Source organism: Zingiber officinale, chromosome 1A, assembly GCF_018446385.1.
Source record: "Zingiber officinale cultivar Zhangliang chromosome 1A, Zo_v1.1, whole genome shotgun sequence".
NCBI classification, from domain to species: domain Eukaryota; kingdom Viridiplantae; phylum Streptophyta; class Magnoliopsida; order Zingiberales; family Zingiberaceae; genus Zingiber; species Zingiber officinale.
Genome location: NC_055987.1, coordinates 57,674,460 through 57,746,548, shown reverse-complemented (window position 1 = coordinate 57,746,548; position 72,089 = coordinate 57,674,460). Strand labels below are relative to the sequence as shown.

General features: G+C 38.4%; 2 protein-coding genes and 1 non-coding gene across 3 annotated transcripts; 1 reads left to right on the top strand and 2 right to left on the bottom strand.

Moving 5' to 3' along the window:
* Positions 1-13,463: 13,463 nt before the first annotated feature.
* Positions 13,464-13,569, bottom strand: LOC122039328. Its single transcript, XR_006128170.1, has one exon. It is a non-coding gene; the product is annotated as a small nucleolar RNA R71 (small nucleolar RNA).
* Positions 13,570-14,639: 1,070 nt separating this feature from the next.
* On the top strand, positions 14,640-15,299 carry LOC121998051. Its single transcript, XM_042552782.1, has one exon. It carries the CDS (start codon positions 14,640-14,642, stop codon positions 15,297-15,299), a length of 660 nt encoding a protein of 219 aa, XP_042408716.1.
* A 25,668-nt stretch (positions 15,300-40,967) lies between these two features.
* Positions 40,968-65,412, bottom strand: LOC122025228 (AT-hook motif nuclear-localized protein 7-like). Its single transcript, XM_042583999.1, has 5 exons — positions 64,603-65,412; positions 63,545-63,612; positions 44,405-44,536; positions 43,402-43,563; positions 40,968-41,465 (listed from the first exon to the last, which is right to left on the bottom strand). Exons 1-5 carry the CDS (start codon positions 65,063-65,065, stop codon positions 41,181-41,183), a joined length of 1,110 nt encoding a protein of 369 aa, XP_042439933.1. The 5' UTR covers positions 65,066-65,412; the 3' UTR covers positions 40,968-41,180.
* Positions 65,413-72,089: the final 6,677 nt, after the last annotated feature.

Here is a 72,089-nt window from a genome sequence, read left to right as displayed (position 1 = left end):
TCGGGTATAATCTACTAGAAACCCACAACAATCATAACTGGAAAAGTATGCACTCACTACATGCAATTAGACTGTCCATCAAAACGCTCCTACAACCCGTAATAATCATATATACACACTACATAGATATGCAGAATCAGCATATTTAATCCAATCAACCTGATATTCTTTATTCTACCTTCTAAGTTATCCAACTAGGTACATACAGTCAAAAAATTAAAGTACCCCCCAAGGAATAGGATACAACGATCCTCTATAGACTGACCAAGCCGACAATGGTATACGGCTAATTCAGTCTTTCCCCACGTCAGTACCAGCCATGTACTAAATGTGCTCAAGATATTAAACTAAGCACAAATAACCCAAAATTCAGCATCTCTATAAAATAGAGTATAACAATCCCCTACTGATCGAACCAACAAAACTATATCGGTAATCTACTAACTGATCAAGATTACATTAATCCTCTACCAGCAGCTAAAGTATATCAATCCACGACTACTCAAGTCGACAAACGTAAATCAGTCTCCTACTGACCGATCTAACAAAAGTAAATCAATTATCTACTGAAGAAATTAACTAAGATAAAATGATATACTACTAGCTAAGTCAACATGAATATGTAGATACTACCCACTACACAGCTAATAATAGTAGAGGCTGATATATGCCTCCATCTCCAAACCAACTAGTAGTAACAGAAGCTAAAACTACTAGTGGTATGATATGAAAAATCACCAGAAACTGTAACCATTAATCTCTATCAAGGTCGATCATCATCAGTGGTTTACCTAATACATAAAATGTATGATATATCAACTAGACAGGTACTAGTAAAGAGTGCTAATACATGTCATAAACTGTAATAGTCAACAGTACATATACTATCAAAAATGTAGGATAACAGTATACCAACATACCTCCTATAGCTTGGAGATGTCCTGCTGCTGCCAGGTCCCAAAATCTGAAAAGTCACATCGAGAAGACCAAATCACAAAATCCGAAACACAGGGAAATAAGACTCGTAAGCCGATCTCTGATACCAAATAAATTGGTAGCAGATAAATCTCGAAAATCCAAAACACATAGCAAGTATCGTATACCTGCTCTGATACCACTTAAATTGTCACGCCCCAGAGGAGTCCCTGTCCGAAGAAATTTCGGCAGCACCTCCCCTGTACCGGTGACAATCTGAAGCATTTCTACAGACATAATATACATCAGCCACAGGCGGCTGGAATATACACACAACCACGCAATTATATATATATCATCAGCCCACACGGCTGGAACAAAACCAACACAACGGATAAACATAAAATACAAGCTCATACAAAACCAAATAAAACACTGCTAGCCGGCTAGGCTTACACCAGACAACCAAAACAACACTCCGAACACAAAACCGGAACACACAAAGCCAAATACACACATCTCATATACCAAGATAAAATAACGAAAAGGCGGAGATATGTCTTCTGATGTAACGTGGGGACCAGCAGACAAGATGCTCCAAGCGACACCATAAATAACCTGGTACCTGAAAAAGATAGTGTCAACGGGGGTGAGTTCAACAACTCAGCGAATACCAATGGACATGAGTAGTAAGATATATCTAACAGCAACAAACATGGAATACAGCTTCCTAATCATATATAGGGAATATGCAAAACTGAAAGGTAACTGAGGAAGCTGTACTCACCAGGAACTCCTATCCAGACAAAAGGGTCGTCAAACCGAAAGTGTCAATAATCCTGTATGCAGGTCAAAGGTATGCATCCAACAAAAATGCAACAACTAAATGCAGCAAACACAATCACAAGAATATAAATACATCAATGCATATGATGCTAATGATGCGTCCTGGTCACCCCTGACGCGAGTCAGTCCTCTCACACACAAATGGTGAGACCGAGTGGGTAGGACTGTGACAATCGTGCACTCTGTCGTCACTGCTCCTGATGAGTGACCGAGTGGACGGGATGCTGTCGGAGTACTCCTGTCTTCTAACCCCAAATCATAAATGGGGGAGCTCAATGCTCTCATCTCCCGGTACACGAGGACGGGGAGGTATCTCTGCCGGCTACCACGCTGAGTCTCCTGACCAACGGAGCCAAACAGAGTCCACCGTCTGTCGGCTACCACGCTGCTACACTAAATGCCAGCGGACGGAACTGTCTGCCGGCTACCACGCTGAGTCACCTGACCAACGGAGCCAAACAGCAGAACCGCCACACACCTGCCTGATATACCACTAATCCATGAGTGGTGGTGTGTGCAGTACATGTAACTGGCGATGTGCTCAACCATAGTGGAGCCGACAATCACGCAGCATGCAATCATGATGCATGACACTAAGCATAGCAATAAACTGATCAGCATAACCATATCCATATATATATAATATGTGTACCACAGTATCAGTAAGTCAAATCCACGGATCTAGGGTATACAGGTCCTCTATGGTATCACAACTTAGATCCTGAACATATCCCTCTCCATAACATATGTACCAACAATATGCACAGACCAAAGAAAAAGGGTAGAGGTACACCAATCAGATATGATATACAAATATAGGTACACAAGTCAGGTATGGTATAAAAACCTAGGTATCAGATAATCTAAATACACATGCCAGAAATAAAATCCAGAACTTAGTCCTAACCTCAGTAAAGCATGGTATGTCACTTACTCTAGGAACTAAGGTACTCATGGCAATAATCACGAGGTATAAACATGGATACCTAACAAGCGACAAAATAGAACATGCTATGGATATCAAACTGACATACCAAAGACAATCATGATTATTGCATGTAGCTATAAAATACTATGCATATCCAATTGACAATATCATAAAAGATAAGTCAAGATGTACCCGCCTCAAAATAACAAGATCCAAATCAGTCCCAATTCGCCGTCAAGATGATCGTCTCGCGTCAAAGTCCTGTGGTATCAATGTGTATATTATTTTTTTTTTTTAGCTACAATCCAAATAAATGGCTAATTAAAATCATTAAGGCTAAATTAGGGTAAACCCTAATCAACCTAACCATCCAGTATTAATTCACCTACAACCAAAATAATCATACCTAAAACAACATGTATCAAGAACGTGCCAAATCAACCACACTCCAAACCCTTACCTTAGGATTGCTAAACCAAAGATTTTGCTGGAGACAGAGGTTACTGCTCAAGCAGGAAACTCCACCGACTGTCCAAGCAAGAATCAAGAACTGAGATCAACCACAGGAATCAAACCACAACCCTAATTTCCAACATAACCTGAGCATTTTACCTCTTCCTTTACTGCCTGCAACGACCAAGGACCGGACAAGGCTGCTGCTGGAAACCCTAGTGCCAGACACTCAAGCCGATAACAAGGTGGCTACTGGCACTCGACGGCCAGCCGACCGGCACTAGATCATAAGGGCGGTGGCGAGCGAAGCACACTGCAGGAGGGCAGTGTCGGAGATAGCTAGGGCAGAGTGGGATGACGGCGCTACAAATCTAGGGTACAGTGTTGCTCTGGTCCGTCGGCATCGGCTGTGGCGACCGGAAAACGCAATAGGGCAAGGGAGGCAGCGGCGCTAGGGCACAACCCAATCAACGCTGGCGTTGTTGGACAGCGTCGGGCGATCAACTCCCTTGTGGCGTCGGCGGAGATGCTAGGGCACAGAGGAGAGGCCGGTGACACTGCGGTGGTCGGCGCTGGGGACTGCAGAGAGGTTAGGCTCGGCGTTGCTCGGCGTTACTCGGCGTTGCTCGGCGTCGGAAGTAAGAGAGGAAGAGGAAATCGACTGGGGAAGAAGTAGAAGGAGGAGGCGTCAGCGCGAGGTGGTTAGGGCACGGGTCGCGGCAGGGAAGAAATAGAAGCGTTCGGCGAAAACAAGGAAAAAAGAAAAGAAAAAGAAAATAAATAAGTAAATCCAACTTTTCCTCGCTTAAATGGGGTAGCCTAAACAGGCTTTCCCGGGTCCTATTTTTATCCCCGTAAATTCGTCCATACGAGTTCCGAAAAATTCCCAAAAAATTTCTAAAAATTTCAGAAAATTCCCTTATCATTATTCGTCATTTTTCGGTATTTTACATTTTTCCCTTCCTTTTCCTTTCTTTATTGATGCTGATTTTAGGTTAAAGATATGCCAATCTGAGTAAAAGGGGGCATCATTTATATGCTCCATCAACTATCTATAAAACTTTGTTGATTTTGGTTGAAAGGAACTCCCCATTGACTATATAAGTTTTGTTTGTGCTTTGCCTACATGTGAATAGCATGTCTTATTTCATTATTGGCGTGTCTAATTTTAGTTTGCATGTGCAAGTTTCTCTAGCTCATGTGATAAGCTAGGCATACATGGTTTTATTCTACTTATAATATTTGCCCATACATGTTTGTATTCTACTTATATTAAAATCAGATAATGCAAGCTTTAAATTTAATGGAATTGTCTCATTAAATAACACATCAAGGATGCGTATCTTCAGCATAATTAGCTAGCTCGTCTAGTATTAATATGAAAAAGTAGGAGCTTAAAACTCTAACACCAGAAATGCCAATATCCCAAATAACTTCTATTACATTAATAAACAATAAGAGAATTCTTTTCTCCTAGTTGTTTACAAATTTAAGCATATTTTTAAATAAATAAAAACCTATGAAAATCCTTTCTATATTTTTCATTATCAAATAAATAGTAATTATAGTTGATCTGGATTGTAATCTGACAAAGTTTTACCTTGGTGAATAACCCACTTAATTGTGCTTTTGCTCACCTCAGTTAATTAAACTATGTATATTTTTTATATTTTATGTTTCTTTTTGGTATCATTTTTTAATTAATTAATTTAATTTGGTAATCTATGCATAACACTCCCCTTGTTATGAGACAGAGACCACTTTCTTTCATCCGAAGCTTAGATCATTTACCAAATGGATAAGGAATGGATGTGTCTGCCTTCAAGGCTTGTACCCAAGTATGAAGAAGGGGTTCAAAAATTTCTTGCACAAGCTAGGAACTATGCCAAAACACGTGAAGTAATCTTATGTCCTTGCAAGCGTTGTAAAAATAAGAAGTATATGAAATTTGACCAAGCGTACGAGCACTTAATTATTAAGGGGGTAGATCCTTCTTACACTAGTTGGGTCTTCCATGGTGAAAGTTATACCTCACAATTTCAAGGCGAAAGTAGTTCTGGAGGAGTTCAAGTAGAGGATGATAAAAGTAGAGAGGAATATCTCTTATATAGGAATGTCTTTGTGCTAGAAGAAGAGGTTGGACACACTATATCTAAGGTAAAAGATTATGAATTTGCTGATTTATTAGAAGATGCAAAAACTCCTCTCTTCCCTGGTTGTACAACTTATACAAAGTTGTCAGCAACTATCACATTATACAATTACAAGTCTACTAATGGTCACACTGACAATAGTTTCAATGAGCTTCTTAAGATCTTAGGTGGTATGCTTCTAGAAAAAAAAACACACTTCCAGAAATTGTTTATTCAACGAGAAAGATATTAAAACCATTTGATTTAGGATATGAAAAGATTCATGCTTTCCCAAACGATTGTTGTCTATTTAGAAAGGAGTTTAAAAATTTGGACTCATGTCCAAAGTGTGGTTCCTCAAGATGGAAGGTGGATAAAATAACCACCAAAGTTCGTAAAGGAGTTCCTGAAAAGGTACTACGGTATTTTCTCATGATACCAAGATTAAAAAGGATGTTTACATTAGAAGAAAAGGCTGAAGACTTGATTTGGCACTCTAACCACAAAAGCCAAGATCATATGATGTGTCATCCAGTTGATTCAGTAGCTTGGGATACAATAAATCATAAGTGGCTGACTTTTGCATCAGATCCTAGAAATCTCCAACTTGGTCTTGCTACAGATGGATTCAACCCTTTTGGTGACCTTAGTTCTAGATATAGTTGTTGGCCGGTTATTTTGGTAAATTACAACCTTTCTCTATTGATGTGTATGGTGAAGGAAAATCTTATGCTAACATTGTTGATTCCAGCCCCAAAACAACCTGGAAATGACATAGATGTCTACTTGGAACCCCTAGTGGAGGATTTGAAAGAGCCGTGGGACACAAGTGTAGAGGCTTATAATGCATTTAGCAAGTCAATGTTCAATCTGAAGGTCATTTTGATGTGGACGATCAATGATTTTCCTGCTTATGGACATCTAGTTGGATGTGCCACAAAAGGAAAAGTTAGTTGCCCAATATGTGGTGAAGACATATGCTTAATGTGGCTTAAGTATAGTAGAAAGTTTGCATACTTGGGCGACAGGAGATTTCTTACTCCTAATCATCCATTTCGTCAGAAAAAGAAGTGGTTTAATGGGAAAAAAGAGAGAAAAGGGAAACCTAGACCTTTGACTGGGTTACAAATTCTCAATGTAGTGAAAGATATTGAAAATGATTGGGTTAAAAAACAAAAGGGTGAGACTATCAATACTTGTCAGAAAAAGAGGAAGACGCAGGAGAGTTCAAAAAGAGTACAAAAATCAGTTCAAATGTGGAAGAAAAAGTCAATTTTTTTTTATTTGCCATACTAGAGTGTAAGTTATTTAACTCTCTATTTAATAGTTTTTAATAATACCTAATACTATGAAATGTATTGATGATTACTTACAGGGGCTTCTGTTACGTCATAACTTAGATGTGATGCATATTAAAAAGAATGTTTGTGAGAATATCATAGGTACATTGTTAAACATGAAGAAAAAATCCAAAGATGGTGTTAATGCTCGCAAAGATTTGATGCACTTAAAAATTAGAGAAGCTAATGTTGGTCCAGTGATTTCACGAAATCTTAGTCTTTTAAAGCCTAAATTTATGGATCAAAATCAATGGGAATTGTTTGTAAAGAGGACACTATCATCTGCCTTTCAGGTAAGTATTAATTAACAAATCTTACTTTTAATGGTTAAAGTTTCTTTTGTTATTTTATGTGCTTCATATACATTATTTAGTTTTACATCTATATTGTGACATTATTTAGTTTTACATCTATATTGTAGTTACATGACTGTTTAAGGTTGTAGTTTTACATCTGAGATGCTTGACCAAGTGGCATCTCCCAATGCATTGACTGCTTTGACAACTTTATCAAAATCTAAGCTTGAAGATATGCTTTTTCTGTTTTCATCACTTGTAAGAATGTGTGAATTGTGAGCCAACTTTAAGAGATCGAGTAGACAAATTGGGATGTTTGTATTGGTTAGGATTTGATCTAGGGAAAGGTTTATATATAATTGCCATTCTATGATTTCTTGCTCCCTGTTTAGTTAGAAATGAGAAAAAAAACAAAAACTGAGATAAGGGAATCACTAGATGGGGACATTGATCTCAACTTGAGACTTTAGGAATTCTTCAGATTTTGGCTCTCAACAAGTTAGAATGGTAGGGTAACAATCAAGGTGAAAGCAGCCAAGGTAGCAGATTTGGTCTCAGCAAGCATATTAGGTCATTATATTTCAATCCTTATGGCTTATTAGGATTCACATAAATCATTTATGCTCTACTTTTGCAACCTCACTGATTTAGGCTGCTTATAAATACATTAGGTCATTATATCTCAAGCCCTATGGCTTATTAGGATTCACATGAATCATTTATACTCTGCTTTTGCAACCTCACTGATTTATGTGTCATACATGACAGTACTACAGTAAAGCTCTATACTTTCCCTCAGTATAGAAATTGTTTCCACAACTTAGTTGCTACATGGTAGCTTGTGGAGCTAAACTACCAAGAAATTCTTCCCATCAACCTGCATTATCTTGATCCACACTCTTTGTCTTGCTTTTGCATGAATCATTGAAGCTCTCTCACTTGTAGATGGAAGCTCTGCATGTGATGCATACATGGAGCCACAACAACACTAGGCTGCTCCTACACTAACAAGTTACACAATGGTTAGTTGTAATTATCTATTGATTGTCAACTCATGGTGATGGAACTAGTGGAGGCAAAGAAGGATCATCTTGTCAAGGGCACGATGGAAGTTGAATCCTCTTCTTGAGACCACCATGAGATCCACTCAACAATCGTCATCTCTATGTCAGCATGAGCAAACTTCATGCAGACCCACTTGTTAGAGGCATAGCAACACTTCTATGTGTCACCGGATAATGCACTGCATGCATAAACAATGTGCTAGCAAGGTGCCATCACCACCTGTGTGAGCCATTGCACTATTTGATTGTGCAATATTCATCACATGAACCTCTTTTGCATTCCGGCAACACCTCTTCAAGAGTTGCTTCACATACTCGTTCGTGTTTGAGCTACTTGCACAGGTTTATACCAGTTGAAGTAATTTTGTTGTAGAATAAGGAATCATCATCTGCTATAAGCGTGATTGTTGTACCAATTTTATTGTTATCCTTCAGATAGTAGGATCTTCTCATTTATCCCTGTGTCCCCCCCCCCCCCCCCCCCAAATGTTAACTTACATGCTGTCCTTTCCATGCAGCATCTTCTAAAATTAAAATGTTCATGTTGCTTGCTTTATGTTATTTGGATTAACTCTTTTTTAGATGGGTTATTAGTACTTTTGTTATTTTCTTTCCATTTCATATTTTATCTTTTATATCTTAATTACTACTGTTTATTTTCTTTTTCTTGGTCTAAGTAATTATTATTTATTGATCCAATGAATAATTAATTATATATGAATATGTTAGACATTTTTTTATTCTCAGGAGAAAAGTGCAAAATTCAGAACAATGAGGCAAAATCAAGACCACATTCACACAATGAGCCGTAGAGGTTATGCCCGTTTAGCTTGCATAATGGTAAACAATTTTATTTATCGAACTTTATACAAAAACTTTTATATATACACTTAATTAGATACATTATTTGTTCTAACATTGTTTATATGTTTTATACTTAAGGAAAAAAGCAAGTCCTGTAGATACACCAATTACACGATCAAAAGTTTGTATTGAAGGTCACAAGAAGAAAAATGGAGAACCTAATAGTCAAGCTATTGGAGAGAAAATGGTAATAAAATCATCTCTTTATTATTTATAGAATTCGTAAAAAAAAAAAACAATCTAAATTATTTATTTTATCATTTTTAAAAGTTATCTTTTTTATTTGCAGAAAGAAATAGAATGGTGTCCATTTGAATCTCACAACACAGCTAACATTCTTGATGATGCAATTAGTCTTGTGTTTGGCAAGGAAGCTCGAGGTAGAGTGTGCAGAATGGACTTTGGAGTAACACCATCGAAAGTTGGACCATTTGTGCAACAAAATGGAACTGTTAAACGACTTGAAAGTACGGTGAATAACCTTCAACAAGAAATGCAAGAAATGAGGTTCTTGTTTTTTCAAAATATGAGGCAACAAAATGAGCAAGAACAGGTTAGTAATTAAAAACAAAATATAGAATATGGAAAAGTTTGTCATCAATTGTCTTAATTACTTTGAGTTATTTTGTATTCTTGTTAGTAAAATTATCTTATGGTCATATTAATTGACACCATTTGTTTATAAAATTAGGTTGCTAGCGGTGGCATTGGTAGCGGTATTGGTAATGATGTTGGTGGTGGTAGTCTTGGGGAAAAAAAGTAGTAATGTTAACCAACCTCTAACTGTAGCTCAGGTAATTATTTTGTAATTTTTGTTTCCTAAATTACATATTTGTTATAAAATAGATATGGTAGAATTAATAATTTTGTATTGTTATACAGTCAAAAATGAAGGATGTGGGTCATGGAGATATCAAGGATAATGCTAAATGTAAGCTACTTCATTGGTGCGTTGATAGAGTTATGGCAGAAGGTCGAATTGCATCTACAGATCCAAAAGTAAAAGTGCATCACGTTCTTCTTAGTGGATCATGTTGGAAAGTTTGGATTGATAAAGTTTTTGTAGAGAAGGTGGACCTAATTAGACCAAATGATGAAATATTTTTTCTCGAGGATGCAATAGGAAGTACAGTTGCTTGGTTATCTAAGTTTATAGTTGTGTATGAATGATATAGATTCTATTTATTTTAAAGTCATATACTCTTTTGTACAAAAGAAATTATGTTACTAGTTAAGTGAAATTTTTGTTACTAGTTTTGATTCTTTTACTTAAGTGATGTTTATGGCTGAATGTGATATTATAATTGTTTAAGTTTTAATTTTATAATTGCGTGTATGTGGTATATGTATGTGATAGTATAATTTGCGTGTGGTATTATAATTGTATGTAGTATTGTAATTTGTGTGGTATTTGTATGTGATATTTGAATGATTGTAACTGCAGCGCGCGATGCACACTGTGAATGCTCTTAGTCGCAGCGTGCGGCGCATGCTGTTAATACTCTTAATTGTAGCATGTAGTGTGTGCTGCTAATGCTTTTAACTATAGCATGCGGTGCATGCTGCGAATGCTGTCGATTGCTCATAACTGCAGCACGCAGCGCACGCTATGAATGCTTGTAACCGCAGCGTGTGGTGCGCACTGCGAATGTTGTTGATTACTCTTAATTACAACACGACGTGCGCGTTGTGAATATTTGTAACTGCAGCGTGTGATGCGTGCTGCAAAAACTTATAATGGCAATGTTCGATGCACGTTGCAAAAGCACTTAACCGCAGCATGCAGTGCGTGTTGTTAATGGTTTATGACTTTTAACAGCTTGCAGTTATGCAGCGTGCAATGTGCGCTGCGGAAAGTCATATTTGGTGTAGTGAATTGTATATCACATTGATATTTGCATATATATATATATATATATATATATATATATATATATATATATATATATATATATATATCACCCAACTTGATCTCTTTTCATATTAACCTTGAAGTGAATCCAACAAATTAACGCTTTAAGTTAAAGTCAGCCCATTAATCATGAAATTATATCTCAGTGGTTTAAACATATCTAATTTCAATTTAGGCTTGGAGTGAGTCCAACAACCTAAATATAGAATTAAACTATAGTTCTTACCATATTAATGGAAAGGGTAAGCTTTAAGATTTGAATAAGAGTTTTACTTAATTTAGGTCTCATCAATCACATACATAGTAGGTATACAAAATAAATTATAAACTATCTACATGTAACAACATGATATAAATCATGACATAAATCATAGCATTAGATTATGACATAAGTCATGACATTGTTGTCATAAATTAATTAGCAAATAAATATGTCAAAGAATTTGATTTCATAAACTATAATTCCTTAATTAGATTAGGAAATAATTTTCAAATCTAATTCCATATTTTATTAGAAATCAATTCCAAATAAAAAAGTTCATTATTGATGTGCGCAAATATTATGATCTTTTACGCATGTTTTAGCGCACATTCACTTGACTTATGCACATATATTCTTCACATGATCGCATCTTTTATCTTGTATTCATCATATCTATTGTTTTGTTCGGATTTCTGCTCTTTGTTTGGTTTTATATTGACAGGGAAGATTTTCGGAGTTTGAACGGAGAGTATTGATGCACTGGAACCAACTAGACAACACGGTCATGCAACCCTGCACGGTCGTGTGGCCAAACAGGAGAGGAAGAGTACACGGTCGTGCAACCCTGCACGGTCGTGCGACCAAAATAGTAGTCAGTCAGTACACGGTCGTACAACCTTGCATGGCCATGCCACCCCAAGAAGAGAAGAAGACTTGCATGACCGTGCACCCCTGCATGGTCGTGCCCCAAGAGACAGAGCCCAGGGGCTACACAGTCGTGCAACCCTGCACGGCCATGCAGCCACACCAGAATTGGAGAAGAGCAAGGTCGTGCCACCCTTACATGGTCGTGCCGCCACGGCCAAACCCTAGGCTATAAAAGGGTATTAACCCTTTTTTCCAAGGGGGGAGGCGAGCCGTTAGGGAGAAAAGGATCTTGGAGCAATTCTACGCCGTTTTGGACCACCGTTCAGCGAACTTCCACCACGACATCGACTCCAGAAGCAGAGAGTTTGATCCGAAGGCCACTCTTCGACATCCGATAAGCATATTCCCTCTTATTTGCTGAGAATTATATGTTTGTCCATACTATGTTTTCGGATATTTCTCTAACATTCATGGAGTAGACCCCTTGTTCTGGGATTAGGGAGTAGTCGTGGTACGGATTGATGTAAAACTCGTATTGTGTTTATACTTGTTGGATGAACTTTCATGCTTTGTTTTAATTGCTAATTGCTTACTTTTGATTGTGAAGAACTTGTTAGCTTCGTAGAGGATCACCTCTAGATCGTATACTTGAGAGGCCCTAGTGACAGGGGTAACTCATTCACGGATATCTAGGATAGTTCCTTGAGAGGAAAGGCAAATTCTCCCCAAGGGAGTAAGAGACCAGGCTTAGCTTTACTCACTATTCTTAATTTACCAGGTAGAGTCATGTCCTCAAGATTTTCCGAGGTGACCTAGTGACAGGGGTAAACCGTGGCAGGACTTCTTAGGGCATTACCCTATTCTGGCGCTTAAGAATACCCGCTTAGATTTCTGCAATAACACGAATAAGGATAGCGAGCGTAAGATAAAACGAGACACATCAATACTACCACGACGAAACCGACCCCCTAGAACTCCTCATCACCAAGTGAATATTTTGACCTTGCGACTCTCAACTCTCTCTCTCGACCTTTTCCTTAGCTTATTCAAGACCATTGGTAGTCTAGCTAACCATAAGTGAACGATTGCTAGTGCTTATAGCCAGCTCCTGTGGGATCGATATTTTTATTACTGACGACGAATCCGTGCACTTGCGGAAGCGTAACAAGTTTTTGGCGCCGTTGCCGAGGACTGCGTCCATAACACTAGCTAAGCCATATTGGATTAGACTAGGCTTTGTTTTCTTTATTCTCTACATATATATTAAAAAAAAATCTACTAATAATAAAATATTTTCACTCTTCTTCCTTACTACATTCATTTTTTTTATTTCTTGTTGTCATATTTTCTATCTTGTTCTCTTTTTTTTTGCATGCATAGAGCTAACCTTTCAGGACAGCTGCTACCATTTGATCCAGAGCTTGATAGGACCTTTCTGAGGAGAAGGAATTTACATAAAGCTTTCCAAGCAGCAAAAGAATCCTCAGGAATGGCCGATAAACTACTGAAAGATTATGCGGCACCATATGCACGAGCGGTCTAATCCAGTATCACCCCGACCACCCATCGATGCTAACAACTTTGAGATCAAGCCCGCAGTAATCCACATGGTCTAGCAAAATCAATTTAGAGGAGGACCACACGAAGACTCGAATCATCATCTAGAGTTGTTTTATGAAATATGTGGCACAATGAAGGTGAATGAGGTTCCTCCAGAATCGGTGAGACTGCTTATTTTCGGATTTTCTCTGAAAGACAGGGCCAAGCGGTGGCTAAATTCTCTACCAGCAGATAGCATATCGTCTTGGGAGTAATGTGAGCAGAAATTCTTAGACAAGTTCTACCTTCCAAGAAAGACTGCCCACATGAGGAACCTGATTGCCAGCTTCAAACAGATAGACTCAGAATCCCTATTTGAAGCCTGGGACTGATTCAAAATCATGCTGAGACAGTGCCCCCATCATGGCCTTGAGAAGTGGTTGGTTCTACACACCTTCTACAATGGAATAAATTATCACATGAAGGTATCATTGGATTCTGCGATAGGAGGAGCACTGATGAACAAAAGCCTTGATGAAGCAGAAGAGATAATAGAGAATGTGGCACTAAACCACCATCAGTGGGCATCTGAAAGATCTAGCGGTGCTTTCTCAGGAAATCAGATGAAGGCGTCAGGGAAATTCGAGGTGGATGCATTCACACTTATGTCTATGAATCTGGACGCCCTAACTAAGAAATTTGAAGCCATGGGTAGCAACATAGCTAATGCAATAGTTTGTGCTTGCGACATCTACGGAAGTGCGGACCATGCTCAAGACACTTGCCCCCTTGGGCCAATGCAGGCACAGATAAACCATCTTGAGCAATGCGATGCAATAACAGGCTACAATCAGAGGCAAAATAATCTGTACTCCAACACATACAACCCTGGATGGAGGAACCACCCCAACTTTTCATACCAAAATAATCAGGACCAGGGGCCAGCACATCAGACTTACCAACCTGGACATCAGACTCATCAACAGCAACAACCAACACATTTGTCTAGGATTGAAAAGATGCTTGAGGAAGCTCTCTCAGAGCAAAAGGAGATGAGGAGCGAGATCAAACAACTGACTCAAAGGCTGGAGAACTCAGAAAAACACCAGAAGATGCAAGACAGCCAGATAGCCCAGATAGCTCAGTCCGTCTCGAGAGCACAGGGTACATTCCCAGGGAAACCAGATTTAAATCCGGTGAAACATTATAATCGCATTGAGCTACGGAGCGGGAGTAGTGTGGGAAACCCCCAAATCATGACTAAGATGGAGCTTGACTCAGAAAATGAACCCACTCCCCTAATGCCCAATCGACGCAAAACAACGATGGAGAAGTGGTTACTAAAAAAATTGAAGAAGCTCTTCAGACTACCCCACAAAATCGCACGATTCCTTTTTCTCAGAAGCTTATAGCATCCCAAAGGGATGAAGAGTTCCACCAATTTCTGAAAAAGTCAAAGAGATTTGCGTTGAAGTACCATTGTTAGATGCGCTGCACCAGATGTCGAAGTTCGCAAAATTTTTAAAGGGAATCTTATCTAATAGAAGGCAGAAAGGCGACTTCGAGATTGTAGCACTGACAGAGAATTGCAACGCCCTTCTTATGGCGAATCCTCCACCCAAGCTTCAGGACCCAGGAAGTTTCTCCATACCGTGTAAAATTGGTTCTGAACTTATACCAAGAGTTTTCTATGACTTGGGAGCCAGTGTCAGCCTGCTCTCGTACTCTTTATGCAAGAAGCTGGGTTTCCAGAACATTAAATTGACCATGATGGCACTGCAACTAGCTGATCATTCATGCAGGTACCCGATGGGAATAGTGGAGGATGTGCCAGTTGAAGTAGGTGGATGCATAGTTCCTACAGATTTCATTATCTTGGACATGGAGGAAGATCCCAAGATACTGATCATCCTTGGAAGACCATTCCTTGCCACGGCTGGAGCCATCATCGATGTAAAAATCCCTAAGTTATCCTTGGAGATCGGCAAGGGAAAGATTGAATTTGATTTATCCAATTCTTCCATATACAACCCCTCTTCTCAGGGAAATTCTCACAAAATCAGCACATACAAAGAAGGGGAATATGATTTCTATGAGAGTTCCCCTCCAGCAAGTAGTAAGAAATACATTTGTTCTGCACGAGCAAAACTGAAGGCGTAGGCTGGAGCATCAACCCTAGAAGGAGAGCCATCCTCCAACGGGTTCAACCCACACTGACTAAAATGGGGTCGAGCTATAGACCTAAAACAAGCGCTTCTTGGGAGGCAACCCAAGAGTTTTCTTTTCATTTCAATTTAATATCTCGTCATCCATTTTATTTCCTTTTATTTCTTTAAGTAGATTCAGTCGAGTAGCATTACTTAATTCGTGTTCATTTTCAGGATGTGCATAATCTCCATGAGCTGACCGTGAGCGTTTCATGGGCGTGGAGGCATCAGAGGAGCCAAAACAACAGAGGACGAGTCATCCCGCACTTAAAGGAGGTGGTCGTGTGACCCTGCACGGTCGTACGGAGCTTGCAGAGAAGCAGAAGCCACTAGCCGTGCACCCTTGCACGGTCGTGTAGCTAATGCAGAGAAGAGAAGGAAAGTAGTCGTGCCATTTGGCACGACCATGCAGGAGAGTCCAGAGAGGAGGAAGCCTTGGGTCGTGCCATTTGGCACGGCCGTGTGAGCCCGGCCAAGGGGAGGAAAGAAGAGGTCATGCCCGGCACGGCCGTGCAATCTAATCTAACCCGGTCGTATCTATAAAACACAGTCGTGCCCCATCCCGTGCGGCGCCGCCTACTCCCTCCAAGAAACCCTAGCCTCTTCCTTCTTCTCTCTCTTCCTTCTTCTCTCCCAAAACCCTTCCCCTCCCCAATACACCTCATCTAACCCTAATTTCTCCCTCTAGAGTCCACTTTTCCTTAGATCTACATCTAGATCTAACACATTCCCAAGCCAAAACTTTGGAAAAAGAAGCTAATCCCCTATTCCTCCTCTCCCTTGCTCTTATCCTCAAGGACTTATCTCCACAGAATTCTAAGCTCACCATGTCATAGATCTTGAAGAGACTTCGTCGAGGAAGTGGTGGATCTGGAGAAGGAGATGCACCGGGAGGTGACAAAGGCAAAGGGAAAGCTTCATCATCAAAAGGCAAAGGGAAGAGGGTAGCACGCGCCGAAGGTAACGAAAATATATTTAATATTGTTTTTAGAAATCAAGATCAAAAAGCTAAATATGATAACCTTGTCGCTAGGAAAATTGTATGCACGAAATATATGGATCCCGCCACTATGGATATGCTAGGAATTAGGGATGATATTGATTGGATGATTAACTCTTTAGATTGGAATGATATAATGTGTTGTTATGCACCGACTTACCCTCGTCTAGTCCTTGAATTTTTGGGTTCGTTTGATGTTAAATATTCATCTGAAGAGGACTACATAGGGATCATAACTTTTAGGATGATGAACAAAGAAGTTCGGTGGACCTTTAATGATTTTAATGATTATTTTAGTTTACCTAACGGAGGTGCCAGAGGATTTGATAGTGGGATTAGATGAAATGAATTTTAGAGGTCGATAACCGGATCGAATGACCCTTATGAACCCTCTAGAGCCAAGGCATCCCACATGCAAAACCCGACCTTTAGATACATGCACCGAGTGATGAGCAAAACAATCTTTGATCGAGGAGATAGTGACGGGGTGAATAAAAAGATTGAACTCTATTCTCTTTGGGCAATATTAAAGAAAGTTGATTTTGATTCCGGATTCCATTTCCTGCAAACCTTAGTAAGGGCAGCTAGGGCATCTTCGGGGACAATTGTATTTGGTGGATTGATTACTCCAATAGCACATAATTTAGGTTGTGAGCTTGATGGACTAGAGGTTATTCATGGCAATGACAAGATCGACATCGATTCTTATCTTGCAATGAAGATGATTTGTCAGGATGAGAATGGGTTTGCCTTTCCTAGGGCCTTTGGTTTTCCTCTACCCCTTCCTTATCCCGAGCACACTTCAGTTCGCAATCCCGCGAATTGGGTGATCACGGATCCAATTTCCGAGGATGTTCCCTCCACTGCAGACGACATTGATTACCACCATGAGCCTTCATCATCAGGTTTCCCGCAGCCTTCCAGACATTCGGAACCTCCTAGGTACTCTTTTGCCTATGGCACGGGACCCTCTAGTTTTAATTTTTTTTACTTCCGTACCTTCTTAGAATCCCTTCACGAGAAGCACAATGCCCAACAATAGTTGTTAGAGGGCCGCTTCAAGCATTCTGACGACTAATTTAGGGAGGTGCGAGATCATTTTCAGTTCACTAGATACTCCATAGTCAGGTGACGGGGTTCGTACAGGATTATGAGGTGGACCAGGAGAGAATGAGAAACTTTATGGATGATATGGATATCACTCGACAACAAGTAGACACTTTGTATCAATATCATCAGCACATAGGTCATCTCCCTGGTTTTCCTCGATTTCTCCCGGGGCCACATCAAAGGCCTCCTTATCCCCCACCCCTGCCACCATATTGATTTCATCGGGGCGATGAAAAGTCTAAGTCTGGGGAGGTGTTGTTGCACAACTTGAGTATGGTTGAGAGTCTTTCTTTTGTTTTTGCATATTTTATTTGCTTTCTTTTATCTGTCTAGTTAGTTTTATCTATTTGCATTTTATTTGTTTCTTTTTGTACATTATTTGCATGTTCTTATATGTGACATATTTGAGAACATCAACCATCTACTTTTTCGACCACTTGTCCAATAGCAAAATGTCTAGCATTTTCTTAGTTCATGAGTGGTCCAGATTGTGTTAGTATATTTAGTGTATCTCCTTTCTCTATCTTTAGTAGTATGAAATAAGCTAAGTATTGTACGGAGTTCGGTATAAGTTTTTGGCCTAACCTTAAGGACTTATTTTCACTACACTTAAGTACTTAAGCTTGAATGGTAGACATACTTTTGAAATAGTTATGATTCATCCAAATTGTTTAGTACTTGTGTTCCCATGGTGATTCCTTATTTACATTTTGGTTATTGGATAACCTCGGATCATGGAAGCTCATTCGGAAAAATCTAAATCCTAACATATGCATCGCATGTGTAATAAGTGTTACACCTCTATAGCACTATATAAAAATAATAATAATAATAAATAATAATAATAATAATAAGGGATAAAAAAACAGTTGTCATGAGTGGAAACTAACAATTCAACCCTTTGAGACCGAGTTAGGTTACTGGGAAAATGAATGTTACGTTTATCTTAATTCCGAGAAGTACCCTTTGAGACCTTGTGTAATTTAAGGAAAATGAACCAAGTGTGTGACAGGTAAGTGCCTATCACCGGGAACATTAGGAACTCAATTGTATGACGACTTAACTAGGACAGAGAATGGAAACTTGAAGAGCTTGAGCTACTTACTGCACCGAGCACAGAGGACTTATGTTTAGGCCATACTTAGGTTACTCCACAGTCATGCATATCAGTGAAACTAGTTGATAGAGTTAGGCGAATGCACTAAGGATTATGAAACACTGCAGGATTTCATGAACATAGTTTATAGCATTTTGCTTGAGGAAAAGCAAAGGTTCAAGTCTGGGGGTGTGATGTGCGCAAATATTATGATCTTTTACGCATGTTTTAGCGCACATTCACTTGACTTATGCACATATATTCTTCACATGATCGCATCTTTTATCTTGTATTCATCATATCTATTGTTTTGTTCGGATTTCTGCTCTTTGTTTGGTTTTATATTGACAGGGAAGATTTTCGGAGTTTGAACGGAGAGTATTGATGCACTGGAACCAACTAGACAACACGGTCATGCAACCCTGCACGGTCGTGTGGCCAAACAGGAGAGGAAGAGTACACGGTTGTGCAACCCTGCACGGTCGTACGACCAAAATAGTAGCCAGTCAGTACACAGCCGTACAACCCTGCATGGCCATGCCACCCCAAGCAGAGAAGAAGACTTGCATGACCGTGCACCCCTGCATGGTCGTGCCCCAAGAGACAGAGCCCAAGGGCTACATGGCCATGCAACCCTGCACAGCCATGCAGCCACACCAGAACCGGAGAAGGGCACGGTCGTGCCACCCTTACATGGTCGTGCCGCCGTGGCCAAACCCTAGGCTATAAAAGGGTATTAACCCTTTTTGCCAAGGGGGGAGGTGAGCCGTCAGGGAGAAAAGGATCTTGGAGCAATTCTACGCCATTTTGGACCACCGTTCAGCGAACTTCCACCACGACATCGACTCCAGAAGCAGAGAGTTTGATCCGAAGGCCACTCTTCGACATCCGATAAGCATATTCCCTCTTATTTGCTGAGAATTATATGTTTGCCCATACTATATTTTCGGATATTTCTCTAACATTCATGGAGTAGACCCCTTGTTCTGGGATTAGGGAGTAGTCGTGGTACAGATTGATGTAAAACTCGTATTGTGTTTATACTTGTTGGATGAACTTTCATGCTTTGTTTCAATTGCTAATTGCTTATTTTTTATTGTGAAGAACTTGTTAGCTTCGTAGAGGATCACCTCTAGATCGTATACTTGAGAGGCCCTAGTGACAGGGGTAACTCATTCACGGACATCTAGGATAGTTCCTTGAGAGGAAAGGCAAATTCTCCCCAAGGGAGCGAGAGACCAAGCTTAGCTTTACTCACTATTCTTAATTTACCAGGTAGAGTCATGTCCTCAAGATTTGCCGAGGTGCCCTAGTGACAGGGGTAAACCGTGATAGGACTTCTTAGGGCATTACCCTATTCTGGCACTTAAGAATACCCGCTTAGCTTCCGGCAATAGCATGAATAAGGACAGCGAGAGTAAGATAAAACGAGATACATCAATACTACCATGATAAAACCAACCCCCTAGAACTCCTCATCATCAAGTGAATATTTCGACCTTGCGACTCTCGACTCTCTCTCTCTCGACCTTTCTTTTTTCCTTAGCTTATTCAAGACCATTGGTAGTCTAGCTAACCATAAATGAACGATTGCTAGTGCTTATAGCCAGTCCCTATGGGATCGATATTTTTATTACTGACGACGAATCCGTGCACTTGCGGAAGCGTAACACTTATTAAATTTGGAAATAATTTTCTAAATTTGATCTTTCCTAACAAATTAAGAAATAATTTTTAAAATTGGAATTTCCTAAAAAATTAAGAAATAATTTTCAAGATTGAAATTTCTTAACAAAGTAAGAAATAATTTCTAAAATTAAAATTTCTTAACAAATTAGAAAATAATTTCTAAATTGTAAATTTTATTTCGAATTAGTAAATAATTTCCATGTCCAAAATGTCCTAAATTTCCAAATTAAAATTTTAGACAACCTATGATATGCTAAATAAAAATTTACAATCTATGTCGAAACATAAGGTGGTTTTGATATCACTGTTGGGTATTTTTATGTGTTTAAAATTTTATTTTCAAAAAATATATAGCGGAAGCATAATAATTTCCTAAATTATTACAATAGCATCACACGCATTCACAAGAACAAACTTACATAGACATAATCATAGAATAAAGCTTATTTAGAGGTTATACTTGACGGATGATGTGTAGCGAAACAACACCAACTAGCAATCCTCACAAGGATTGCCTCTATTTGTATCCATGCCAAGATGCCTTTACAAAGCCACAAACTTCATCATCATTTTGGTACTAGCCAAAGGAGGAAGATGATATGATCTGAGAGAGAACCCCAATTCAATTTGTTGTTCGATGGAGAGGGCAGCCTGGCGACACCAATATGAGGGAGGCATCAACCCTTTCCTATTGTTCGATGGCATAAAAGCTGCTATCGAAATATATAAGGCCAATGGAAGGGGTTGTCCGATGGCTGAAGGACTGATGGAGGGGAGAAGCAGCCGACGGTACCTAAGGTACAACTCCTTATTGTCCACTGGTTTGTGTTGCTATCTAGTAGCTTGGAGGCTGGTGAGAAGCAGCTTAGAGGCTACCGAGATGTAACTTGGAGGCCAACGAGAGGTAGTAGATAGTCAGGGCTTGAGGGCTAGTGACAAGGCTAGCAATAAGGGAGGTGACCAACAACTGGTCGTCGTGGCATAAAGGGCGGTAGCCTTTTATGTGGTCGACAACAACAAGAGAGGGAGAGGGAGAGGTAAAAAAATTATAAAACCCTAATTCACAATTATGTTTTTCTACCTTACTCTATTTCTCTCATAGAGGGGGTTTATATACACTTCCATTAGGGTTTGATAAGAAAGATCAAACCCATACCCAATAAGTCAACTTGATCCACTAGCATTAAGTTTGGTTCAAAACCAAACCAAATTGGTTCATCATTAAACCAAATTAATTTTGATTTATAACTAAACCAAAGTGAATCCAACCTCGCCTACAAGAGATGTGGCCCAATAAATATCTTCCATATTTCCCCTTTATCTTATCCTACTAGATTTAATCTCTTTCAATCTGAGAATTCAATTCTAAAACTTATTTTACATCTTTCAAATATACTCATAGTGTGTGTGACCCAATAGGTTCCCAGTTATATTAATTGTTTATAATTAACCATTAATTATGAATCGATCATGAGTGACATCTAGTAATACATCTTGATCCCTAATTGATCAAAAAATTATAATTGATCCTAGAACTAATTCTAAACATTTTAGTAGCTACAGTTATTAGTGTGTGTAATACTCCGGTTCTGAGATTCTTGTTAAGTATGTCTTAAAAGGTTAGATGGTACTATCCATATCATCAAGGTGCACCTTCTTTTCGGAAGCTCAAACTTAAGAATTCCAAAGTTAAGCGTGCTTGGCTTGGAGAAATCTAAGGATGGGTGACCTCCTGGGAAGTTTTCCAGGGTGTGTGCGAGTGAGGACAAAGCACGCTGAAAGGACCTCCGATAGTCTGTGGAGCTAGTCGCCAACCCGATGGCCAATTCTGGTGGCGTTCCGGGTGGGGTCTGCCTGGGCCGGGGCGTTACAGATGGTATCAGAGCGACCGTGAGTGTGCCTGTGGCAGGAGCACCCAAGGCACCACCTAGCGAGGGATATTCTGGGATTTATCTATGGTGTGATTCGTGGTTACACAACGAGGGCATTGTGTCTTTAAGTGGGGGTGATTGTAATACTCCGGTTCTGAGATTCTTGTTAAGTATGGCTTAAAAGGTTATATGGTACTATCCATATCACCAAGGTGCACCTTTCTTTTCGGAAGCCTAAACTTAAGAACTCTAAAGTTAAGTGTGCCTGGCTTGGAGAAATCTGAGAATGGGTGACCTCCTAGGAAGTTTTCCAGGGTGCGTGCGAGTGAGGACAAAGCACGCTGAAAGGACCTCCGGTGGTCTGTGGAGCTAGTCGTCAACCCGATGAGCAATTCTGGTGGATTTTCCGGTTCAGTTCGGGTGGGTCCTGACCGGGCCGGAGCGTTACAGATATTACTACAAGTAACAAAATTATTTCGACGCCGAGCAGCGCTACGCCCTACAGCCGATGCCTCACCGAAGCTTCCTCTCCCCTGCCGACATCTCATCATCGCGGAGGTCCTTACCGCACCGATCACCACGGAGAGCACCGCCGACAGCAGCCTTTCATTCTGCCCTAGTTCCGATCATTGTAGTCGCCCGGTGCTTTGTTGCTGGCGCACCTGTGCCCTTGATCGCCGGAAGCCGAGAGCGCGAGTAGACAACAGAGAGCTGTGGAGATCTGGCGGTATGACTGGGAGGTAAGGGATTGGATCTTGATTTTGTGCTCTGTGCTTGTCCAATTTTGTCGTGAGCATCATTTGTGTTGGAGTGGAAGGTTATGTTAACTTGGGAATGGTGGTTCTGGTTTCCGCAGCAGCTTCTTCTAATCTCGGCCACCGTTTTCCGATAGCACGCATCTCCTCCTTTCTGATCAGTTGAGCGCCAACAGGAGCTTTGGTTTTGGAAGATCAACAGCAGCTATGAAGTGAGGTAAGGAGTAGCTAATTGATCTATGTTGTCGATCGTGGTTTGAATTGGATGTTGTAATTAGTTGATCATATGTAGATTGATTAGATTTAGAATTAATCTAATGAAATGATTAGGGTTAAGGTGATAAACCCTAATTAACCGTTGGATTTAATTTAGGTAGGTTGAGGTTTAGGGTTTTTCCCTAAATTGTTCTTAAGGATTTATATTTAGTTATTCATTTGAGTTGTAGTTAAATAAAAACGTATATATATTGTTTGACACAGGACTTTGACTCGAGACGGTGTCTCGACGAGGGATCTATTTCGGATACGATCCTCTTATTGGAGGCGGGTACCTTGACTTATCTATTTTGATATGTCATTTGATATGCATAGTGATTTTTAACAAGTAGTAATGATTATGTTTCATATCTGTATCGGTTTGTCACTACTGGATACCTGTTACATGCTTGTTTTTGCTTACCTGTTTTGCATTTCATGTTAGTACCCACCTGATTATATATGCTTATAGGGGTAGTGACATAACCATGCCTTATTATATTCAAGACCTAGGTTTTTATACCATATTTGCCCTATGTACCTAGACCATTGATTGGATCTATTTATCCTATGGTACACATTATGTAGAGATGGACAGGATCAGGATATTTCCATGCTTAGTGTCATGCACCATCTCGTATGATTGCGTGTTGTGCAATAGTCGGCTCCATTATTGTTGAGCACATTGTCAGTTACATAGATCTGCACACACCACCACTCATGGGTTAGTGGTATGTCAGGTAGGGTGTGTGGCAGTTCTGCTGTTAGACTCCACTGGTCCGGTGACTCAGCGTGGTAGCCAGCAGACAGTTTTTCTCTATTTGGCTCCGTTGGTCCGCTCATGGGTAGTGTGACGCAGCGTGGTAGCCAGCAGGGATCCCTCCTCTGGACTGACTCAGGGATATGAGAGCATTGAGCTCCTCCACTTATGATTTGGGGTAAAAAGGATAGGTGTACTTCGATAGCATCCCATCCACTCTATCACTCAGGAGCAGTGATGGCAAAGTGCACAGTTGTCACAGCCCTACCCACTCGGTCTCACCATCGTGTGTGAGACGGCTGACTGACAGTAGGGGTGACCAGGACATGTCATTGTCATCATACACATTGATGCATTGATTGCTTGTGTTTGCTGCACTTGTTTGCTGCATATTTGGTGGATGCATATACGTGACATGCATACAGGATTTCTATACCTCTCGGTCTATTATCCATACACCAGGTCCTGGTTAGTATAGTTTTTCTCCTATATATTTCAGTTTGCATTTATCATTTCTATATTAGGAGACTGTACGCATAATTATTACTATTGGTTATTTTCTTACTATACATGTCAGTAGTTACCTGCTGAGAAGTTGACTCACCCCGTTGATATTACTATTTCAGGTTGAGGCTATCCGGAGATCTCCAGCCGCTAGTCTCCCCTGCAGATTGCAAGGATGTTGTTTGGTCTTTTGGTTTCCTTATTATACTATCTAGATTATGTTTCATACTTGTTCTGGTGTTGGCACTTGGATCTTGTATGATCCTTTATTATCGTTGGATTTTATTTGGATATGTTATGCTACATACCTGCCTAGACGGCAGAAGAGATGAGTTGATTTTATTTGCATCATTATGATTTGAGCTTTATGGGTGTAGTTGAGTAGGATATTTGAGATGATTTCCTTATCGTTGTTTTAGTGGATTGTGATACTAAACTGCGTAGTATGTTATTATATTTTATTGTTATTGTTCCGGATGTGTTGGCCGAGGTATATGTGGCCCTGAGGGTATTATAGGAAGTTTCATATTGTCACCCGTACAAGGGAGATGCTACCGAAATTTCTTCTAGCAAGGACTACTTGGGGCATGATAGTGTGTCTGTTCCTTTTACTCAACTTATACCCATTTGGTTTAAGATATGGTCTAAGTGTTAGTTCCCACTAGGCTAACTACATCACACCTAATCCAAATAATAGTTTCTTTTGTTGTGGATTCAAATTACTTAAACACATGTCCAAGAAGACCATCCTCTTGATATGTTATGTTTTGGCCAAAGACTTATGAGTAATAATCCTAACAAGAGATCTTAGGATATATGTCTCCTTTATAAAAGAAGTGGTGAATCCTCTACGGACTATTCAAACACTTTCGAGTATATTGACTTATACCTAAGCATCTCAAACTTATACCTCCTAGGTGATTTTTCTAAAATGTCAAACTATACATCTTCATGACCAAGATGACTTGAATACTTCAATTCTAAGAAAATTTGCACTTAAGTTATAATGAGATCTTCATCGACATATAAAAAACCATATGAAATCTCATAGCATATCACATCCAATGAACTAGTTATCCATAATTAGCATTCACATTTTAACTCTTAGCATCTCAATATTTTCAGCCAATGAAGACTGATTGTTTAGATAAACGAAGGAGTATAACATATGCCGGTCTCACAGAATCGATAATGTCCAGTCTCGTCAATTCATTGACTAGAGAAGATTTCAATACTTACATAATTACACATGATGAGATACTCACTAATTGTTATACAATCACAATTTCTCTCGTGTTATACATTATATTGTAAACTTCATTAATTGAGTTTAAGATCAAAGAGAAAGCAAAGAAAACTTGATGGAATTAGAAAATTAGAACTTGAGTGGAGGGAAGAAAAGAGAGTTGCTTTCTTGAAGTGGAGGAGAAGAGGAATTTGATGTGGGGAAATAGATTTGGGTTTAGAGTGGGGAAGAAAGGAAATTGCTCTAAGAAGGAAGAGAAGAAAGGAAAGTTTCTTCTTTGGGTTAAAAGAAGAAAGGAGTGCTTAAAGAAGGGTTGAGCTCTTAGATTGGAAGAGGAAAGAAAAGAAGTCTGCTTTGGAGGTGGAGAAGGAAGAAAGGAAGATATTGAGAGTTTGAGAGATTTGAAAGGATGTTGGAGGAAGAGATTAAGGTTTTAAAGGGAGATGGTAGCCAACGGTGGTAGAGAACACAGGCTTGGGGGGATTTAGGATTTAAGGTTTAAGGTTTAGTAGAGGAGAAGAGGAATTTGATGTGGGGAAAGAGATTTGGATTTAGAGTGGGGAAGAGAGGAAATTGCTCTAAGAAGGAAGAGAAGAGAGGAAATTTCCTTCTCTTAGGGTTAAAAGAAGAAAGGAGTGCTTGAAGAAGGGTTGAGCTCTTAGATTGGAAAAGGGGAGAAAAGAAGCTTGCCTTGGAGGAGGAGAAGGAAGAAAGGAAGATATTGAGAGTTTGAGATATTTGAAAGGAGGTTGGAGGAAGAGATTGGGGTTTTGAAGGGAGATGGTAGCCGATAGTGGTGGAGAACACGGGCTTGGGTGGTTTAAAAACCCCCTCCACGGGCATGACACCATCATGTGGCTTGACATGGCCAACCTATAGATCTCATGGGTTGTCTCATGTGGCAATGCATAGGAACTGACACGGGCGAACAAGCCTCCAAGGCTTGGCCATGGGGAGTTCTATCCCATCCGATTTTTTTTTTTTGAATAAAACTCAGAATAGGGGCCACGGCTGTTAGGTCACACGATCAAGTCATGTTTCCCACTGAAGTGCTCACAATGCCCGTGGTGGTTGCCACGAGTAGCCTATGGAACTCCCTGGTCCTGAAACAAAATAAAATAATAAAATAAAGGTAAGAAATGAAAAGAAATAAGTTATAAATTTGGGTTGCGTCTTAAGAAGTGCTTATTTTAGGTCATTAGGTTGACCCTTGTAAATCTCAATCAGGAGCTCATAATCGGAGAAGGTTGCATTTCTTTCCTATCTCCATAAGCTCATTAAGGGAGTATCTCTTAAATCTTGCTCGTGTCGGAAAAAGATACTTCCTTACTTTTATATCACTAGCTCTTGGCCCTTGATTAAATACGCTCAACTCTAAAGGATCATCAAAGGGAAGTCCATGATATTCTTCTTTTGTCACCTGCTCTAGACAATGCACCCTGCAATAAACATCCTCAACAAAAGATTGATTAGTAGCCTTAGATAGATGAAATGTAATTTTGTTTTCACCAATTGCTAAAGGGAGTTTATGATTTATAACATCGATTATGGCTCCAACGGTGGCTAAGAAAGACTTTCCTAAAACATCGGGAGTCTGAAGATCCTCATCCATAACAAAATCAATAGGAACAATAAAATTTACAATCTCTTCATTTCTTACACCACTTCATCCTTCTTGCTCTCCTTAGGTTCCTCCAAAACTTTACCACTACTCAAAATGATAGCATTACAATGTTCCACATGATTTATCTTGGGTCAACTTGGAAATCTATCTATAGCCCTTGAAGAGGAACCAACAACCTGCGAAGTTAGATTTTGTGACATCTCAGTATAGTTATTGAGCATACCTACAATGTCTTGAAGTTATTGCATAAACTCTTCCATTTGTTGTCTAAACTCCTCATTCTGTTTGGTTTGAGTTGTAATGAAATTTTCTAGTCACAATGAAATTTTATGACAGTGGTCCATAGTTGCCTTCTCCAACATGATCTTGATTGTTCTTATATTTTTTTAGGGCTCCTCTAACTAGGGTTATAGGTGTTTGAATATGGATTATTCTATGGTCACTAGCTGTAGTTGTAGATGGTATCCACTTGTTCCACCACTAATTGTAAGTGTAAAGATCACACAGTAGATAGCTACATGACTTGTTGCATCACAAATCCCATAATAATCATTAATAAATTTTACATTATATTGATCAAACCTTTGAATTAGAGCGTTCATCTTTGCAGACCAGAGTTTTGTTCACCTGAAAAGAGAAAAATAAAAAAATAGCAATAAAAGGTGAGAGAGAGAGAAAGAGAGAGAGAGAGAGAAAGCAATAGCAGCAAAAGAAAAAGGAAAAAGGAACAAATAAAAAATAGATAATAAGAAAAAAAGAATATCTAGATTAACCAAATTGTAAATACGACTAATATCAACTAAGCACAGTCCTCAACAATGACGCAAAAAACTTAATGTGTGATTTATGCAAGTGCACGACCATCATCAAATAATAAAATATCATCCTCTAGGACCATGTAGTCAAGTATTAGTCACGTACAAAGTAGGCTATCTAGATGAATCAAAATGGAGAGACTTTGTTATGAAAGTAAATGAAATAAGAATGAAAAATGAGAAATTGGGAGAAAATAGGTTTTAAAGGCAAGTTATGACTCCGATTTCACCACAATGATCATTGATACCCTATTTGTAATTTTCTCTTTAACCTCAACGTTAGATATGCTTGAAAGTGGTCTATCCTAAAGTAACTAATATTTTCTTTCAGACAATACCGATGTATCTACTCAAACATGACCCCTACTTTCATGGTAGCCACATTAGGGTAATCGCTTTTTAATGGAGGCACCTGTCTTGAGAACCCCACAATCCCCTAGACCATTACCCTTATTTTGTGAGATCAAATTGGGGTAAACCGTTTGCACTCTGTGATAGCCAATGATACTCCTGAGAGATTTTGGACTACTTTCATAAACAACCCCTCAAGTCTGAAATTTATAGGTCAGAGAATTAGATTCATCTCTCAGTCTTTCCCCTTTTCTCTATGATATGATAATGTACACTATGACTGTTAACATGTAAAATATACTAAAACTGAATCAAGAATCAAACACATCATGTAATAAAAGTGGAAATTAACAAAATACAAGTGTCAACTCAATATCAAGTAACTTCCTAATCATAAAATTAAGGAAACCGAAGACATGGAAGAAAACAGTCTATAATTCATAAGAAAGAGAGAAGAGTAAAGGAAGCTTAGTCGTAGATGTCAATGTTGACTTTAGAAGATCTCCTCATCTCCTTGGTAGATGGAATCCTTACAGTTCCTTAGAAGACAACTCTCTCCTAGGATTCTCTGTCATGGGAAACCCATGATAGGGAAGGGTGATCCCCTATCCTAGATGCCCAAATAAGTACTCTTGGTTCTTTTAGAATCTCCAAAGATATCAAACATTAATGAACTTGCCTAAAAACTCAAGTGTGTCGTCGTCATAATATGACTCACCACAGCTATGGTAGGTGCCACAGCTAGACCGTGGTAGGTGCCACAACTAGACTGTGGTAGGTGCCACAGCTGGATCGTGGTGCGTGCTGGAATGAATTTATCAAAGCAACTGAATGTGGCACGATGATGGTGGTTATTAAGGCCTTTCCATGCTTTGTGTTGGACTTCCCAGTTGCTGTTTTGATACTGATTCTAACTTTAAGGTGATGCACAACCTTGTTAGGAGACATGGCCAGACCGTGCATCATGCTAGAACATGTGCTTCCTAGGCTTTTTGTCTCAAATGAGTTCCAATTTCTCATTTTGTCAATCAAACACACAAAGAATAGTTTTCCAAACTAAAATGATGAAAAGAGTGCAAAAGCTAAGAAACTATGTAAAATATGCTCATGTAATGCATTAGCTGAAAGCTAAATAATTCCAGAAATATATGGATGAATCACACATATCAATGCCCCACACCAATAACCCCTTGTAAAATTACATAGCTACTCTCAAGTGCATTGTTTGACCGATTTTGATTTTTTAATAGGTCAATTTCAAATTTAAATCTTGAATTAATCAAGCAGACTTAACTTGATCAATAATATTTATGTTATAGTAACTACGATTTTGTAACTGCTACAACGCGAACTTGACCTGTTCAACAACATTCATGTTATAGTAATTATGGTTTCGCAACTGCTACAGAGCATACTTGACTTGTTCACCTAATATTCACATTGTAGTAGTTACAAAACTGTAATTGCTACAATACGAACATGTCCTATTCAACAACATTAACGTTGTATCAGCTACGATTTCATAGTTGTTATAATGCAGACTTATTGTGTTCACATACTAGCCAATCTATTCAACATTTAAATTTAAAATCGATTTGCTAAAAAATCAAAATTGGTCAAATAATGTATTTAAAAGTAGTTGTATAATTTTACAAGAAAGGCTAGTGGGGTGAGACAGTTTTTGATAAAAAATAAAAAAATTGAACATTTTTGTTGATTCTAATAAATAGGGCTCTCCTTTAATTTTTTTATCTTTTTTATTTGAATGTAAATACTATTGCTTTCCTATTGTTAGGGTCGAAATATGCTAGAGGGGGGTGAATAGCTCGTCGCACTCATCGTAGCTTGCTTCTTTGAGATAATATGCAGTGGAATGTACGAGAAACAAAAATACAAAGCTAACACAAGGATTTACTTGGTATCCACCTCAAAAAGAGGTGACTAATCCAATGATCCACATACACGAGCACCCTCCACTATGAAAACACTCATTTATGGTAAGTACCGAAGGCGGAGAAGCCTTACAACACTCTCTGTACAAGAAGAAAGAAAAGGAAACAAATACAAGTAAGGTCTTACAAGATTTACAGCATAAACCCTAACCCTAGCTTCTCTTCTTGTTGTAGAACGCCTCTTGACTTGGACGGGCACCAGCACTTGCCTCCAAGAACCTTCAAGACCTGGCGGTGAGAGCTCGGAGAGAATCGTGTAAGGATCGGAGAAGAGTCGGGCGAAGAAGTGCTCAGGAAATACAAGTAAGGTCTTACAAGATTTACAGCATAAACCCTAACCCTAGCTTCTCTTCTTGTTGTAGAACGCCTCTTGACTTGGACGGGCACCAGCACTTGCCTCCAAGAACCTTCAAGACCTGGCGGTGAGAGCTCGGAGAGAATCGTGTAAGGATCGAAGAAGAGTCGGGCGAAGAAGTGCTCAGGAAATCGCTCGCCAACGGCTATAACCTGCGCAACGGTCGGATCCCAATCGATTGAATTGCTCTCAATCGATTGGGTAGGCTTTAGATCGATCGGTGATCGATCCAGAGCACCTCTACTCTCTAGAAATCGCCTGAATCGATTGTCCGATAGATTCAAAGCTTCTCGTGATTTTCCAGTCTCCCAATCGATCGCCCGATCGATTGGAGGCTCCCAATCGATCGGTTGATCGATTGGGAGGGCTTCTGTGTGACGGCATCAACTTCCCAATTGATCCACTGATCGATTGGGAGGAGGATTTGTCATAGGACACATCCAATCGATCAGCCGATCGATTGGGCATGATTCAATCGATCGGTTGATCGATTGATTCAACTTGATTTGCCCTAATCAAGTCCCAAGCCCCTAAAACCCAACATCTGGTCAACCATGACATGTTGGGACATCATGTCTAACATCTGGTCACCCTCAACTTGCTAGGACTTCCTCACCAAGTATCCGGTCAATCCCTTGACCCACTTGGACTCTTTTCTCCTCGTGCCAAGTATCCAATCAACCTTGACCCACTTGAACTTATCAATACCAGGTGTCCGGTCAACCTTGACCCACCTGGATTTCCACGTGCCTGGCTTCACTCACCAGGAGTTCCCTTCCGCCTAGCTCCACTCACTATAACTTCCCATCTGTCTAGCTTCACTCACCAGGACTTTCACCTAGCTTCACTTACCAGGGTTTCCCATCTGCCTGGCTTCACTCATCAGGACTTTCACCTAGTTTCACTCACTAGGATTTCCCTTCTACGTAGCTTCACTCACTAGGTCTTCCTATCTGCCTGACTTCACTTACCAGTACTTTCACCTAGCTTTACTCACTAGGATTTTCATACTGCCTGGCTTCACTCACCAGAACTTCTCATCTACCTAGTTTCACTCACTAGGATTTTCATACTGCCTGGCTTCACTCACCAGGACTTCCCAGTCAAGTATCCGGTTAATCTTGACCTACTTGACTCTTCTTCACACCAATCTGGTCAAACCCTAACCAGAGGGGAATTACTCCAGCAATCTCCCAATCGAATGATTGCATCAGCAATCTCCACATATTGTCAGTCTCCATGTATTGTCAAATATCAAAACCTAAACAATAAGACTCAAGCTTGAATCAACTCAAGTTTAGTCAAATCGGTCAACCTTGACCCAAGGGATATTGCCCCAACAATCTCCCTCTTTTTGATGTTTGACAATACCTTTAAGTTAGACTAATCTCATAGCCTTAACTTCCTTTCCTGCCAAAGTATAAATAATGATTTCCTTCATTCTCCCCCTTTCCTAGAGGGTGAACTCCCTCTTCAGGTAATGAAGGCCTACCTTAAACCTTATATTCTCCCCCTATTAGCACACATCAAAAAGAACTCTCCCCCTGAAGAGTTATTCACCGTTGGTCACAACTTCACTCATTGGACACAACACTACAACGAATGTCTCATACCCTTCATTATCTTCAACGCTCACCCTTGAGTATTAATCAATCCAATAATGAAGGTCTCATACCCTTCACTATATTAAATGCTCACCCTGGAGCATTATTCCACGTTATGATGCTCATTCTAAAGCATCCATAACCCCACAATGAAGATATCCACTCTCCATTATTTTTCAATGCTCAACCTTGAGCATTGTTTTTCTAAATGAAGGTTTAACCACCTCCAATGGTTTTGGAAAATAAATTTTCATGTCCTTAAAAACTAACTCCCCCTAAAGACATACTTCAAACTTTTGTCATTGCACCAATAATGACTTGGAATCCCCAAATATATAGGAAATCCAAATTTAGAAGTTTTGAGGTTCAAAAATTCTAAATTGAAATCAAACATCAACCTAAACCTCTACTTAGTCTCTCATAACCAATCCAACCTTGTTTTCATCATGAAAACTCCCCCTAAATGTATACAAATATGTTTGGAGGGGTTAGGAATTATTACCTAGACTAAAATTGGTTTAAATTACTAAAATTAAACTTTCCCAGCCAAAATCAGCATTCCCAATCGATTAGGGTTGGGTCCTAATCGATTGAAACATGTTCAATCGATCAATGGATCGATTCAGGATGTTTGAATCGATTGGAGAATTGATCCAGCGAGCTTCTGCTTGCCAAAACAACCTTCTCAATCGATCGCCCGATCGATTGAGGCACTCCAATCGATCGCCCGATCGATTGAGGCACTCCAATCGATCGGGTGATTGATTGAAGGCCTGAAAATCTGAAATTCAATTTCAGTGAATTTCAGAAACTCCCCAAAAGTTCTTCAAAATTATAAAAATCATGAAAATTGTTGTAGGCATTATATAGGGTATATACTATCATGGAAAAATAGTTTTCTATGAAAATACTTCCTATTTTCAAAGATTGACACAAACTTGAAATCTTGTAAAAACTTTAGTGTTTTCTTCTAGTTTATGTCTAACTTTTCAATGATGATTACTATCAAAAGATAGTGTTCACCAAGGTTTTCCAACATTTTAAATTCATTTTCAAAACCAATATCCAACCATGTCCTTTGGGCACAATACACAAGACTTGTACATTAGTTTTTCCAATGATTGGAATATACATAACTATGTGTTTTATTGAAATCAAAACTTAACTACATGCACTAAATCAACATCTTGAGTTTTGTTCATCATTCTAACATCTCACTTGTATCTAATGTTAGAGTGTATACTAAAAGCCTAGCTTTTGGTATAAACATTTATCTAGAAATAAGAATCACATTGGTCAAATGTCTACATTTGTGATAAATGTAGTTGTTCAATTAATTTATATTGTAGATAACATGGTGTGTGGTGTCACACACAGAGGATCATGTTATCAGTACCTTATAAATTATAAACAGTAGCTCACGACCAAGATGGAAAGGAACAAACCATTTGAAGGTCGTAGTATAATTAGGTATTAGTTTATCTTAACTATATAATTACACTAGTACACTTAGAGTGTATTGAGTAGGACCATTAGAGGTCGTTTCTTTTATACTGACTTTATAAAGAAACAAAGACCTCAGTTATTATGGAAGTGTGTGCTCTTAATCCTAATATAATAACAAGCACATATATTTGATATTTATTTCTTTAATTTGTCAATGGGTGAGATTTAGTTCAATGAATCAATAAGCCCGATAAGTTGGGAAATGATATCACTTATAGTGTGTGTTGTTGATTATAGAAGGAAACTGTGTCCTAGAGATACTAGGTTGAGAATGTCCCCAAGAGGAGCTCAAAAGGATTGTCATGTTAAACCCTACAGGTGGACTTAGTCCGACATGACGATGAAGTTGAGTGGTACTACTCTTGGAACTAGATATTAATTAAGTGAGTTGTCAGTAACTTACTTAATTAGTGGACATTTGTTATCTTAAACACAGGGAGACTAACACACTCATAATAAGAAGGAGCACAAAAATATAATTTGGGATTGGTGCGGTAGTTCAATAATAATTCTCTAGTGGAATGAATTATTATTTATAAAATTAAGTTGTGTGTTCGGGGAGAACACGGGATGCTTAATTTTATCAGGAGACCAAAACCAATTCCTCCTCTCGGTCCCTATCGTAGCCTCTTAATTATAGAGTACTATACCCACCTATATCCACCTTCTTACCTATCCTATAAGGGGTCGGCCAAGCTAGCTTGGAGACCAAGCTAGGGTCGGCCATGTTTTGGTTCATGGGTGAATTCATGTGACCGGCCCTAGCTTGAACTCAAGCTTAAGTGGCCGGCCCTATTAAAATAAAAAGTAATTTTATTTTTAAAATTTTTCTCATGTGGATAACATGATTTAAAAGAGAGTTTAAAAATTTAAATCTTTCCTTTTATAAGATTCTACAAAAGATTAAGAGAAGAGTTAAATCTTTTTTCTTATTTGTAGATTAAAAGGTTGATTTTAATTTTGGTAAAAACTTTCCTTTTAATCATGTTCATGATTTAAAAGAGAGTTTAAAAATTAAATATCTCTTTTATAAAGCTTCTACAAGGATTAAGAAAAGATTAGATATCTTTCCTTATTTGTAGATTGGAAGGGATTTTAATTTTTTAAAGATAACTTTCTTTTTATCCACATGTTTAAAAGAAATATTTTAATTTATAAAATTTCCTTTTTATTGACCATCATGAAGGGAAAATTATTAGAGAAATTTTTTATAAAATTTCCGGAAACAAATTAGGAAAGTTTTAATTCTTGATTGAATTAAATTTCCTTTGTTTGGTTTAAAGTGACCGGCCACATTGTTGATGAGAAAAAAAATTATTTTTAATTAAATAAATTTTCCTTATCAATGGCAAAAGAATTAAGAAAATTTTTATTTAAATTTCCTTATTTGCCAAAGCCAAGGATTATAAAAGAGAGGGTAGAGGTGCCTTCATGGCTAACAACTCTATTATTTTTCCTCTCTCTTTTTCTTCCTTGGTGTGGCCGGCCATCCTCTCCTCCTTTCTTCTCTTTGATGGCCGAACCTCATCCTTCTTGTGGAGACTCATATGGTGGCCGGATCAAGTTTAGAGAAGAAGAAGAAGAAGGAGAGAAAGAAAGCTTTGTTTCTAGCATCCCTTGGAGCATGGTGGTGGTGGCCGAACCTCTTCATCCTAGAAGAAGTCTTGATGGACGAAACTTGCAAGGAAGAAGAAGGTGCTTGGTGGTTCTCATCTCGGAAGATCGTTGCCCACACAACGTCCGAGGTTAGAAGAGGAATACGGTAGAAGATCAAGAGGTTTTTCTAAAAGGTATAACTAGTAATTTTTCTTTCCGCATCATACTAGTTATTTTTGGAAATAATACTAAATACAAGAGGCATACGATTCTAGAGTTTCGAATTTGTTTTCGATATAGTGTTCTTTTGTTTTTCTTTTCCTTGTGATTTGATTGTTCTTTTCGGTTAACCTAAAGTTATTTTAGGAAATTAAATATTAGCTTTCTATAAAAGGTTTTGTCTAGTCAGTGGTGGTTGCTCCCATATCCAAGAAGGCCATGTGCCTCGTCACGTCAGTACTGGGAACCGATTATGGAAATTAATATTTAATGGAATTAATAACTTAAGGTGACTTGGGTCGAACGTGTTAAGTTCCGCAGGAGATCTAAGTCAAAACCTAAAAGAACAAATAGATTAAGTTTTGGATCAAACGTGTTAAGTTCCGCAGGCGATCCAAAATTTAATTTAAAAGAACACATGGTAGCTAGGAAAAGGTTCAGACCTTTGTACAAAATTTTTGTACAGTGGAACCTCTAGGCTTTCCGAGTAGCAACCAACATCTAATGTATACTAAAACACATATAAGTCACCTTATAGGTCTTTGTGAGATGCAAAGTTTGGTTTTGCCCTAAACTAGGGATCATGCATATCTATCTAGGCATTTTGGATTATGAACATCCACCTAGGATGTTACTTGTTAGTATATGTCATTTGCCCTTAATTGCAAGAAATTAAAAATAATGCATGATGAGTTATGGCATATAGCAAAATGAATAATTTTCAAAATAAAATTTGCTATAACTACATGATGTATATATGACATGACATGGTATTTTTGTTTGTTTTTCATAATAAGCATGAGTGAAAAAATGATGTCATGACATATGATGGGCACACAAAGCATGGTAATTTAGCTTAAATAAAATATCTAGATTTTCTATCTAAGTGTCCTTAAATCCTTAGCTAAACCTACGAATAATCCTAGATTGCCCATATTTTCTTAAGAAAATATCCAAGCCCAACTTGACATTTCTTTTATTCTTAATTTGTTGTGCCAATTAAAATTACACATAATTCCTCAAGATTTGGCACACTTTACTCTTTCAAAGAGTAAACATTTTAAATTAAGGCCTAACTTGCCCTTAACTTTCTAAGAAAATACCAAAACCCCAACTTGACATTTCTTATCCTTTTCTCAAATGTGTAAATTTAAATTAAGTCAAATTCCTCAAATTTTGACACATTTTACTCTTCCAAAAAGTAAACAATTAATCTATTTCATTTTCAAAGGTTAACAATAACCTTGAAAATGCTCTACAAGTGTCAACTTCATCAAGGTTGGATTAACTATCCTTCCAATTAGAGTTGACACTCTCTAACCCATCTAAGAGGTAGAGAAGATGCTCCTAGGAACCCAAAACCTATTGGTGCTCCTTGGATGCTCTAGGTACTCACTAGGGATAACTTCCTAGTGACCTTTTTAGACTTCTTAGAAGTCTTGGTCACTTCCTCTAGGTCAACTCTAAGGATTGCTTCCCTTGTGACCTTCTTAGTGACTTTCTTAGACTTCTTAAAAGTCTTAGTCACATTTGTCGTTGCAAAGATACTCCTAGGGATAGCTTCCCTTGTATCTTTGATTTAACCTCTAGAACTATGGTTGGTTTCGTAGTTATATGGAACCCTGTGATAAGAAGGCACTTCTTGATTTTGGGTTTGTATCTCAAACCTCTATGGTCATTGGATGACTTATGTGCTCCTAGACCTATTTTATGCTCTTTTTGCCCTTTTAGGATATTCTCCATCGTTTTTAGGGTCTTTTCAATTTTATCAAGCCTTGACCTCAAGACTTGATTTTCTTCCCATAAATCTCTAGACTTTGGTTTTTCATTAAATCCTTGAGCATTTTTATTTTTAGACTTATATCTAAGGTTCTTAGTGTTATTACCTAAGTTGTTATCTATCTTCCTAACCTTATGTGTGGTAGTTTTAGCATGAAGAGCTACATATTTTTCCTTAATGCTGTCATGCTTTCTATTTTATGGTAAATGACATTAAAATGATAAAAACTTGAACTAGCATGCTTTTTACCATTTGTCAAAGGAATTGGTTCAATAAATGATACCTTGGGTTTTACCTTGGAAGCTCCCCCTTGACTTGTGCTTCCTCCTTTGACTTTGAATGCTTTCTTCCCCTTTGGACATTGGCTCCGATAATGTCCTTTTTGATGACACGAGAAGCACACAATATGCTCCTTGCTCTTCTTTGTTGTGGGGGCGGTCTCCTTGGGCTTACCCTTGCCCCTTGGTGCTATTTGGCCCTTCTTCTTGGCCAATTTTGGACACTTAATCTTGTAGTGCCCATGTTCCCTACACTCAAAATATATAATATGATTTTTATTTTTAATTGAAGTATTTTTACCTTCACATGTAGGGGTGGCACATGATCCTCCATTCAATGTCTCTTAATCTTTGGAGGATGCACCATCTTCTCCACTTGACTCGGATGTAGAAGTTTCTCCTTCTTCTTGATCCGATGTCAACAAGGGTTGCTCCCCCTCAATCCTAGAGGTGGAGACTTATTCATCTTCATCTTGTACATGGAACAAAGAGTATGCTCTATCTTTGCCCTTTTTATTGCATTCCATTGAAGATGAAGCTTCTTGGACCTCTTCTTCGGAAGTTGAGCATCTTTCAACTTCCAAATCCTCTTCCTCTTGGTCTTGATCCACTGAATCACCCTCTTTGGATTCTTCTTGATTTGGTACAGTGGAGGGGATTTCATGAATCTTTGCCAATTTACTCTAAAGCTCTTTGGCATCCTTGAATTCTCCAATTTGTTGCTTGGCAATAAATTGACCAATAGCTTGGTCACTTTGTTATTTGCATCGCTCCTTTGAATTTGCTCTTGGCTCCACTTGCTCCTCTTGAGAGTTTTTCCCTTTGAATTTGTTGGAGCTTCAAAACCTTCCATTAGAGTAAACCATTGCTCTATCTCCATCATCAAGAAATTTTCAGTTTTTGATTTCCAAGAATCGAAGCTCGTAGATATGAATGGTGGAGGCACCCTTATATAGAATCCAAGTCCATCTTGGAATTTCATCTTGAAGTTGAATTTTTGAAATCTTTGATTTAATGAATTTTGCTCCAACTTCTTCACCCTCTAGCCTTGTTGCCCCTTCCGACGATAATTCCTGTGAAGAGCGACCTTGCTCTGATACCACTTGTTAGGGTCGAAATATGCTAGAGGAGGGGTGAATAGCTCGTCGCACTCGTAGCTTGCTTCTTTGAGATGATATAAAGCGGAATGTACAAGAAACAAAAATACAACGCTAACATAAGAATTTACTTGGTATCCACCTCAAAAAGAGGTGACTAATCCAAGGATACACACACACGAGCACTCTCCACTATGCAAACACTTCTTTACGGTAACTACCAAGGCGGAGAAGCCTTACAACACTCACTGTATAAGAAGAAAGAAAAGGAAGCAAATACAAGTAAGGTCTTACAAGATTTACAGCATAATCCCTAACCCTAGCTTCTCTTCTTGTTGTATAACACCTCTTGACTTGGACGGGCACCAGCACTTGCCTCCAAGAACCTTCAAGACCTGGCGGTGAGAACTCGGAGAGAATCATGTAAGGATCGGAGAAGAGTCGGGCGAAGAAGTGCTCAGGAAATCACTCGCCAATGGTTATAACCTGCGCAACGGTCGGATCCCAATCGATTGAATTTCTCTCAATCGATTAGGGAGACTTTGAATCAATCGGTTGATCGATCCAGAGCGCCTCTGTGCTCTCTGGAAATCGCCTGAATCGATTGCTCGATCGATTCAAAGCTTCTCGCGATTTTCCAGCCTCCCAATCGATCACCCGATCGATTGGAGGCTCCCAATCGATCGGTTGATCGATTGGGAGGGCTTCTGTGCGACGGTGTCAACTTCCCAATCGATCCACTGATCGATTAGGAGGAGGATTTGTCGCGGGACACATCCAATCGATCAACCGATCGATTAGGCATGATTCAATCGATCGATTGATCCAACTTGATTTGCCCTAATCAAGTCCCAAGCTCCTAAAACCTAGCATCTGGTCAACTATGACATGTTGGGACATCATGTCTAACATCTAGTCACCCTCAACCTGCTAGGACTTCCTCACCAAGTGTCCGATCAATCCCTTGATCCACTTGAACTCTTTTCTCCTCGTGCCAAGTGTCCAGTCAACCTTGACCCACTTGAAATTATCAATACCAGGTGTCCAATCAACCTTGACCCACCTAGATTTTCATGTGTCTGGCTTCACTCACCAGGACTTCCCTTCTGCCTAGCTTCACTCACTAGGACTTCCCATCTGTCTAGTTTTACTCATCAGGACTTTCACCTAGTTTCACTTACCAGGATTTTCCATCTGTCTAGCTTCACTCATCAGGACTTTCACCTAGCTTCACTCACTAGGATTTCCCTTCTGCGTAGCTTCACTCACTAGGTCTTCCTATCTGCCTAGCTTCACTTACCAGGACTTTCACCTAACTTCACGCACTAGGATTTTCATATTGCCTGGCTTCACCCACCAGGGCTTCTCATATACCTAGCTTCACTCATTAGGATTTTCATACTGCCTGGCTTCACTCACCAAGACTTCTCAGTCAAGTATCCGGTCAATCTTGACCTACTTAACTCTTCTTCACACCAATCTAATCAAATCCTAACCAGAGGAGAACTGCTCAAGCAATCTCTCAATCGGATGATTGCATCAGCAATCTCTACATATTGTCAATCTCCATGTATTATCAAATATCGAAACCTAAACAACAAGACTCAAGCTTAAGTCAATTCAAGTTTAGTCAAATCGGTCAACTTTAATCAAGGGATATTACCCAACACCTATATGTAGTAATTATTTATATTGTATTAAAGTTAAATTACATTAAAAGATTTCTATTTCTATTTCTATTTTTTATTTTTAAGTAAATAGTTAAATAATATTAATAAAGGTCCCTGGACGACACACACGCGTTACTGCCGGCCTAGGGTTAGGCCATGTCAAACATAGTCTGCCTACTGACGTCATGTACCGCCCACCTGACCTGTTTGTAGTGATGAACTGCACAACCTGTCAAAATCTAGCGCATCGTCTAATTTCTACCTTAATTTGAACTCGACGCTGTTTCCACTTAACTTATTTAACCCCAAATGACATTTTGCCATGTCCAAAGCATTAAAAAAAACACACTCGAACAAAACACCTCACCTTCCAAGCGAACTCATCCCCCATCTACCAAAGTCAAGCAGTTGAATCAAACCTCACCTGATTCTCTACGACCCTCAACCAAACCAAACACCGAATGAGATAATGATGAACACACTAAATGCAAGAGAGCTAACGGAGCTACCGATCCATACAACAAACCGTGCAAGTTTCATCATCCATGATACAGTAAAATGCAATCTAACAACGCAAACGTCAGGGAGTTTTGGACAATGCACATATATGTGCCTAGTTCTGATCAGAAGAGATGATTCCCAGTCGAGAAATAAATGCCTATCAATTGAGAAAGAAGAAATCCTTTTGCCTTTTTCTTGTTTCACCCTCCAGGCAAGCTTATGTTTATGTCCATTGCGGTGCTCCGTGGGGCAGTCGTTGACTGTGGCGGAGACCAATTTTCCACTCTGAAACCTGGTGTTGTCGAAGGACCTGGCTTGGCGATCGCTGAACTAGGCTGTGACTGACTGCTACTGAATGCTTCCTCCGTGTCTGTTCTCGAGAGTGGAATTGTAGATGTTGGTGTAGATACTGACCCAACTTCAACTCCTGACCTCTTTATCTTCTGCTCCATCTGGTAACTTGGCAAGAAACTTCCTACCACAACCTAAGATGTAAGAGCAGGGTAAGGATGGAAGTTTATTTTGAATGTCGGTCGTCGAAAGAAATGATTTTAGCTTAGTGCATGCTAATAATAAAATCAACTGAAGAATTATGCTTATGAAATATAAACACAAAAGAAGAAACCACGCATCTGCAACATGTCAATAGTCGGCATACGAAGTTGGTGTTGGGGTCCATGCAAAATTAAACAATAGACGCAGCAGAACACACCAGAGACCTAAGCGAATTCTAATTACATCGTTGGTACAGAATTTTACCTCTTGATGCGTAAAACCGTTGCGGATTTAGAAAGTCTGGCCGATCTCAGCACAATCAATACATTCGCGCCTCTAACGATATCCACATGAGCACTTGCACCACCCCACAATTGGAGAATCACGTAACCCACATCGTAATGCTAGCTACTATTTATAAAATTGAGATCGAACCCTAACTTTTAGGGTTGACACGATAAGATCGTATTCCAAATAAAAATAAACTCAATCTCCAAATCTCATCTAATAAGACTTCTTTTTTTTTTTTCCATGCACATCCAAATGCAAACAAAAATACAAACATGGATATATCAAACTGTGGCCTTTATTTGTTTTGGCTTGTTTAAAAATCCCAAATGAATATTAGATTAACCATTCATCCAATAAATTTAAAATCCAATTATATTAACCCAATAATCTAATAAGATCCAATTAGATTAATCAATTAATCTAACAAGTTTACAATCCGAAACTAATTTTAGACTTAAAACTTAAGCTCAGTTTAATTTAGTTATACTAAAATAAAATAAACTCTAAATTAATACGTTGTATGACCTAATAGATTGTCATAACGTTGGTAGTGACTCTAAAATCATATTTTAAAGACAAGCAATGAGTGACATCTAGCAATGCATCATGACTACCCAAGTGACAAGAATATCGTAGATCCAACGTAACTTGTCCGTGACTATTTTATTCTATAATTTAGCCCTTTTCTTCATGATATCTAGATTAATTTAAGAGGTATAGATCGTGTCATCCTCTCATCAATCTATATGTTTCTTGATCTCTAAGTAGACTTAACCAAATAAGCTCAACATCTCATATTGAGTTATTTGAGCATGATCATGCATTTTAGTAATCCTACTTAATCAAGGGGTCCACACATATATCACTTCTATTATATGAAAGGGATAAATTCCGTCAATATCACTCATATCCCTTTGCATATCTTATTGTGTACCTAGTGAACAACTTTATAATCAACTTTTTTATAGGTGATGTTTGTCAATACTAAAGTACACAAAGGGAACTATAGTGATTTCAGATCAAAAAATTATTTATATTAATAGTCACTATGAAAATATTTATGGCACTCATATAACAATTCATAAAACAGTATATATTCTTTAATATATACTCATATGTTAATTTGATATCTTATATCCATGACTTGTAAGATTAAGTTGTTAGTTAATTTACATATTAGTCTCAATGTATTAATATTGTCCTTGTATATTAATATTTAATTAGGAATAATTGAGAATAGTATTTTATATATATTTATAGTCTCTCACCATCAATTCAACTAATTAATATGTTATAGAACATAATCTACCACTGTAGGGCATTATTATATTTATTCAAATTTGTACAGATTTAAAGCAAATATAATAAACACAAAATGTTACCTTCTATTAAAATATGATACAATAGTCTCATATCAATCGTCTCATAATTGACTCTTAGGCTAACATTAAGAGTTGGAATGAATGTTTTTGAAACATAGTTTAGCAACCGTAATAGCAAAACATATTGCTCATAAAAAATCTTTTTTAAAGTAAGAATATCTGCTGCAGGAAAGCATCACTTCAGAGAAAGAAATGAAAACAAGAATGTATTGAAGGAGGTAATTATGAGAAAGTGAAGGGTCAGAACTATGACCTGCACGGGACTTGCAGCTACCAGTAGGCCAGCAACTCCTCCACCAATAACTCGACCATCAGGACTTGCCAATGAAACACTCAAGCCGCCGGCTCGGCTTCTTGTTCCTCCATTTTCAGTTGGCATGAACGATCCAGATAAGGATAGCAGTTCGAAACGGCCCTGTTATACAGCAGATTAGACAAAATAAACCAGAGAATGTCCAATATACACTGATGCCCACAGGAAGTGAAGAAATTCTAGATGTTATGTAAACAATTTGGACAAGTTAATGGAAAAGAAAATAAAATCTAAGTAATTGTTGATCAATAAAATTTTTCAAAATTAACTGATAGGCAAATAACAATGCCACATTGACGAGACTGGCAAATTATGAAAGGAAACTAACATCATGTAGGGAGACAAATTTAAATCATTAATGAAAGTGATTCCCAAAAGTAAAAAAGGAATAACATATCATGGTAACATGCTTTGCCATAAGCACCATTGCCCAAGATGTTTTTCTCTAAAAGTGAAAACCTTTTTTAAGAACGAACAAACTTATAACTGCATCAACAAAAATTTTAGCGTATACTATACAGGCACTAATGCAACATGAAGAAATAAAACCTTTCAGTAACCAACTCCATTATATTAATTTTCATTTACAATCCTATTTTATCATCATTATGCTGGCAGCTATAGCTGCAACCTATATTTTATGGGAAACTCAGTTAGCGAATAGGTTATTGTGGTTAGATTTAAAAGATTCATTTATTTTTAGAAACCCAGAATTGGATTAGAGATGGGAAAAAGTGCACACATCAGATATCTGGAGGAAAAGTGCAATCGTTAGAACAATAAGTCATTCACAGACAAATATCTTAACTGTGATTAGGGACCTATGGTTATAAATTGTGCTTATTAACATTATATACTAGTTTCTTTTCATTATATTGATTAATGCTTAAAGTATACAGTTAAAAACAAGACCAAACTATTTATCCTACATTAAAAGAAATACCTCATAAGTTAATGTACCGCCACCTGAATCAGGCTGGCGAAGTGTCACATTTGAGATAATACCATTGGCAGATAAGATACAAATAGCTTGAGGACCTTGTTGTGAAAAAGATATTATCTTCATGGTAACATCCTGTGGAGGAAAAGCAAGAGGATAAATATAAATCTGTTGAATGACATAATCAAGAATATACAGGACAAGAGAAAGATGTACATTTACATCGTAACCACTTAAAAAAGTAGCCCTGACCTTGGCTATTTTCTGCTTTCTTCTTTATTCAATAAAAGAACGCAGATGCATTTTTTTTTCTTTGAATCATCTGCTAATTTTCAAAATTTGGGTAACTCTAACCTAAATGGAATTAGACAATAACAATAGAAGTTTATTCCTACTCATAGTTAATACATGCCCATTGAAATGCTATGATATATTGACATGATCTTGTTTCCCTATGATATGGTGAAAATTTTGCTAATATTTTGAAAGCAAGCACAGCAACTGTATCAGTATGGCTTGTTAGCTTTAGACAGTGGTTTACGTTAGAATCTAGGAAAATAGCTAGCAGATGACAGTGGTTAGAGCATAGTTTTAAAGCAAATTAACATTGTCAAAATGTAAATCTGAAGGCAAAGGCATGCGGCTCAGCATTCAGCTCTTCCAACCACCTAACCCTCTGGTTTATATGTATGGAGTGGACAACAATTTCTTAAATTTTTTGTTTGTCTACTTGGCCCATGACAATCACACAGCTTTGTTATATTAGTTATAAGTTATCTTATTAAATAAAATAACATTTACAGTTTGAAACTATGTTAATTTTCAGAAATATTTGTTTCTCCGTTATTCTCCTCTCAAATAACTGTTTCCCTAAATTGCAGGATATGACTCATCAATTTGATTCCTGTATCAATCTTATAAAATGTACTAAAATTTTCCTCTATACCTCAAGCATCTTCTTAGTTCTCAATTTAGAAAATCAACATGAAGAAACATTTTGTTAGATCCCCAAATAACCCTTAACATATGTCCCTTAAATTCTAATAACACAAAAGAAGCAACCACCATGCTAAAAGTTTGAAACTATAGAAATATAAGGTGTCCATGCTTCATTGAAAATTTCATTTTTCCTTTCTCAAAAAAGGAAATTGAAAATAATAATTCTTAAAAAAATTTGTCATCATCTTTTTAACTTCGCTATACACTAAAATTTATTTGATATATAGAACGGATGCTTGATCAAACCAAAAGTTCACACCGTTGTGACCAGCTCAGCAAGAATGAAGAAGTTGCCAGATAAAAAGTACCCAATGACAATATTTAAGATTAATCATTCAATAATGCTAGGTGTTTGCATTTTAAATGAAGGATCTTTGTCATTATCAATGTTATCACCAAAGTTTAAATGATTAAGGGCAATTTGCCTAGAGACCCTTATTATTTACCGTTGACACACTGCTAATTGTAATTAAATAGAGATGCACACAGATCAAGTTAGTGCAAAAACATTCCATCTGAATTCTGAATTTTTGGGAGAAACTGACCTGAATGGATTCTGAATGAATTACAAGTTTGAGTTTTCCTAAAGTTCATGCTGAGGCAATCCTTTAAACTTGATCAAAACTGGCCCTAGTACCAAAAAAACACCCTCACTCATATTGTCCATAGAATGCCCCTGATTACCAGGGAAAATCAGTTTACAATTATATTATTCATTGAAAGTGAACTCTTTTGCGCATCAGGAAGTATCCAGGTTCTACTTATAAGTTCATGATGGTCAAAATTGATTTGAAGGCACAATCTGATTATGAATGGGCACAAATTGATTTGACTTTTGACCATTATGAATATCTACTCTCCTAAGTAGATCTTTTCTAAGATTATAATACCAAGCTAGTGATGTGCGCAGTGTTATATTTGAGAGGTGTCCTAAGACAATCGCCTTATGGTATATACCTATTTATTGGATAAATGAAGATTCACTATTTGAAAGCATATTCTATAATATGTGTTTGATTGGATCTTAAACTCACTTACTAAATATCCGTAATACGATTCATAACATGAGAGAACTTGTGATTAGATCACAACTTGTAAGCATCTCTACATGTGCAATTACGAATATATTGAAATAGTCCCTAGCCGATGAATTGATGAGTTCGGACATCATTGACTCTGTGAGACTAGCATGGATTATACTCCTTGGTCTAACTAAGTAGTTGTTTGTCACAGACATTGGGATGTCGAAAGTTAAACGTGGATGTTAGTTAAGGTAACTAATTCATTGGAGCGACCTGCTATGAGACTTCATATGGTTCTCTGCATATATAGATACGTCAATGAAAATCTCATTGCAGCTTGAGTACAAGTTTCTTTCAACTTAAGATATTCAAGTCACGGTCATGGAAATTTATACTTTGACATCTTAAACAAGAATCTCTGTAAAGGTGTTAACCAGGGATGATTGAGTATAAGTCGAAGTGCCAAAAGATTTTGAATAGCCAACAAAGGATTCATCACTCCTTACAAGGAGATGTATACTCTATGGTCACTTGTCAGGATTGTTAACTTAAAGTTGGCCAAAGCATTACATGTTAAGAGTACGAGACTCTTGGGCACATGTACGAGTAATTTAAATCCACGGAACGAGAAAGTATTACTTGGGCTAAGTGTGACGTAGTCAGTCTAGTGGAGACTGACACAAAAACCACATCCTGAACCAAGTAGGTATAAGACGAGTGAAAGGAACGAGACACGACTGTAGCTGCTAAAAGGTTTAGAAGTAGTTTTAGAATCAACCATTTGATTTTCTGGTCAATTAAGGATCATGATGATCGAACCATAATCAATGGTTAATTATAGACGTCCAACATAATCGAGAACCTATAAGGTCACACGCACTATAAGTTTATCTTAGAGACTTAAAACGAATTTAAGAATTGGATTCTCAGATCGAGAGAGAGTGCGAATGGACCCTCTTTTAGTTTAATTATGAACCAAATTGGTTTGGTTCTAATTAAAAGAGTTTTTGTTTTAAACCAAATGGTTTGGTTTTGGTTTTGAACTAACTTGGTTTGGTTTGAACCAAACTTAAGACTAATGGTATAAGTTGTGGGTTAATGGATGCGAGTCTTGGACTTGATCCTCTAACCCAACAGGAGATATATATATACATTGATATATAGTTGGGAGAAAACACACGAAATTCATTAGAGAATAGGTTTTTTGGAAAACCTAATTCCCTTCCTCCTCTCCTCCCTCTTGTGTCGTCGACCACCTCCCACTAAGGAGATTGGTTCTCCTTGGTCCGGCCACCTCAGGACCTCCGGCCGCCTTCTCCACTTCGACCAACAAGTCCCCGACGACTAGGAGGACACCGGAGCACAAGGGGTCTGGTCAAGTGCCGCCGCCCAAGCCAACAAAAGCCAGGCGGACAGATTCTGTCCGCTCACCGTTTGGCTTCTTCCCGACCTCCTATTGCTCCGATTTTGGTGAGCAAACATCGCTACCGGATACCTGACATCTAGGAGTACTTGTTACCTCTTTCTCAGCAAAATTTGGATACCGGAAGGCTTCGGGAAGTCCTATTCACAGAAGGTTTTCTGACGGGCCAGCAACCTCTTCGGTTGCTTTTCTTGTCGTGATCCTTTTCTCGGATTGTCCCGTCTTCGCACGCAAGGCTAGTACCTTTCGCGAACATGAAACTCAGATTTTGTGAAATCGTCTTGACGAAAGCTCAGCGTGGATACGAATAGAGGAAAGGCTCGAGAGCGTCGCTTTGGTTGATTCAATTCCACTCCACATCGATCAGAAGCTTGCTCGTTGATTCCTATAGAGACTAGCCTTGTGAGGATAACAAACTGTATCTACAAGGTCCGATCACAAACTGCCAGGTACGCCTAACATAAATTTACTTTCCGTAAAATTTTAATTATGTGATCATATCTAGCCGTGTTGTATCCTTGCATGTGTGCGGTGTATGTGATGTAATAATTAGGAATTATTATTGTTTTTATTTCTGCTGCGCATATTTACGAAACGTGTTTTAGCACACACCACATTGAGCATTTCCCCAACACAGAGATTACCTACACTTTTATGCATGATTTGACGGGCATTCACTTGTTTTCTGAGTATGTTCTATGCTATTACACTCCTCTTTATTATCTTTGTTAGAGATCTGCTCGTGCTTGTTTTGCTATTGACAGGATGCATTTCTGGAGTGAAATGGAATTAAGGCATGTTGCAGAACGACCCTAGAAGAACAGAGCCCTGTTGTGCCCCTGACACTACCGTGTCTCCTCACCCGAGAGCAAGCAGACCACGACGGTACCCCCAACGCGGTCGTGCCCTTTCACCAGGGCCTATTCAAGGTAGGTCGTGTGGTTTCACATGACCGTGCCACCCGACCAAGGCTCAATCAAGGTCAGGCCGTGTGAAAACACACGATCATGTGCTTCTTCCATAGATGCATCAAGGTGTGGTCATGCCAAACGGCACGACCATGACATGGCCCCATGGTCGTGCCCTACGTTATAAAAGGGGATTCTTCCCCCTTTCAAAGGGGAGGAGGGTCTTCCCTTTAGGGAGACCGATTTTGGTCTAGATTTGTTTATCCTTCAAACTCCAATTGATGATCCGAAGTTGATTCTGTCCTCTCTTTCAACTCCAAAAGCATAGGATTGGATCCGAAGACCTCTCGTCGTCTTGGCTAAGTTTTTCTCTCTCTTCTTCTTATATTGGATTTTTAAGCTTGCAATCTCTATCTTTGGATTCATCTCCTCTTGTCATGGAGTAGATTCATCTGTTCTAGGATTAAGGGAGTAGTTGTGATGTTAATTGATGTATACTCTTTGAATTTGCCAATTTTCTATCCATATGACATGTTTATGCCTTGTATCAACTTGATTAAATGTGTACGTAGAATATTTGTGCTTAGATCTCATATTTGAATGAATGATTATATTGATTTGTTCGCCCCATAAAGGGGATGCTCTAGATCGTATGATCGGGGCCCTAATGAAAGGGTATCCCTTTTACCGGACATCTAGAGTGTTGTCTTAAAAGGGGAGACACTTCTCTATAAGGAAGCATTGAATTAGGCTTAATGGGTTATTTCTAATCCTATATTATTATGTGTCCTGCGTAATCTAATGAATGTATGACCGGGGGCTCTAGTGGTAAGGGTATCCCTTTAACCAAACTTCCTAGGTTACCCTTTTTACTTAGTGGCATCGGATACCATTAGAGATAGCACACCGACATAACCGTCGCAGGATAGTGTCGGTATTGAGTTAGACTTCCTACATGCACATAAGGATAGAGGATGGGTGATGTGCAATTCATAGTACATTAATTAGTGTCACAACGAAACTGAACTCCTAGAACGCTTCAGACCAAATTTCCTCAGTCAACTCTCTTTCCTAGCTGTCTCTTTTCTTTACTTCGCTCTTGACTTTAGTGCGTAAATTCACAACATTCGATCATTTAGCTAATTCACTGTGCTAAGTCTCTAGTGCTTAAACTCAATCATGTGGGTTCGATATCTTTTATTACTAATGACGTAGCTGTGTACTTGCGGCATTGTAATAAATTTTTGGTGTCGTTGTCGGGTAATTTGTGCGTTTAATATTAGTTGACGAATACTTGAGTTAGTCTAAACATTTGTTTTTTTTCCTTTTTTGTAAATATTCTTGCATTTTCTTTTTTTTAATATATCTTGTATTTTCTTATTTTAATTTCTTCATTTTCTTTTCTGTACTTTAATTCTACATTTTGATTTTTGCTTTTTGATTTCTACATTTTGTATTTTTCAGCAATTTAATTTTTATATTTCTAATTTCTGCATTTTTAATTTGATTAAGTCTTGTTCTTGCATGCATAGATCTAACCCTATAGGAGATTTATTACCTCTTGATCCCGAGATCGGGATTTTCTAAAGAAGAAGAATCCTACAAAAGCAACAAGAAGAGCAAGCAAGAACACAAATGGCAAACAAACCTCTCAAAGATTACGTAGCACCTTATGCTCGAAGACTCCGGTCTAATATCACAAGACCATCTATTGAAGCCAACAATTTTGAAATAAAGTCAATCGTAATTACTATGGCCCAACAACATCAGTTTGGAGGAAGACACACGAGGATCCAAATCAGCACTTGAGGTTTTCTATAAAATTTATGGAACAATAAAGATGAATGAAGTACCAGCCGAAGCGATTAGATTGCTCTTATTTGGCTTTTCTTTAAGGCAAAGAGCAAAACAGTGGCTCTCTTCATTATCTGCAAACAACATTTCATCTTGGGAATAGTGTGAGTAATTATTTCTTGATAAGTTCTATCCACCTAGTAAGACGGTACATATGTGGAATATAATTGCTAGCTTCAGACAGTCTGACACTGAATATCTATAAAGCATGGGATAGATTCAAAAATATGCTCAGATCATACCCTCACTATGGCTTGGAAAAATAGTTAGTAATCCACAAATTTTATAATGAAATCAATTATCATATAATGGTATCTCTTGACTCTGCGACTGGAAGAGCACTTATGAACAAAAGTCTTGATGAAGCCGAAGAAATAATAGAGTGTGACTCTTAATCATCATCAATGGGCATAAGTGGTAGTTCTTTTCCTGGAAATCCAATTAAGGAACCCAGTAAATATGGCGCTGATGCTTTAAGTCTTATATCAGCAAAAATGAATGTCTTAACAAGAAGTTTGAGTCTATGGGAACCAACACGGTGAACGCAATTATAGGAGTTTGTGTATCATGTGGAAGCACGGAACATGCTCACGAAGCTTGCCTACTTAGAGCTATCTCTGCTCAATTAGCTCAAATTGAACAATGTGACGTTATTGGCAACTTCAATACACAGCAAAATAACCCATACACCAATACGTATAATCCGGGTTGAAAGAATCACCCCAACTTCTCCTATAAAAATAACCAAGATCAAGGGTAGCCCATTGGGCAACGTCAAAGTTATCAACCGGAGCAACAACAAAGCTATCCACCACCACAACAACAACCCAACTATCAACTATCCCGAACAGAAAAATTGCTTGAGAAAACTCTGGCTACGCAGTAAGAGATGAAAAACGACCTCAAGTAACTTAATCAAAGGATGGAAAATTCTGAAAAGCACATGAAAATGCTTGATAGCCAAGTGGCACAAATAGCTTTTAACATCCTCAAAAGCATCGGGGTTTTTCCAAGAAAGCCAGATATAAATCCTATTGAGCATTGTAATAAGATTGAGCTTTAAAGCAGACAGACCTTGAGAGATCTCCAAATGACTACTTCCAACAAAGGAATTGATATTCAAGGAGAGCCCTCTCCTTCCTCATCTCGCTTTGGTAGCACTCAAGAAGAGGAGAGTACCATTTAGGTCGAAGAGCTTCCTCCACCAATAATCCAAAGTAAAACAGTCCTTTTCCCCAAAGATTAGCCAACACCAAGAATGATGAAGAATTTGGTAAATTTCTGGAGAAAGTCAAAGCACTCTGCATCGAAATTCCTTTAATAGATGAATTGCATCAAATATTTGTCAAATTTTTGAAAGAAATCATGTTCAACGAAAGAAAAAAGGAGGTTATGAGACCGTGGCATTGACAGAGGAGAGTAGTGCTCTATTGTTGGACACTGTGCCTCTAAAGCTCCATGTTCCAGAGAGTTTTTCGATTCCTTGCAAGATAGGAACCACAGTCATCAGAAAGGTTTTCTGCGATTTGGGGGCTAGTATTAGTCTCATTCCTTTTGCAATTTGTAATAAGCTGGGTTTCAAAAACTTTAAGTTGATCACTATGGCATTGCAACTCGCGGACCATTCATGTAGATACCCAATGGGTATCACTGAAAACGTGCCAGTGGAGGTGGGGGGTTGCATCATCCCCACCAACTTTGTTGTGCTAGACAAGGAAAAGGATCCAAAGATCCCAATAATTCTGAGAGGTTATTCCTCGTCGCTACAGGAGCTTTAATTGATGTGAAAAATTATAAATTATCTTTGGTGATAGGCGAGGAAAGGCTAGAATTCGATTTATCTAAATCTTCTAATCTTATCTCTTTTCTTAAAAGCAGTTGTAACAAGTTGGATGAATTCCAACAAAATGCAAGGATGTTTCACCCTCACGAGAGGTCGTCGGATGTTGTTCCTAGTTCGGTAAATAATGAAAGGAGATCCCAATAAAAAATAAAAAATACATCTGTCCAACGAGAGCAAAGATAAAGGAAGATCAAGAAACATCCACCTTTGGAGCGAAAAGCCAACCCTCTATAGGCATAGCTCTAAATTGAACTGAGATGGGGTCGAGCTAAAAACCTAAAACAAGCGTTGCTTGGAGGCAACCCAAGAATTTCTTTTTCATTCGTCTTTATTTTTCTTTTTCATCGAGTCTAATGCACTTTTTCAATTTTGTTTTCAAGTTTATTGTGGCCTCCACGAGCTGGCCATGACCTTTCCATGGGCGTGGAGGCACCCTTGAAGACGAAAAGGAGGAAGGTTGTGAAGAAACTCAACAAAGCACACACCTCATAGCCATGTCTCTTAGACACGGTCATGTCTTCTCTCCAAGAAGGATGCGGCCGATTCAATTGGCATGGCCGTGTGATACTGGCCAAGAGCATTCATGCTACGGCCGTGTCATTTGACACGACCGTGTGAAATTGGCAGAGAGCATTCATGCTACAGTCGTGTTGTTTGACATGGTCGTGTGCGAAGTTGTGCTTAAAAAAAACAAAGCACAACACGACCGTGTCATTTTGACACGGCCATGCCAGACCAACCGAGCCCAACACGGTTGAGTCATGGCTATAAGGCACGACCGTGGGAGGCAACACACGTCCCCCTCCCTCTTCAAGAACACTCTCTTTTCTCTTCAATAATCGCTCTCCCCTACTGTTCTTTCAATCTTGTCTAACATTTTGAAGAAGATCCGACGTGAAAGTGGAGGATCAAACGAAGGGAACAATCTGAGGGACAAAAGCAAAGGAAAGGCTTCTTCCAAGGACAAAGGCAAACAAATTACACATGACGAAGGTAATGACAATGAATTTGGTATTATATCTAGAAATAAAGAGAAAAAAGCTAGATTTGATTCTCTCGTTACTTGTAAATTGGTTTGCACTAGATATTTAGATCCTACTACTATAGAAGTGTTGAGGATTAAGGACGATATTGATTGGTTAATTAGTGCTTTCGATTAGAATGATATGATGTATTCACACCAACCAACTTATTTCCGTCTTACCCGAGAGATTTTGAGTTCATTAAAGACCAACTTTACATCTGAAGAAGATTATGATGGTAAAATCTGCTTTAGTTTAATGAATCAAGATTTTCAATAGACTCTATATGACTTTAATAATTACTTCGGCCTATCTATAGGGGATCTTGCAGATTTAAGCCTAATTTCAATAGCAATATTTTTTGGAATTCAATTACTAGTTTAAATGAACCCTACGACCTTTCTCGATCTAAAGCTTCCTACGTGCAAAATTCCGTATTTCAATACCTCCACCGTGTAATAAGTAAAACCATTTTTGGTAGAGAAAAAAGTGACGGGTGGTTAGAAAGGTGAAGTTTTACTTGTTTTAGGCAATGCATAATAAAGTTCACATTAATTCGGGATTCTACTTTCTACAAACCCTTGCGCATATTGGGCGCTCCGTGGGCATTTCCAGACAGCAGGTGGCCACTCTCTTCCAATACCATGAGCATATTGGCCACCTTCCTAGAGTGTCTAGATTCCCTGCTCGACCACGTTCACCTCGTCCTGCAGATCTACCTCCTTACCCCTACCCTCCCCCACGAGGCCTATACACCCCCCTCGTACACCATATTGATTTCATCGGGACAATGAAAAGTTTAAGTCTGGGAAGTTGTACATAGACTTACTTTCTTTGCATTTTAGTTCATTTCAATTGTATTTTGCTTGTTTTCATGTTAGATTTCATTTTAATTGCAATTTTCTTCAGTTGCTTTGATTGTTTTGCTTGTTTGTGGCATTTGAGAACATCAATCTTCACCTAACTGTTGACTTATCCGATAGTAAAATTGTTAGCACGTTAATTTCATGATTTATATTGTTGTGAGAAATAATACTAGTATGTCTAGTGAACTTCTTTTCTCTATCTTAGCATGAAGTGAGCATTGTGTTGCAATGAGAAAAAATTGAGTATTAGTCTAATTTTAAAGATTTCATTTCACTTTGCCTAAGTTTGAATAGTAGATAACTCTGAAATAGTCATAATTCATCAAATTGATTTAATACTTGGGTTTCTATAGTGTTTTCTTAGACTATATCTTGATTACTAGATAATGCTTGAGTCATGTAAGTCTACTTAGAAAAATCAAAATATTGCTATATTTGTTAGTGTTATATCTAAAGCACAAAAAAAAAATGAATGAACGAAATTCAAGTGTTACACAATGCAATTACTGTGAGGGAAAAAACAAAAAAAGGGATACAAAAAATAATTTCGCAAGTAGAAACTAGTAAGATACCCCTTTGAAACCGAGTTAGGTTAAAAATAATTTTGCATGTGGAAACTAACAAGTTATCTCTTTGAGACTGAGTTAGGTTACTGGGAAAATAAATACTATATTTCTCTTGATATAGAGTACACCTTTAAGACTCTGGGTAAATTAAGAAAGATGAACTAAGCATGTGGCAGGTAAGTGTCTATCGCCGGGAACACAAGGAATTCAGCTAGATGACGATTTGACTATGATTAGGGATTGAAATTTAAAAAGCTTAGGTCACTCATCGCACTGTGTACGAAACTTAAATTTAGGTCACACTTAGGTTATTCTATGATCATGCTCACCAATGAAACTAGTTGATAGAATTGGATTGTTTCACTAGAGATTATGATGCACTATATTGGCACATGAATCTATATTGTGGAATTTTACTTGAGGACAAGCAAAGGTTCAAGTTTGGGGTGTAATATGTGTAAATTATATACACTTTTATGTATGTTTTGATACACATTCACTTATTTTCTTTGAGTATGTTCTATGCTATTACACTCCTCTTTATCATATTTTCAACATAATTACTCTCTTTATCGGAAATCTGCTCGTGCTTGTTTTTTTGTTGACAGATGCATTTTCGGAGTGAAAACGTAGTTAAGGCATGCTGCAGAATGCCCCTAGAAGAAGAACAGAGCCCAGTCGTGCCCCTAGCACGACTGTGTTTCCTCACCCGAGAGCAAGCAGACCATGGTCGTGCCCCGGGCATGGCGTGCCCTTTCACCATAGCCCATTCAAAGGTCGGTCGTGTGGTTTCACATGGTCATGTCCCCTAACCAGAGTTCAATCAAGGTTAGGCCGTGTGAAAATACACAACAATGTGCTTCCAAAGACGCATCAAGGTGCGGCCATGCCAAAAGGCACGGTTGTGACACAGCCCGTGCCTAGGTCGTGCCCTACCCCATAAAAAGGGGTTATTCCTCCTTTCAAAGGGGAGGAGGGTCTTCCCTTTAGGGAGATCAATTTTGGTCCAGATCTACTCATCCTTCACACTCCGATTGACGATCCAAAGTCGATTCCATCCTCTCTTTCAACTTCAAAAGCATAGGATTGGATCCAAAGACCCTTAGCGTCTTGGCTAAGCTTTTCTCCCTCTTCTTCTTAGATTGAGTTTTTAAGCTCGCAATCTCTATCTTTGGATTCATCTCCTTTTGTCATGGAATATATAGATTCATTTGTAGTAGCATTAAGGGATGTAATTGATGTATACTCTTTGAATTTGCTAATTTCCTATCCGTTTGACATGTTTATGCCTTGTATCAACTTGATTAAATGCGTATGTGGAATATTTGTGCTTTAGATCTCATGTTTAATTGAATGATTACATTTGATTTGTTCGCCTCGTAAAGGAGATGCTTTAAATCGTATGACCGGGAGCCCTAGTGAAAGGGTATCCCTTTTATTGGACATCTAGGGTGTCGCTTTGAAAGGGGAGACAATTCTCTACAAGGAAGTATTGAATTAGGCTTAATGGGTTATTTCTAATCCTATGTTATTAAGTTTCCTGCATAATTTAGTGAATGTATGACCGAGGGCTCAAGTAATAAGGGTATCCTTTTAACCGGACTTAGTAGATTACCACTTCTACTTAGTGGCATCGGATACCATTAGAGATAGCACTCTGACATGACCGTTGCAGGATAGTGTCAGTATTAAGTTAGACTTCCTACATGCGCATAAGGATAGAAGAGGGGTGATGGGCAATTCATAGTACATTAATTAGCGTCACAATGGAATCGAACTCCTAGAACACTTCATTAGACCAAATTTTCTCAACCAACTCTCTTTCCTAGCTCTCTCTTTTCTTTACTTCTCTCTTGACTTTAGTACATAAATTCACAACATTTGATTGTTTAGCTAATTCACCGTGCTAAGTCTAGTGTTTAAATTCAATCCCTGTAGGTTCGATATATTTTATTACTGACAACGTAGTTGTACACTTACGGTTTCGTAATAGCTAGCATGTGTTAGAATATTATAAAAAAATATATTTTTGATGAAAATGCCATTTTTTACTTACAAGCTAATTTGCTAATTAACTTGAGCACTAAAATCAAGAACTTTAACCATCATGAGCTTTTAAACACTCTCTCTAAGTAATAATAACTACATTCTTATATTGAAAAGAGTTTATTTTGATAAAAAAATTCAATGACAAGTTGATTCATAAATTAGTTTGTGCCCCATTCTAGAATGACACCTTTTAGAGTATAAGCTGAAATAAGTTTGTCAAGACCAATATGAGTTTCTGGACACTAAAAGCAAAACATTGTCTCTTTGTTTTATCCAAAGAGTTCATTTTGATTATATACACACACACACAGTGAGAGAGAGAGAGAGAGAGAGAGAGGGGGGGTTATACTGCGCCCACCCCGTGCGTGGCTTCACTGCGAGCCTGAGAGGGGCCATTGACGTGGCAAGAGGGGGTGGGCCCCCTATGTGGGCACCTCCTCAAATGCACAAGGGGCGAGTAGAGCATAACACCTAGGGTGTGTTTGGTTCAAGTCATCATGTATGACCTTGGTTATGTGATTACCAGGTAATCACATAACCAAGGTTATGGGGAATAAAACATAACCAAATGTTGTTTGGTTCAACCTAGGTAATGCAACAAAAACTTGTTTGTTTGAAGGTTTTAATGAATAACCTAGTTTAATATTTTACCGTATTACCCTCAATTACAAAACCAACTATACATAATATTATTATTATTATTTATTTATTTATTTTTATGTTTTTTACTTTTCTTTATCCTGTATATTTTTTTTTTATGTGTTTTTTTATTTTTTTTATTTTTTTAATGTTTTTATATTTTTATATTATTTATTTATTTTTAAATTTTAAAATTTTTTATTTTTTAAAAAAAAATTTAAATTTTTTTAATTTTTTTAAAAAAATTAAATTTAAAAAAAAATTTAAAAATAAACTTTTTTAAATTTTTTTAACATTTTTAAATTTTTTATTTTTTATTTTAAAATTTATATTTTTTTATTTTTTAAAAAAATATATTTTAAAATTTTAAATTTTTTAAAACATTTTTTTATTTTTTAAAAAAATATATTTTAAAATTTTAAATTTTTTAAAACATTTTTTTATTTTTTTTTACATTTTTTAATATTTTTTTACATTTTTTCTTTTTTTTTCATGTTTTTTCTTATCGGAGGGTATTTTTGGTAAAAAAAATTCGTTAACCCCGGAATCAAGAAAAACCTTAGTTTTCTAAGATTTTCTGATTCAGGGCTGCATGACCCTTTTGCTGACGTGTCGGGAATGGAACATTACTTAGGAATCATCGAATACCTAAACCAAACAAGGTTTTTGTTGATAACCTTGGATAGATAACCAAGGTTATCAAAAATAACCCCGAACCAAACGCACCCCTAGGGTGCATTTGGTTGGGGGTTATCCTTGATAACCTTGGTTATCCATCTAAGGTTATCAACGAAAACCCTGTTTGGTTTAGGTAATCGATGATTCCCGAATAATGTTTCATGCTCGACACATCAACAAAAGGGGCGTGCAACCTAGAATCGGAAAACCTCGAAAAATTGAGGTTTTTCTTGATTTCGGGATTAACGAAATTTTTTTACCCAAAATACCCTCGAATAAGAGAAAAATAAGATAAAAAAAAAGAAAAATGTAAAAATAAAATAAAAAATTTAAAAAAATTTAAAAAAACATTAAAAATTTTAAAAAATAGAAAAAAAATGGGAAAAAAATAATGAAAAAATGGGGAAAAATAAAAAAACATAAAAAATGTAAAAGATTAAAAAAATATATAAAAATAAAAAAAATAGAAAAAAAAACATAAAAAACATAAAAATAGAAAAATTAAAAAATGTAAAAAAATTAAAAAATGTAAAAAATCAAAAAAAAAATTTAGAAAATTTTAAAAAAAATAAAATATAAAAAACTAAAAAGAAATAAAAAAAAACACATAAAAATAAATAAAAACGTGAAAAATAAAAAAATAAAAAAAAAACATAGAGTTTAAAAGATATATATGATTGGTTTTGTAACTAAGGGTAATATAGTAAAAAATTAAATTAGGTTATTTATTAAAACTTCAAACAAACAAGTTTTTGTTGCATTATCTAGGTTGAACCAAACAACATTTGGTTATGTTTTATTCCCCATAACTTTGGTTATATGATTACTTGATAATCACATAACCAAGGTTATATATGGTAACTTAAACCAAACGCACCCCTAGGGGTATAAATGAGTCAAGCCGCTCATGAGTCGCTCGATCAGCGGCTCAGTCAAAACTCGACTCGAGCTTGAAGTTGACCGAGCTCAAGCTAAGCTCGAGTCGGCTTGATTAGAAATCGAGCCAAGCTCGAGCCTAAGTATCACTAGCTCGGTGGCTCGTCAAACCAAACGAGCCAGTAATAATATATATTTTTATAATATATAATATATTAATTCATTTATTGGAAAAATAATAATAAAAAAAATTTAAGCTCAAGCTTGAGCTCGAATCCATAATTAAATATAAAGCTCAAGCTCGTGTTTAACTCTACATGCTCGAGTGAGCTCGAGCTCGAGCTCGAGTCGAGCCAAAAAGGGGCAAGCTTGGGGGGTCTTAGCGCCGCCAACTCCCCTCCTTCTCCTCCAACTCGCCGTCGACGGCGTCTCCATCAACCTCCGCCTCATCCACTTCCCGTCCATCGCCATCGGCCTCCCACCTGGACGTGGGAGCCTCGCCAACGCTGACTTCCGCCAGCACACCGCTTACTTCGAGGGAATATACGTGCTGGAAGATCCCTTCCGCCGCGCCTTCGCTGAGCTCCGCCCCGATGGCGTCGTCTTCAACTAGTTCCTACCATGGACGTTCGCCATCGCCGAGGAGTTCCCCATCCATCGCCTCGCATTCCATGGCTATGGCGCCTTCGCGCTCTGCGCCAACGCGAGCCTCCTCTACCTGTCGTGCCTCTGCTCCTCATAGCCGCTGCCGCCTCCTCCCGCGGATGTCGCCGCCGCCTCCAGTGGCTGGCGCCCCCCGCGGTCGTCACCTTCAGCGGGCAGCACCTCCGGTAGGCACCTCCGCCCCCACCTTCAGCGGGCACCGCCAGCGGGCGCCGCCGCCGGTCACGCCCCTGCCTCCCAACGCTATCGTCCTCTCTACAACCTCCGGCGAGCAACCTCCGACCATCGGCACCACTCCCGGCTAGCCACTCCGCCGCCTTTGCCGGCTGCCAGATTGTGTTTCTCGTCCTTGTCCCCCTCTCAGTTGTCGCGTCCAGTGGCATCCATCGACCGATCCGCGGCCCCTGTCGATTTCACAACTGTTGTCATCCTACGATCCGTGCTACCGTGAATAATTTTGACGCCGAGCCAGTATCTGATCCACGCCGATTGGCGCTTTCGACACCGATCTGGCCTTCGAGCCACCGTTGTTGTGCTCTGGCCTGCGTGCCGATATTATATCTCAGCCTGCGCGCCGATGTCATCTCCTGGCTTGCATGCTGATGTCACCTCTTGACCTACGTGTCGCTACTATCTCTCGGCCGGCGTGTCATGCTCCGGACCTAGGTCGCGCTCGGCTCCAGGTAGATCCAGCTTCTCAGCTGACACGTTCATCTACCCTTTCGGATCACGACGACTAGATCAGCATCGCGACCAGCTCATCGATTCATCCGAGGGCGCCCCACCGGGGCCAGGGTACGTCACCGTACTCGTCTTATATTTATTTTATTGTTCTGTTATTATTCGACTGCTTATACATTTGTGGGACCCGCCTCGAGCATCGGGGTACCAGGGACCGGGGCAACCCGATCGCTGGCTACAAGTACTGTCGACCAGAGGACCTCTGACGACTTGGTCAACACAGAGGACAGCTCACCATCCGAGTCATGGAGATGTGGTCAACATTCCAGACACATCATTCGAACAACCCCATCTTCTCAGATTCCCGACAGGAACATGCCCCATTCTAGAGTGATACTTTTAGAGTATAAGCTGAAATTAGTTTGTCAACACCAATATGAGTTTCTAGACACTAAAAGCAAAACATTGTCTTTTCGTTTTATCCAAAGAGTTCATTTTGATTATACACACACACACTGAGAGAGAGAGAGAGAGAGAGAGAGAAGGGGGGTTATATTGCGCCCACCCCGTGCGTGGCTTCGCTGCGAGCCTGAGAGGGGCCACTGAGTGGCAGGAGGGGGTGGGCCCCCTATGTGGCCACCTCCTCAGATGCACAAGGGGCGAGCAGAGCATAACACCTAGGGGTATAAATGAGCCAAGCTGCTCATGAGTCACTCAGTCAGCGGCTCAGTCAAAATTCGACTCGAGCTTGAAGTTGACCGAGCTCAAGCCAAGCTCGAGCCGGCTTGATTAGAAATCGAGCCAAGCTCGAGCCTAAGTATTACTAGCTCGGTGGCTCGTCGAACCAAACGAGCCAGTAATAATATATATTTTTATAATATATAATATATTAATTTATTTATTGGAAGAATAATAATAATAAAAATTCGAGCTCAAGCTTAAGCTCGAATCCATAATTAAATATGAAGCTCAAGCTAGTGTTTAACTCTACACGCTCGAGTGAGCTCAAGCTTGAGTCGAGCCAATATAAATTGAGTCAAGTCGAGCTCGAGCCTAGGTTGGCTCGAGCTCAGCTCGGCTCGTTTACAGCCCTAATAACACCCCTATATATAGAGAGAGATAGAGATTTATTATCCCGCACACTTCGTGCACACCCAAAATTTTTTCCGATTTAAATTTTTTTTTACTTAATCTCATAATTCAACCCCTAAACCCTAAAAGCAAAATCTTATCGGCACAACCGGGGACTTAAAAAAATAAACAAAAAAAATTGATCAAGGCACCTCGGATCATTGAAGGCGCCTCGAACTGTAAGGGTTGCCCACCGTGGGCGCCCACGGTGGGTGTGCAAGGTATCAAGTTACTATATATAAACTTGGTGACTAGGGTCAGAAAAAAAATTGAGTTGGTTTTTTTTTTTAGTTAAAGAAAATGAGGATGAGACAAGTTTTGGTCACTTTCATTTAAAAGAACCACATTTTGGTAAATTCACCCAATTATTATATATACTAAAAATTTATTATGGTCTCAAATTTGGATAATTTAGACTAATTATCTAATTTCGCTAAAAGGGTCTATAAATAAATATGGACTTTAGTCGTCTCTAGTTGTAGCTTGAATTTAATTGAAGTGATGAACTACAACACAATAACTTTATACATATGCCAAACCGTCAAAAAAAATAAACAGCTTTTTACCGAACCTGATAAGTTTCTAAAATATCCGAATCACGTATCATAATTTCAAAATTACCAAATCGCGTATCTACTTCCCGTTTTACCCTCGTTCTCAAATCAATTTGACTGAAAAAACAAACCAGTTAACTAGTTTTTTTTCCAAGTCGAATCGATTTCATTCTATTTGAAAAATCATCAACCGATTTCAACCAAAACTGCCTAATGGATCTAGAGACCTCAAAATGATATGAAATCAATTTCTATATGTTCGTCTAGTTCTCCTGATTGTAAAAATATCATCAAACATCAATTTGACCCAATATATTAAAAGCAGTGATTTTTTGAACATGAATTAATTTTTCGGACACATTTAGTTTAAAAAAAAATCACTACTCACAATATATTCGGTCAAATTGATATTTGATAGTATTTTTACAATCAGAGGAACTAGACGAACACATATGAACTGGTTTCATGCCATTGCAAGGTCTCTATGTCCATTTTGGCCAAAATCGACTAATGGACCTAGAGACCTCGAAATGTCATGAAACCAGTTCTTATGTGTTCATCTAATTCCTCTTATTGTAAAAATGCTATCAAACATCAATTCGACCGAATATATTAAGAGCAGTGATTTTTTAAACACGAATTAGTATTTCGGATATATTCGTGTTTAAAAAATTACTGCTCTCAATATATTAGTTCAAATTGATGTTTGATAGCATTTTAATAATCAAGAGAACTAGATGAGCATATATAAACTAGTTTCATGTCATTTCAAGGTCTCTAAGTCCATCAGTTGATTTTGACTGAAATCGACTGATGAATTTTTTCAAACACACAGAAAGAAATTAATTTGATTGGAAAAAAAACATTCGACTGATTTTTTTCAGCCGAATTGATTTGAGGATGAGGGTAAAACGGGAAGTGAGTACGTAATTTTTTAAATACGAATTAGTTTTTCAAATATATTCATGTTTAAAAAATCACTGCTCTCAATATTGGTCAAAATAATGTTTGATAACATTTTAATAACCAGGAGAACTAAACGAATACATATGAACTAGTTTCATGTCATTTCAAGGTCTTTAGGTCTATCAGCTAGTTTTGACCGAAACTGATAGATGAATTTTTTTAAACACAGAGAGAAATCAATTCGACTGGAAAAAAAAATAGTCAACTAATTTTTTTTTCCAGTCGAATTGATTTGAGGACGAGAATTTAGTAATTTTGAAACTATGATATGCGATTGTATATTTTAGAAACTTATCTACTGGATTGGGTAAAAAGCCGAAAAATAAAACTTATCATACAGCACATTATTTTTCCAGTAATGTTAGAACCGATTAAATGAATTCAAGGATAGACAAAGCAATACCTCTCCAACAGCAACAGTTATTATATGCGGTGCGAAATTTGCACCTGCAGAGCAGGCAACCATCTCCCCTGTGTCACAGTATCAAAAAGTTAAGATTTACCAGAGAAGAAAAGATTCTCAAAGACCGAGTCTTTATGAAGTAAATCAAGTAAGAACCGAGACGAAATATAACCAAACATTTTCAGCTACACTTAGGTGGCTAGCTGCTCAGTAGATCGTTGTTTTCTTTAACTTGTGACTTCGACGAGTTTACTAAATGAATAAAAAACATAAAAAGATACCCAACGACTAAGATCTAAAGCTTTTACAGAGTTTTGGAATGAGATAGCGTGCTGATAAAACTAAGCTAGCTTCAACAAGGACGGAAAGTAAATGATTATGTCCACTGTGTGCCAGCACACTAACAGTTGATTCTGGATGAGGTTCCCTAAATTTCGTGCCCCAACCCAGTTTCCCGCTGGACGACCTCTATTCAAGAATATCCAACCCCACATCAAGTCGGCAACTAAGATCCCACTCAATCCCCGTTGGGTACACAAAAATAAGTGCAATTTAGAATGATCCAACCCCACTTCAGCTCTTACTTATTCTTCAGTTTTGGGACTTGGCATGACAGAGACCAAACGACCAGGGACTCTGTGAGATTCAGGACCTCAATTCGCCAACCCAACCCCACTGACTTAGCTTTCTCTGGCAGATTCAACGCCCCGATCTCATCAGATCTCCCGAGAACTAGTTTCTTGAAATTCCAAGTTGACAGCAACCTTCAAGATGAAATGAAAAGGAACAGAGATTATAGAGAAAGACAGCCCCAAAATACCATTTTGGATTCACCCATTCTCTAATCGGACACTGACTAAACATGGTACGGTTCTCAATTTGAAAAGATGGGATTTGGGGCCATGGGAAAAGGGATAGATCTGAGAAATTTCTGGGGGCAAATGAATGAGCGCAAGATTTTTGGCTAAAAATGAGAGTTGATATCAGAAATAAGGACAAATTAAGCAAAGAAGGGAACGGAGAAGAGGCCAGAGGGGGAAAAAAAGGACGAGGCTTACCTGCGATGGTTGTTTGCTCAGCAAAACCACCTGGGGATAAATGCTCCGCCTGGAGACTGAACTGCGTAGACGGCTTGCTCGCCAGACCCACCGCTCGCCCTCTACCCCTCTTCATCACCGTCCCCACCGCAGCCGCCGACGTGTACTGAACGTTGGCCGGCGCAGATGCCGAGAGTGGCATCGGGTTCAACGGCCGTAGCGGGGTTCCGTCCGGCCCGTTCTTCCTCGGCCGCCCTCTCTTCTTCTTCAACAGCCCCGAAACCTCCCCGGCATCTCCCGCCACCGCGATCGGAGGCCCTACCGCAACTCCAGTTGCCTTAGTCGCTGCAGCAACCTCGCTAGCAGGCTTCTTATCCCTCACAGCATCTGCCGCCGGATCCGACGCCGCAGGCGGCGGGGGCTGGTAACTCCCAGATGCTTCCACCACTTCCGGAGAAGGTACCACTCCCTCCCTCTCCTCCATGCATAGATTAATCTAGCCCCAAACAGCCTAAACTCCAACACCGACACCACTAGATCAGTAACCACAAGGAGATCCACCGACCTCCGCAGTCCACTCTCTAGGGCGCCATCAAGCTCCACAACAGCTCGCCACCATGATCTCCGCCAAAACAAAAATTCCTTAAAAATCGGAAAATATATATACTTTCCTGGCCAAAATTTTCTCTCTTTGTTTCTTCTGTGTCGCCACCGATTTCACCGGTGCCGATGAGAAAGAAGAAGCAAGAACAGTGCCGGAAAAAAAAACCAGAGAATGAGGAGATATAATTATTATTAATTGTATTAATAATACAAATTAATTGTATTAATAATACAATTACTACGACAAGATAACGAGAGAAAATATTATTAATGAGAATAAAATAATAAATGGAAATTAAAAAAAGGTGCAAATAATTTGAATTATTTTAATAGCAGAGATACAAAAATCGAAAGATGTATTTGTTAATGGACGGCCATTAACGGAAGCTTTTAATAATGGAAAGAAATTGAAATTATTAGGAAAGGCGGAATATAATAATATTTATAAATTATTATTAACACTTTTTTTGGGTCTTTTTATTTATATAGTGTTTGTCGACCAGCGGAGGAGGAGCGTGGAGGAGTCCGCTTTGCTCGCTAGTCACCTGCTTCTTTTGTCCTCTTCCTTTTTATAAATTATTTTGAGCACTAATGATAAAATGCCACTGTATTTGGATAAACACACATCAGTGTCATCGAAAATTTCTTATTCATTCTTTGAAAAAAGATTTTCTTTTCGTTTCTTTTCAATTACTTGATATTGCTGTAAAATAAGGTGAAATTTCATTTTGCCTCCAGGTTTATTTACCTATTGCCTTTTCAATAGGATCTCTACAATTTAACATAATTTATTAATTTATTTATGTAATAGAGGAAAAGTAATGAGATTGTTTAAATTTGAGAGCATTTGGAGGATTAACATGTTACCAAATTAAATGCAGAATGAATTTTGAATTTGTTAAGAATATTGGATTGATGGTGCTTTTGAAATGTTTGGTACATCATCCCTAAAATTAATCGATATAAATTAAATATTTAATACTAATTAAAAATAAATAAATAGATAAATAGATTGAAATGAAAATTTCCTTTTAACAAATAGAAATAACGGCAGGAAAATTCCAGCAATTCACGCAAGAGAATCTATCTAGCAACAAATTTCTCTAGCAATAAATGACACTTGACTTGGGAATTTTAAATTACCATCAGGGTTAGGGTTTGTTTGTTCCAATTTTTTATGAGCAAAAATTAAAAAGGATATTTTAAATTATATAAATCAACAAAAATATTTCTTTCAAAAAAACATAAGTCTCTCATTTTATATTTTATACCAAAAATATTTTTATTCCAACATTATTATAACATAAAAAAAATTGATAACTCTCATCCACAACTCTCCCAGAATTATCCTATACGATCTAGAAGGGAGGTAAATCGTAAAAAAAAAAATCAGTATAGTGACTCTTTGTATGAGGTCAGGTGACCCACGATGTATTTCACATACGTGGAAATCAATCTTATGACTCATTATAATAATATAAGATGTAAATATCAACTAATGCCCATAGGGATCATTCTAGAAGAATAATTATTATAACATAAAAAAATTAACTATTTTATTTTAATCGAAATTATTATATAAAAAACATTATTATATTAAAAAAAATTATCAACTTAATTAAAATTGACTAAATTTTATTAAAAATATTTTAAAATAGTTACGGCAACAACCTAAATAGCTGTTATACAGATATATTAACTATTTAGTAATTATAATGCTATAACAGTGCTAAGTACTGTTAGAGTGTTATTGTAGTAGCTAATCTTAGGTGCTACAAGAGTGTTTAAAGCGAAGATCTTTTTGGAATAAACAAATATAATAGGGTGTTTTTTTTAAAGAGCTTCCTTTGAGAATTTACATTTTGAGATGTCCTGTTACTTTTGCCTTTTTTAAGTAATTAACTTTTTTTTGAGAAATGAGTCTCTTTTAAGCAAAGTCATTTATCTTACTCATATATAAGCCATAAGTTGCTCACTGTCAACTCTTCTTTGCTCTCTAATCTTCACTCTCATCCATATACATCCATTCATTTAGGAATATTGATCTAGCTAGACATGCCGCCGAGAAGGCTAATGGTTTAGTTAATTTGAGTGGGGTTGAGGGGTCTAGGTGGTTTAGGTGATTAGCCAAGTTGTTAGCGTAAGCTAAGCGATAAATGAGTGATCAAATAGGATAGACCCCAATGAGTCAAGTTAGGTTGACTGGTTCAGTTGAGCTAATCAAATGAGAAGTTAGTCAAGATAATCTAATTGGTTGTTGAGCCAATTTGGGCAATCATACTAGCCAAGGTGGTTGAAATGATGAATTTGATTGGGTCGGTTAGTCTAGTGGAGATTGAGTCGTTCAATCTAGCTAGGTCAATAGAATGATTAATTAAGATGATGAATCGAAGGGCATAGTTGACCTAGAGGGTACTTGATCAGACTAGTGGGCCAATCAAGTCATGGGAGTTGAGGGGGCAATCAAGCTGGTGTATTATTACATACTTATGTGTTGGATGAGTCGATCTATCCAAGTGAGCTAGTTGGTTAGCATGAACCTGCTGGCCTGGATGTAGCAAACGTATTGCTCAATTTGATTGGGTAAGCCAAATGGGGTCAAATTGCAGATCAGCTTGTTCTGGTAAAGGAGAAAAAATATTTTCCTATATGATCACTAAGGCTATGTTTACTTCGAAGGATGGAAAGGGAAAAGAAAACAATTGATTGTGAAAAAAAATCCATAAGGAAAATAATAAGAAAAAGGAAAGAAACAAGAAAAAAAAAATACAGAGGAAGAGAGAAAAGAAAAGTCTGATGGAAGAAAAATGAAAGAGATGGAAAAGAAAATAAAAATAAGAAACTAAGGGGGCGTTTGGTACGCGTATTTTCCATTTTCATTTTCTGGAAAACGCGCGTTTTCTGGAAAATGGTGTTTGGTTTGCGTTTTCCGCGCGCGTTTTCTAAAAATTTGGCTATCGTTTTCTAGAAAAACAGAGAATGACAAAAAGTCATTTTCTGTTTTCTAGAAAACGCGCGTTTTCCAGAAAATGAAAATGAAAACGGTGCAAACCAAACGCACCCTAAAAGTGAATTGCAGGGCTTACCTTCAGTCGTGAGTGGCCTCCGAGGTCTCGAGATCGTGGTTGGCCAGTTGACGGTGGCGGAGCATGTTGTGTAAGGATGTAAATGAATCAAATGGTTCGCGAGTTATTCAGAACTCGATTCGGTAAAAAGCTCATTCGAGTTCGTTCGTTTATCTTATCGAGCCGAGCTCGAGCTCGATTTCGAGCTCGACAGTTTTATCGAGCCGAGCTCGAGCTTAAGGATATTCGGCTCGTGAGATCGCGAACATGTTCGTTTATAGACTCGCGAGCCAAAAAACGAACCTTAAAACGAGCCTTAAGTCGAGCCAAAAAACGAGCTCTAAAACAAGCCAAAAAAACGAGCTCTAAAACGAATTTTAAAATGAATTTTAAAATAAGTCAAAAAACGAGCACTAAAACAAGCCAAAAATGAGCTCTAAATGAGTTCGAAAACAAACCCGATCTCGCTTAACGAGTTAGGCTCGTTAGCTTTGATAATCGAGCTAATAACGAGCCGAGCTCGAACTGTTCGCGAGTTTGATAATTCTAAAACGAGCAGAGCTCGAGCCTTGTGATAAAAGCTCGATTCGAGCTCGAGCCGAGCTCGAGCCTGAATATAACTTAAACGAGCTGAGCTCGAGCCTAATATTGTTCGGCTCGATTCGGCTCGTTTACATCCCTAATGTTGTGCAACTTCACAATGCATTGGAGGAGGAACACTTCCTAGCTAGTCATATTCTACCGCTACTCGACCTCCGACGGAACACCTCCTGGCCAGAGGTCGCTCACGCTCATCCTCACAGGCTCGCTGGCTGATAAGTGCCCGTATGTCACACTACGCGTGTATCAAAATCAATTATGTATTGAACCCTTACTATATTAACATAGCTCAAAGGGAGTGATCCGGATCATCTCCCAACGAATGTAGTCAATACATAAAAAATCTTAAGATTAATTTTATTCAAACATGAAGTTTGGGGGTTCAAATGCTAAAGTTAAGAACAAAGAGTGAATATAAAAGCAATGGATCAAAATGGGAAATCACTAAACTAAGAACACAAGGGACATAATGGAAGCACGAAGTAATAGCACATTAAACTACATCCACGGTACAATTCACGAAGAACTATGCAACTAATAGAGATTATGTAATCTATACAAAGGATTCAATTCAACTAATGAAATTGGAAAACAAGAAGTCTATACTAATCTAATCCACTAAACCGAATGACAGTATGACACTAAAACAGTAGCATAGCAATTGATCAACAAGTCAACTAATCAAAAACCAAATCAAAATCCTACCAAATGTATGCGGAAATTGAACACATCCATAAAATTGAATCACACTAAGGAAACTACACTCAAACAAATGAATAATCACTAAATCAGAATTGTGCTTACAACCCAAACTAAAACATCGCCTAGGTTGTGTCGGATCGCTTCTAATGGAAGAGGAACCGCCCGGAGGAGATGGAGATGTACGGATGGTGGCTAATTGGAAATGTGGAACTGGCACTGATTGTCATCCAAGCTATGGAGATATGAAGTTAGGGTTCTGGCGAATTGGGAAAAGCCCAAGGACTTGCTGAATCTGGATGCATATGACAGTGACACATCTTTAGCGGAAGTGATGAAGATAGAGGAATTGCAGGAAGTAAAGGGAAAAACCTCACCTCTAGAAGCAAACGGAATCATCAGAGTTGGAGTGGTGGTAGGAAATGAACGCCAGCGAAGAAATCACCGGTGGTGGCTGGCAATAGTGATTCCCTGCTTCGTCACGCGTCGCTCCTCTGCTTTATCAAAATCGCAATCCCAGCTACTGTAGCTTTGTCAACTCTTTTAAATCCCATCCCAGATCTGAACGAACGATTAGAATGTTTTAAATCTTGATCAATAGTTGAATCAATTCAGATCTAGATAAAAATATTCAAATCTTGATTTATGATGATGATTTACTTTCCCTTGGCTTGGATAGACTAGAACTTTAATAGAGTGAAAATTGCTCCAAAGCTTGATCTCCGCATTTAAATCCAGACCTGAATCCAAATTTGATCTGCTCTAACTTGAGTCCTCGATCCTTTGATGCTTACAAAGATAATATTTAAATATTAGCATCAAAGATCACAAATATGAGAGAATTTACAATTAAGTCTAAAAATACATACAACTCATACAATGTGATATAAACTTGAAATTAACACATTAAAAGATAGAAAAGTATGAAAATAGAAGCCTAAATTCTGTGACAAAATAATGGTTATCAATTCTCTCACACTTATTCTTGTACTTCTCAAGCAAGTATATAAAATTAAGAAACAAACTAACAATCATCTCCCTAACAACTTCCCTAGCAATACCTAGAAAACAAGTAAAAGGTAATTGTTGGTGCAGCTTGCACTAACGGTCAAACTCAGGTTTTGATAAATGACAAATAAGCTAAGTTAGGTTTTGTTGTGATTTAACCACTTAATTAAGTGTGTAGGAAATCCAGCTAGGTTGACGGGTCGACCGAATAACTGGACGAAGTCTAGATAGGTCGACTAGCTGACCGAATATTTGGCAAGAAATTCAGCTAGGTTGACGGGCGTCGAATAACTAATACGAAGTCCAAATAGGTCGACGGGCTGACCAGATATCTGGCAAAAAGTCCAACTAGGTCAACGGGTTGACCAAATAGCTGGCATGAAGTCTAGACAGGTCGACGGGCTGACCAGATGTCCAACAAACTGATAAGTTAAGGTAAGTCACTGGAGGAGAGTGGCCAAGTGAGGACGCGCCCCAGTTGAAGGGACAGTAGGCGTCAGTGCAGTTTAGGTCTATTTATGATCCCTAAGCTGAGACCTTGACTAGTTTCTAATCCTAGGAGGACAAGAACTAATTACTACCCTTTATTATTAATTATTATTTGTCTTAACACTTGTTTTGCAAGCTATTTGGACTAACATTGTTTTGTAAGACAAAGGGAGAAAAATCACCTTCTGATGAATAGTGTCGAAGGCGCCTTCCGCAAGATAAATTTTAGCTGAAATCGTAGATAAGTGTCGAGTTGTTCGGGATCGAATTTGCCTCATTAGAGGTGCCTTCCATGTCTTTGATAAGGTTGTCTCGAGAAGGCATTAGAACAACACTGATATACGAGCTACTGAGCATCTGTTTGAGCTTCCGACTGCTCCAAGCTTCTACTACGACTTTGCTGCGAAGCTGCTACGCCTGACAACTGCTCCGAGAACTCTCGATCATGATTGGAAGATCGACACCGACACTCGAGTGCTCCTACTTCTATTTCTAAAGTGTCGGTAACCGTTCATTTGTGTACTTGATTATTGCAAAAGGACAAGTGCAGTGTGTTGCACTTGTTCAAACTTTCTTTTGTACTCAAATTCCTCTTCCGGAGATACCGGAAGAGGCTTTTAGTGAATTATCCATCGATAGATCCGCGGGACTTGGGTCTTGGAGTAGGAGTCGCCAAAAAATCTAAACCAAGTAAACTGCTTGTCTTACACTGGTCGGCGGCTGTGGATCGGAGTCCAGTAGCAGGGATCTCCTCAGCAGGCGATGACGTACTATCCAGCGGATTCCTAATTTGCTAGTCGGCTAGGATTGGCTCTGGTGGGTTACTAGAGGCGGCAACGATGATTCTGGAAAGAAATTAATTTTCTCTGCGGGAAAGAAATTAAAAATAGCATCTTCTGCCTTGTCTCTAAAAGAAATCGAGCGTTCTCCAACAAACCGCGATGGAGGACCGACGTCGACCGGTAGCTAAGTGCCGGGAACAGTGATTCTGTTGAGAAACACGACAGTGGGTATCATGTGCGCGGTAGTGGCTGCTGCAGCGGG

What these genes read in the sequence shown, in the direction of transcription:
- LOC122025228 (XM_042583999.1), bottom strand. Translation starts at nt 65,065, where the DNA reads ATGGAGGAGAGGGAGGGAGTGGTACCTTCTCCGGAAGTGGTGGAAGCA. An exon ending in TGAGCAAACAACCATCGCAG is followed by an intron (nt 63,613 to 64,602) that starts GTAAGCCTCGTC and finishes ACTGTGACACAG; the next exon opens with GGGAGATGGTTGCCTGCTCT. An exon ending in TAGCTGCAAGTCCCGTGCAG is followed by an intron (nt 41,466 to 43,401) that starts GTCATAGTTCTG and finishes CTTACATCTTAG; the next exon opens with GTTGTGGTAGGAAGTTTCTT.
- LOC121998051 (XM_042552782.1), top strand. Translation starts at nt 14,640, where the DNA reads ATGTCGAAGTTCGCAAAATTTTTAAAGGGAATCTTATCTAATAGAAGG.